The 72089-nt window shown below is 43.6% G+C and overlaps 1 protein-coding gene across 1 annotated transcript; it reads left to right on the top strand.

Annotated features, from left to right (window-relative positions):
• The first annotated feature begins 29904 nt into the window (after positions 1–29904).
• Positions 29905–36393, top strand: LOC137364942 (deleted in malignant brain tumors 1 protein-like). Its single transcript, XM_068027819.1, has 6 exons — positions 29905–29950; positions 34184–34498; positions 35631–35948; positions 36032–36112; positions 36201–36347; positions 36389–36393. The coding sequence occupies exons 1-6, from the start codon at positions 29947–29949 to the stop codon at positions 36391–36393; spliced, it is 870 nt and encodes a 289-aa protein (XP_067883920.1). The 5' UTR covers positions 29905–29946.
• Positions 36394–72089: the final 35696 nt, after the last annotated feature.

Raw genomic sequence — 72089 nt, 5'->3', positions numbered from 1 at the left:
GAATATTGAAATAGTTTATATCATTTGTGGAATTCGCATTGAATACGGATCTTGGGCTGTTGGCTTGATTTTACATTCTATCAATGTTAAATACAGAACAATTATCCATTCTTTCTCTATCAGAAATCATTGTTTTTATAATATATTACATCTGATTAACACGTCTTCTCAATTCCCTGGTGGGACATGTGCGAAACTTTCATTTAAATCCAAAATTGAAAACAAATAACGTGGCAATTTATTTTATGTGGTCCTCTGCGGCTCTTGTACCGACACGACTGACTGGAGTTGAACTTCTCAGCAGATTATATAAACACAGCAATCGAGCAGCAGAATGTGATCAGAGTGAGAATAGAAGGTCTCGGGGATTGGGGTCTGGGGTCCATGGTAACACAGAGATTATAGAACAGCAGTCAAAGCTAAATCTACTGCTGACTGAACCCACACGGGCATTTCTGTCCCAGGTATTTCACATTAGAAGTGCTGTCTGACACTATATGATACACTGAGTGGAACTGAAATAATTTAAATAAGTTTGTTCCACGTTATAGTGTTGTACATGATCTATAAATATTGTATAATATATTAACTAGAGACAGAACCAATATTACTTGAATTAGCATCAGTTATTACTGTAATTGTGAAGTGCCTGTCCAAAAGATAATGTTAGTGAATATTCCAAAATCTGCGGAAGATTTTCCATTTGTTATTGTTTACTTAATGATGACCTTGAAACTTTCGAACTTTGTATTATAAATTCTCAACTTATTTCACATATTCGTATGTACAGTGTCAAATAATGATTAGTGTGACAAAGTCTCCTTCCACATACTCCTTTTTTGTAAAGCATCGTGAAGTGTTTAATGAGATATCATGAATAGTCTCCTTCCACCTGCTCGATATTTTTGCAGAGTTTTTCGGTCGATGATTCCATTCAGTTTCTCACTGTTTCCAGAGCGGGTTTGGTTACATTTGTTAATGTCTATCGACAACAAATGCAGCTTCACGACAGGGAAACACTCCCTAAATGTTATTACATACTTCCGTGATGAATTTTCTTTTGGTTTTGTAAAAGGGATTGTGTTGTAAAATCCTGATCTTGAAAGTAATTTAAGAATATTTTCTGCAAGCCACAGAACAGGAAGAAAGTATGAAATGCAGCTGACTCCCTGAATTTTTGTTTTTAGCAATCGGCCCCAGATCAAAATCAATTTATCGGAAAGTGCATATTTATTTTAATTTGTCATTTATTGAGATCGTATAAAGTGAATATTGAAACGGTTTCCTTAATTAATAAATTTGTCATTAAATACATTTTGTCCTGTTTGATTTCAAATAGGGAAATGTTATCCATTTTTGTCGCTGACAGCAAAAAGGGATCGAATATTTGTCATCTGATTAACATTTAATTGCATTTCCAGAGGAGATTTGTGTGAAATTTTGTTTTAGTACCAAAATTGAATATAAACACCGTAAGAGTCGGTTTTATGTTGTTTCCCAAGACTCCTGTACAGACGCAGCAGACTGGAGTTAAAGTTCTAATCAGGCGTTTAAAACGGAGACTCCTGGAATTAAAAAGTAGTCAGTGTTACAATCGAGTTTATGGGAGTCAGAACTGCAGAATACCGGGATCTCCATCCAGTCGACTCATCCCACATTGAGATTTCTGTCCACGGAATTTCTCAGTGAAGTGCCGTGTCATACAGAGAATTAGATTAAATATTGTGTACAGCATTTGGAATATTCAGAAAGGACAATAAATATTGTATACTATGTTAACTGGAGGTGGAATCCAATATTGGGTCATTTGTAGTGATTATTAATAGAGTTATCAATTACACCCTCCAGAAATGATGCTACTGGTTTCAGGGGGATTCGGTGTGTGAACAGTTTTATTTGGTCACCGACAATCTTCAAAACTATCACTTTTTATAATAAATCATGCTTTCTGTTTCATACATTTATGTGCACGGTGTTGTGTAATAATTAGTATTTCGCAATCTATTTCTACATGATTCATACATTTGATGTAGTTTTCAACATCCAGACGTGTTTCGGCATCTCTTTCCACATGTCCCATACTTTTTGTATCGTGTGATGCGGTGTTTCATGAAAGATCTGGAGTTTTTTCCCAATCTCTGGGGAAAGGTGGGAAAGTGGAGATGGGGCAATAGATCAGCCATGATCTTATTGAACGGCGGAGTCGTCTGGGTAGGCAGTATGGCCTATCCCTACTCCTATTAAATTCTATAATGTCCTTCCACAAGTCCCATACTCTGGTCAACTTGTGGAACAAATCCTGAATTCTTTTCCATATTTAAAATTAACAGACAGTGCCCAGAACAATTTATCTCAGTTCTGTAAATGCTTGATGCGTGTTTGGTTATTTATAACAATGGTATCGTTTCTTCAGGCACTAGCTCATGTGTTATGGAGATAGATAGTTAAAAATTACTGATAATGCTATTGACGCACAGATTCCGGATTGTTTGATATGATTTCCTTCTGTCCGGTGCTTTGCTTGTGGTTGTAAGCTACAATAACTGTAATTCTATCAATTCATTTGCTTCTGAAATCTAAAAGAGCTCACTTAATTGCGAAAGTTGTTCGAGTTGGACCTAAAAAAGTTTGATATAATCATTTTGATTCTTGACCCACCGAGTAAACTGCCGTGAGAAATATGCACTTATAAACTCTCTGTATTGACTGTATTTTGTAACCCCTAAACCACCCCTATCCTTGGTTTTTTAACTCATTCAAGAGTTTAAATTCTGGGCTTTGAACATCCCACGTTTGTCCCGTTTCAGTTCAACTCCTTTGAATGTATTGTTATTTCTAATTAATATTTCTCTATTACTCTTTGTGGTAACATGGTGCAATAGCAAGTTAACATAAGTATAATATGTATAAATAACTTAACAGTTTTGCACCAAACACATTAATCTAAATATCAGGAAGTTAACCGTGCGACCACTGAAATTTGAGATGCTGGGAAGTGGGAGCCGCTGTCGGTCAGTAAGAGCAGGGGAAATGGGTGACCGGGAAAGTCCACACCAGGATAACAGCAGCAGCAGAGTTTCAGATCTGTTGAAGTTTACGTAGGGTAGGAGACCGACCAGAAGAGTGTGGGAATAGTGGGTATATTCTCTGTATATAGAGGTGATTTGGATAACGGTGCGCAATGAAATGCATTCAAACTTCTTCGAGTACAACAATGACAGCAGTTAGAAACTGTGAGGAAGGATATAAGAGCAAAATGGAGGAATCAGCAGATATGAGTAGTGTAGATAAATGGGAAAATAGTAATGAATGAGAAAGGGGTATGACTGAACATTTCTCTGAGACAGTAAGAGATAAACATGTCGAATAGGCAAGAATGGGAGTCCCGGTTGCAGGTTGTTTAGATTCATTTTCGGGATATGAGTTCGCTGGCCAGGCAGAATTTACTGAGCAACCCTTCTTTGCCGGAAGAGATGGCGGGGTGTTTCCTTGAAACGCTGTCGTCATGCTGGCGATATTGGTCTGCACCCATTTATTGTCCATCCCTTGTTTCCCTCAGAAGGTGTTCCTGGGCTTGCTCCTTGAACCACTGGTTTATCTGGAAAATAAATCTGGCGTGACATGGATGGTAACAGGCTGAAATGATAAATGCATGAAGAGTAGGAGAAATGAATGAGTGGATTGAAGAAGATTCACGGACTCTACAGAAACAATGAGGTTGGAATCGTTCTTCAGGAAATTCTGCAAGATTATTCGCCCTCGCCTCTCATTGGGTCACTGGAAAAGGGGAATTTGCGGGAACTGACTATTATCAGGTAAAGTTGGTAGGAATGCAAAGGCTCCACGACTGGGAGGATGTCACATACTATTTACATTTTAGAATTAGGAGTATAAAGAGACCAGTGAGATTATATTTGGGAAAATGTATCTCATGAAAGATACTCGGTAAGCAGAGCTGAGGACAGGAATCGTTGTCCCGTTGCCCAGATCACCAGGGTATACAAAGAGACAACAATACATGGGAGATATATTGTCAGCAGAGAGTTGGGGAGCACGTCAACACACCATCTATAGTGTATAATGTTGAGAACAGAAAAACACCTGGAGATCTGAGATCTGAGAGAGAGAGAGAACAGCGGGAGCAGAGCTTTGAAAAGCGCGCCAAGAAATCGGAAGCCACAGAGAGAGAGAGAGAGAACAGCGGGAGCAGAGCTTTGAAAAGCGCGCCAAGAAATCGAAGCCACAGAGAGAGAGACAGAGAACAGCGGGAGCAGAGCTTTGAAAAGCGCGCCAAGAAATCGGAAGCCACAGAGAGAGAGAGAGAACAGCGGGAGCAGAGCTTTGAAAAGCGCGCCAAGAAATCGAAGCCACAGAGAGAGAGACAGAGAACAGCGGGAGCAGAGCTTTGAAAAGCGCGCCAAGAAATCGGAAGCCACAGAGAGAGAGAGAGAACAGCGGGAGCAGAGCTTTGAAAAGCGCGCCAAGAAATCAGAAGCCACAGAGAGAGAGAGAGAGAACAGCAGGAGCAGAGCTTTGAAAAGCGCGTCAAGAAATCGGAAGCCACAGAGAGAGAGAGAGAGAACAGCGGGAGCAGAGCATTTCTCGTATATAGGCGGAGCGCACGCGGGACTGCTGGGTAAGTGAGGTTACATATTTGGATGAACTTCGGATCATTCGGGAGGTGGAGGGGGTTATTGAGAGGAGTTATAGGGAGGTAGTCACACCTCAGGTAAAAGAAGTAGGTAGATGGGTTACCGTCAGGGGAAGGAGAGGAAACCAGCAGGCAGTGCAGGGATCCCCTGTGACCGTTTCCCTCAACAACAGGGATACCGCTTTGGATACTGTTGGGGGGGGGACGACTTACCAGGGGTAAGAAATGGGGTACAGATCTCTGGCGCAGCGTCTGTTGCTGTTGCTCAGAAGGGAAGGGGGAAGAGGAGCAGAGCATTAGTCATTGGGGACTCCATAGTTAGGGGAACAGATAGGAGGTTCTGTGGGAACGAGAGAGACTCACGGTTGGTGTGTTGCCTCATAGGTGCCAGGGTTCGTGATGACTCGGATAGTGTTTTTCGGATCCTTAAGGGTGAGGGGGAGCAGCCCGAAGTCGTGGTCCACATAGGTACCAACGACATAGGTAGGAAGAGAGATGGAGATTTAAGGCAGAAATTCAGGGAGCTAGGGTGGAAGCTCAGAGCGAGAACAAACAGAGTTGTTATCTCTGGGTTGTTGCCCGTGCCACATGCTAGCGAAGCGAGGTATAGGGAGAGAGAGGAGTTGAACACGTGGCTGCAAGGATGGTGTTGGAGGGAGGGTTTTGGTTTCCTGGATAATTGGGGCTCTTTCTGGGGTAGGTGGGACCTCTACAAACAGGATGGTCTTCACCTGGACCAGAGGGGTACCAATGTCCTGGGGGAGAGATTTGCTAGTGCTCTTCGGGGGGTTTATACTAATTCAGCAGGGGGATGGGAACCTAAATTGTAGTTCCAGTGTACAGGATGTTCAGAGTAGTGAGGTCAGGGATAAGGTTACAAGGACGCAAGAGGGCACTGGCAAGCAAGACCTTGGTTTAAAGTGTGTCTACTTCAACGCCAGGAGCATCCGGAATAAGGTGGGTGAGATTGCAGCATGGGTTGGTACCTGGGATCTCGATGTTGTGGCCATTTCGGAGACATGATGTCGAGCAGGGACAGGAATGGATGTTGCAGGTTCCGGGATTTAGATGTTTCAGTAAGATCAGAGAAGATGGTAAAAGAGGGTGGGGGTGGCATTGTTAATCAAGGAGAGTATTACGTCGGCAGAAAGGACGTTTGAGGACTCGTCTACTGAGGTAGTATGGGCCGAGGTTAGAAACAGGAGAGGAGAGGTCACTCTGGTGGGAGTTTTCTATAGACCTCCGAATAGTTCCAGAGATGTAGAGGAAAGGCTAGCGAAGATGTTTCTCAACAGGAGCGAGAGTAACAGGGTAGTTGTTATGGGGGACTTTAACTTTCCAAATATTGACTGGAAATATCATAGTTCGAGTACTTTAGATGGGTCAGTTTTTGTCCAGTGTGTGCAGGAGGGTTTTCTGACACAGTATGTGGACAGGCCAACCAGGGGCGATGCCACATTGGACTTGGTACTGGGTAATGAAACCGGCCAGGTGTTAGATTTAGATGTAGGTGAGCACTTTGGTGATAGTGATCACAATTCGGTTAGGTGCACCTTATCGATGGGCAGGGACAGGTATATACCGCAGGGCAAGAATTATAGCTGGGGGAAAGGAATATATGACGTGATTAGGCAAGATTTAGGATGCGTACGTTGGGGAAGGAAACTGCAGGGGATGGGCACAATCGAAATGTGGAGATTATTCAAGGAGCAGCTACTGCGTGTCCTTGATAAGTATGTACCTGTCAGGCAGGGAGGAAGTTGTCTAGCGAGGGAGCCGTGGTTTACTAAAGAAGTTGAAGCGCTTGTCAAGAGGAAGAAGAAGGCTTATGTTCGGATGAGACGTGAAGGCTCAGTTAGGGCGCTTGAGAGTTACAAGCTAGCCAGGAAGGATCTAAAGGGAGAGCTAAGAAGAGCGAGGAGAGGGCACGAGATGTCATTGGCGGATAGGATCAAGGAAAACCCTCGGGCTTTCTATAGGGATATCAGGAATAAAAGAATGACTAGAGTTAGATTAGGGCCAATCAAGGATAGCAGTGGGAAGTTGTGTGTGGAATCAGAGGAGATAGGGGAAGCGTTAAATGAATATTTTAGTCAGTATTTACAGTAGAGAAAGAAAATGTTGTCGAGGAGAATACCGAGATACAGACTACTAGGCTAGATGGGATTGAGGTTCACAAGGAGGAGGTGTTAGCAATTTTGGAAAGTGTGAAAATAGATAAGTCCCCTGGGCCAGAAGAGATTTATCCCAGGATTCTCTAGGAAGCCAGGGAGGAGATTGCAGAGCCTTTGTCCTTGATCTTTTTGTCGTCATTGTCGATAGGAATAGTGCCGGAAGACTGGAGGATAGCAAATGTTGTCCCCTTGTTCAAGAAGGGGAGTAGGGACAGCCCTTGAAATTATAGACCTGTGAGCCTTACTTCGGTTGTGGGGGAAATGTTGGAAAAGGTTATAAGAGATAGGATTTGTAATCATCTTGAAAAGAATAAGTTCATTAGCGATAGTCAGCACGGTTTTGTGAAGGGTAGGTCGTGCCTCACAAACCTTATTGAGTTTTTTGAGAAGGTGACGAAGCAGGTGGATGAGGGTAAAGGCGTGGATGTGGTGTATGTGGATTTCAGTGAGGCGTTTGATAAGGTTCCCCACGGTAGGCTATTGTAGAAAATACGGAAGTATGGGATTGAAGGTGATTTAGTGCTTTGGATCAGAAATTGGCTTGCTGAAAGAAGACAGAGGGTGGTGTTGAAGGCAAATGTTCATCCTGGAGTTTAGTTACTAGTGGTGTACCGCAAGGATCTGTTTTGGGGCCATTGCTGTTTGTCATTTTTATAAATGACCTGGATAAGGGTGTAGAAGGGTGGGTTAGTAAATTTGCGGATGGCACGAAGGTCGGTGGAGTTGTGGATAGTGCCGAAGGATGCTGCAGGTGACAGAGGGACATAGATAGGATGCAGAGCTGGGCTGAGAGATGGCAAAGGTAGTTGAATGTGGAAAAGTGTGAGGTGATTCACTTTGGAAGGAGTAACAGGAATGCAGAGTACTGGGCTAATGGAAAGATGCTTGGTAGTGTGGATGAGCAGAGAGATCTTGGTATCCAGGTACATAAATCCCTGAAAGTTGCCACCCAGGTTAATAGGTCTGTTAAGAAGGCATATGGTGTGTTAGCTTTTATTAGCAGGGGGATCGAGTTTCGGAGCCACGAGGTCATGCTGCAGCTGTACAAAACTCTGGTGAGACCGCACCTGGAGTATTGCGTGCAGTTCTGGTCACCGCATTATAGGAAGGATGTGGAAGCTTTGGAAAGGGTGCAGAGGAGATTTACTAGGATGTTGCCTGGTATGGAGGGAAGGGCTTACGAGGAAAGGCTGAGGGACTTGAGGTTGATTTCGTTAGAGAGAAGGAGGAGGAGAGGTGACTTAATAGAGACATATAAGATAATCAGAGGGTTAGATATGGTGGATAGTGAGAGTCTTTTTCCTCAGATGGTGATGGCAAACACGAGGGGACACAGCTTTAAGTTGAGGGGTGATAGATATAGGACAGATGTCACAGGTAGTTTCTTCACTCAGAGAGTAGTAGGGGCATGGAACGCCCTGCCTGCAACAGTAGTAGACTCGCTAACTTTAAGGGCATTTAAATGGTCATTGGATAGACATATGGATGAAAATGGAATAGTTCAGGTCAGATGGTTTCACAGGTCGGCGCAACATCGAGGGCCGAAGGGCCTGTACTGCGCTGTAATGTTCTATGTTCTATGTTCTGTACATTGTGCTCAGGGAGATTGGGAGCAGATCAACACACTGTCTATAGTATGTAATGTAGAGAATAGAAAACCACCGGGAGATCTGTGAGACACATTGTGATCAGGGAGATTGGGTATAGGTCAACGCACCGTCTGCAGTATATAATGTTGTGAACAGTAAAAATACCTGGAGATCTGTGAGACATATTGTCATCAGGGAGATTGGATACAGGTCAACACACCGTCTATAGTATATAATGTTGTGCATAGTAAAAACACCTGGAGATCTGTGAGACACATTGTGATCAGGGGGATTGGGTACAGGTCAACACACCGTCTATATTATATAACGCTGTGAATAGTAAAAATACCTGGAGATCTGTGAGACAAATTGTGATCATGGGGATTGGGTACAGGTCAACACACCGTCTGCAGTATATAATGCTGTGAATAGTAAAAACACGTGGATATCTGTGAGACACATTGTGATCAGGGGGATTGGGTACAGCTCAACACACCGTCTATCGTATATAATGCTGTGAATAGTAAAAACACCTGGAGATCGGTGAGACACATTGTGATCATGGAGATTGGGTGCATGTCAACCGACTGACTGCATTTGTAAAAAGCAGGAACGTTTACCCAGTAAACGGGAGGACCATTGATCGAACATCATTAACGGGTAAAAGAATAAGGCACGTCGGCGAGGGCAGCTTACAAGAGAATCAGAGCAGCAGCAACTTAGTAAGAAACAGTCAGCACGGAGTTGGAGGCTGACAGACCCTTCATGTTGTTTTGTTTTTGTTGAGGGAGCTATATATTTTAGGGAAAAACAGAAAGGGCCAATTACATCTTTATAGAAACTTTGAAAGATACCAGTGGAAGATTATGCAGTAAATTAAAAGGCATTGAAATTCACCACAGGATCAGAACATCTTTAATTGAATTTAAATGTTCCCATTCCTTCTCGAACTTTGGATCGGAATGCTGAATTCACTGAGAGTGCCATCACCAGTGGGTTTAAAGGCGGTTACATCACCACCCTCTTCTCAGGGCACCTACACACGGGTCAGAGCACCATCAGCACAAATATACAGGTCGATGGGGAAAGGCAGTGGGACTAACTAGACAGCTCTTACAAAGAGACAGCATCGGCACCATGGGCCGAATGGCGTCCATCTGTGCTGTTTCATTGTAAGATTCTATAAGGGAGAGGACCATCAACACCGCCTTCTCAGAGCACCTTCACACTGGTAATACATGGAGCCCACCCACCGTCACCACAAGGGGACAGTGTATCCGGGTGTCAGTGTGTGTATATGTGAAAACATTTCTGGCTGCATTTTGGCCCATTACCAATATTAATTTGTTGCAGAAATTGTATTTTGTGTGTTAAGAAATGAAATCACAGATCCCGGTATAATTTCTTCTGCAAGGCGAAAGGAATCATGACCCTGCAGTTAGCTGTATTTGTGTCTTTTCTTTCTGACATTGTCATTCATTTCTTGTCCCACTGAACTCTAATTGTTAACTTCTCATTTCAGGCAGACCTGGGAACAGTCAGGCTGACCCGTCAGGTAATCGCCCATTATTTTCACACGACCTGCTATCTCTTTGCTCTAATCCAACCCATTAAATATTAAGCTTGGACGACAATCTCTGTAGTATTTTTGATCACGGAATCACCCGCTGCCCGGTTGCTAGCCAGAAAGGGAGTGTGTCCCTCATAATGTTAGCAAAGGTCTTTAATTCTAACTGAGAGATGACTGCTGCCTGCATGTGGAGGGACAATAACTGAGGGTCTCTGAAGAGCAGAGTGTGAAGGATCAGCTCCACTCACACTGTTACCCAGCTGAGAGATGACTGCTCTCTTCATGTCGAGGGGCAATAACTGAGGGTGTCTGAAGAGCAGAGTGTGAATTATCAGCTACACTGACACTGTTACCTAGCTGAGAGATGACTGCTCTCTTCATGTCGAGGGGCAATAACTGAGGGTGTCTGAAGAGCAGAGTGTGAATTATCAGCTACACTGACACTGTTGCCGGTCCAAAGGTCCACCTCACCAATCTGCGCTGATCTCCAGATCACATCACCATCCAGCCCTGTCTTTATTGGCTATGGTGGCTGAGGGTGCAATTTCCTCTGCTTTTTCCAGGTGCTGGGATCTCACTGTGGTCGTCCATTCAGTACTGAGCACGTAAACATGTGATCATACCAACCACGCCCATCTCCCCACTTCTGCAGGGTTCAGGGTGCAGACTAATGTTCCTATCAATTGATGCCTAGTGAATAGGGAGGGTCCGTTCACTGGGAACCTGTGGGTTTAACACACTATAACCTCTTGGTGATATTTCTGATATTATACAGAGATGGTGAAGCTGAGACTGGTGAATGGGGAGGGTCCGTGCGCTGGGAACCTGTGGGTTTAACACACTATAACCTCTTGGTGATATTTCTGATATTTTACAGAGACGGTGACGCTGAGACTGGTGAATGGGGAGGGTCCGTGCGCTGGGAACCTGTGGGTTTAACACACTATAACCTCTTGGTGATATTTCTGATATTTTACAGAGACGGTGAAGCTGAGACTGGTGAATGGGGGCAGTCGGTGTGCTGGGAGAGTGGAGATTCACTACAGGGGACAGTGGGGGACTGTGTTGGATTCTGACTGGGACCTGCCGGACGCCGCTGTTGTGTGCCGGGAGCTGGGCTGCGGGACCGCGGTCTCTGCACCGGGCTGGGCTCACTTTGGGGAAGGGACCGGACCCGTTGTGACGGCTGATGTAGAGTGCAGCGGAACCGAGGCCGCTCTGCGGGACTGCGAATCGTATCAATGGGATCAATATTCCTGGCCACACTCCGATGATGCCGGCGTCATCTGCTCAGGTAAAAATCTTTCTCAGTTTCTCATCTGCCGCCGCAGCTGATAGATTCTGTGAAGAAGCGAAAATAAAACAATCCCTGTCGGTCCGTACCTGGAAAATCAGATGATAATAATTCCAGTAATCTCTGGTTAAAATTATCATTAATATTAGGATCACTGTTTAAACTTATATCATTAGTAACATATTTCATAAACATTCTCCACCGGGAGCAGTAAATATCTTTTACGGAGCACATTTGCAATACAGACAGAGCACTTTCCATTGAGATTTTCCCTAAAGCTGCAGTGAATGAGCTGAACCGCAGGAAATTTCGCAATCTTAATCCAACTCTCCATTCATCAACCCAGCAGCCGCTACCGGGCATGTACTGTCAGCCCAGCTGTCCACCTGCAATGATCGCTTGGCCTCAGATCTGATATATTACACAGATTGTGAAGCTGAGACTGGGGAGCAGGGGAAGGAGGGAGGCAGGTTTCTCAGCCTTGGGGAGCCGAAGTAATGGGTCCACAGTTTTTGGGAGAATCACAAAGAGGAAACGGCTCTGTAAGATCCCACCGCTGCGTGCGCATTACCATTTACATTTTGACAAATATTAAGAAAGTGAAATGCACAGAATATTAAACAAAAGAGCTAAGATAGTTCAGGAAGCAGTTGCAACGATTAAACTCAGCACCGTTGAACTATTGGAAGAACAGCGCCGAGTTTTCCTGAAATCCTGACCAGTTACTATAAGGAGGATAGTGATAGACTTCAAGAGGACAAAGAGAGGCTGGTGAAATGGGCGGACAGGTGGCAGATGCAATTTCATGCAGAGAAGTGTGAACTGATACATTCTGGTTGGAACACGGAGGAGAGGCGATATCACAGAATCATTGAACTGCTAAAGAGCGGAAGGGGGTTATTCGGCCCATCATGTCTGTATGGGATCTTTGAAAGAGACATTCACTCAGTTCCATTCCCCTCTCTCCATAAGTCTGTACAATCTTCCTTTTCATAGAACTGTCTAATTCTCTTTTGAATGCTTCAACTGAACATGTCTCCGCCACATTCTCAGGTAAACATTCCAGATCTGAAACACTCGCTGCATGAAAAAGATTTTCCTCATGTCACTTTTACTTCTTTTACCAAATGCTTTGAATCGGTGCCCTCTCCTTCTCGATCCTTTCACCAGTGGAAACAGTTCCCACCCTGTAAGTGGGATCTTACAGGGTATTTTCCTCTTGTGATACCCACAATTACTGCGGACCCATTACTACGGCTCCACGAGGCTGATAAACCTCCCTCCCTCCCCTGCTCCCCAGTCTCACCTTCACAATCTGTGTACTATATCAGATTTGAGGCCAAGCGATCATTGCAGTTGAACAGCTGGGCTGACAGTACATGCCCGGTAGCGGCTGCTGGGTTGACGAATGGAGAGTTGGCTTGAGATTGTGACATTTCCATAGAGCAGATAGAGAACCCTCATGATTTGGAATACCTCGATCAAACCTTCTCTTCTCCAAGGTGAACAGACATAACTTCTCCAATCTATCTTCATAACTGAAATTCCTCAATCCCTGGAACCATCCTCATGAAACGTCTCCATACTCTCTCCAATGCCCTCACATCTTTCCTCAAGTGCGGCGCCCAGATCTGAACCCAATACTCCAGCTGAGGACGAACTAGTGTCTTATATAAGTTCAACATAACTTCCTTACTCTTGTACTCCATGCACCTATTAATAAAGCCCAGGACACTGAACGCCTTATTAAACGCTCGCTCTACCTAGCCTGCCACCGTCAATGACTTATGCACTATTCAACCAAGGCCCCTCTACTCCTGCAACCCCTTTAGAATTGAGCCCTTCATTTTATAATTTATCTCCATGTTCTTCCTACCAAAATGAATCACTTCATATTTCTCTGCATTGAACTTCATCCGCCACCTGCCTGCCCATTCCACTAACTTGGCAATGTCCTTTTGAAGATCCGCACTATCCTCCTCACAGTTCACAATGCTTCCAAAATTTGTGTCATCTGCAAACTTTGAAATTGTGTCCTGTACACTATATAGATTGGGACCCGAATATTGAAGGATACATGGCATTTAGGAAGGACAGGAAGCTAGGAATAGGTAGAGGGGTCGCTCTGTTAAATAATGATGGTATTAGCGCAATAGTGAGGGATGACCTAAGTTCAGCAGACCAGGATGTGGAAACCGTTTAGGTAGAGATGAAAATTCATAAAGGCAAGAAGTCACTTGTCAGAAGTGGTGTACAGACCACCTAACCTTAACCACACTGTGGGACGGAGTATAAAGGAATAAAAAAACGGAAGCTTGTCCGAAAGGTACACCGATAATTATGGGGGGATTTTCACCTACATATAGCTCGAAAAAGCAGATGGCCGAAGTCGCCGAGATAAGGCGTACATGGAGTATTTTCGGGATAATTTCTTGGAATAATACGCTGCGGTGCCAACCAGAGAGCAGGCTATACTGGACCTGGTATTGTGCCACGAGATACCAATAATTAATGACCTCATAGTTAAGGCGCCCCTAGGATGCAGCGATCATGATATGATTGAATTTTACATTCAGTTTGAGGGAGAGAAGAGTGGGTCCATGACTAGTACTTTAAATAAGGGCAATTATGCGGGCATGAACGCAGAGCTAGCTAAAGTGAACTGGCAAATCAGGTTAAGGGATAATAGAGATGCAGTGGGAGATATTTAGGGGAATATTTCAGAATATACAGAGTAGATACAATTCAATGAGAAAGAAACATTCCAAGAGTGGGACCGCAATCTTTGGTTAAGTAAAACAGTTGAAGGTCGTATCAAACTTAAAGAAAAAGCCTATAATTGCACAAAAATGGGAGGCAGGTCAGATGATTGGACAGGATATATACAAAAAAGCAAATAACGACTATAAGATTGATAAGGAAGGTAACATTAGAGTACGAGAGAAAGCTAGATAGAAATATAATGACAGATAGTAAGGGTTTATATAGATATTGTTCAAAAAAGAAAAGAGTTAACCAAGTGAGCGTTGATCCTGTAAAAAATAAGTCTGGGGAATTAATTATGGGTAATAAGGAGATGGCAGGTGAATTGGACAGATATTTTGCATCGGTCTTCAATATTGAGGGTAAAGGTAACATCCCAGTATTAGCTGTAAGTCAGGAAATGGAAGGGAGGAAAGAACTCAAAAAAGTTACAATCACCAGGGAAATGGTACTGAGCAAATTGTTGGAACTGCGAGCTGACAGGTCCCCGGGTCCTGATGGACTTCATCCTAAGGTGTTAAAAGAAGTAGCTCGGAGATAGTTGATGCGTTAATTTTAATTTTCCAACATTCCCTGGATTCGGGGTAGGTTCTTTTAGTTTGGAAAATAGCAAATGCAAAGCCTTTATTCAGAAAGGAAGGGATATATAAAGCAGGAAACTACAGGCCAATTACTTTAACATTTGTCTTGGGAAAATGTTACAAACTATTATTAAAGATGTTATAGCAGGGCATTTAGATGAATTCAAGGTCATCAGGCAGAGTCAACATATTTTTGTGAAAGGGAAATCACGTTTAAGCAAGTGATTGGAGTTCTTTGAGGGAGTTGCAAGTGCTGTGGATAAAGGGAAAAAGCTCAATATATTGTACTTAGATTTCCAGAAGGCATTGATAAGGTGCCATATCAAAGGTTATTGCAGAAAATAAAATCTCATGGTGTAGGGGGTGACATATTGGCATGGATAGAAGATTGTGTAGTTAACAGGAAGCAGAGAGTAGGCATAAATAGCTCATTGTCTGGTTGGCAAGATGTAACGAGTGGTGTGCCACAGGGATCTGTGCTGGGACATCACATTTTCACAATTTATATCAATGACTTGGAGGAAGGGACCGAAGGTACGGTTGCTTAATTTGCTAATGACACAAAGATAGGTAAGAATGTAACTTGTGAAGAGGACATAAGGAGTCTGAAAACGGATATAGATAGGTTATGTGAATGGGCAAAGACCTGTCAAATGGAGTTTCATGTGGGAAAGTCTGAAATTGGCGATAGTGGCAGCAAGAATAGAAGAGAAGCATATTATATAAATGGTGAGAGATTGCAGAGCTCTGAGATGCAGAGGGATCTGCGTGTCCCAGTGTGTGAATCTCAAAACATTAGTATGCAGGTACAGCACGTAATTAAGAAAGCTAGTAGAATGTTATCATTTATCGCGAGTGGAATTGAATACAAAAGTAGGGAGGCTATGCTTCAGCTATACAGGTTATTGCTGAGACCACATCTGGAGTATTGTGTGCAGTACTGGTCTCCTTATTTAAGGAATGATGTAAATGCCTTGGAGGCAGTACAGTGAAGGTTTACTAGACTAATATCTGGAATGGGTGACCTGTTGTACGAGGAAAGATTTGACAGACTAGGCTGTTATCCGCTGGAATTTAGAAGAGTAAGAGGCGACTTGATTGAAACATATAAAATCCTGAGGGGTCTTGACAGGGTGGATGTGGAAAAGATGTTTCCCCTGGTGGCAGAATCTCGAACTAGGGGTCACAGTTGAAAAATAAGTGGTTGCCGATTTAAGATAGCGATGAGGAGAATTTCTATCTCTCAGAGAGTCGTGAGTCTTTGTAATTCTCTTCTTCAAAAGGCGGTGGAAGCAGAGTCTTTGAATTTTTTAAAAACAGAGGTAGATAGATTCTTGATAACCAAGGGGGTGGAAGGTTATCGTGGGTAGGTGGAAATGTGGAGTAATCAGTACAGCCGTGAACTTATTGAATGGTGGAGCAGGCTCGAGGGGTCGAGTGGCCTACTCCTGGTTCTAACTCGTATGTTCATCCGTATGTTCGTATATAACAGGGTAGATCTAAAACATCCTCTTTATTAATGTTAAACCCCTCAAGTATGTGAATTACCTGCTCTTTTACCATTGCCTGAGGTGTATCTTCGTCCTTGGTAAAGAAAGATGCAAAGAGTTCAGTTAATAGCTCAGCTATGCCTGCTACCTCCATATTAAATCCCCTTTCTGGTCCCTGATCGGCCCCACTCCTCCTTTTACCAACCTTTTGCTAGTTATCTGTCTATAAAAAATATTGGAACTTCTTTTATTGCTAGTTGCCAGTCTCTTTTAAAGGGTACAGTTCTAAAGTGACTGCAGGAAAAGAGTGATCTGGGAGTATTTGTGATCAAATAGTTGAATGCAGCAGGGCAGGTTGAGAAAGTGGTTAATAGGGATGTTGGTCTTTTTAAATAGAGGCATGGAGTACAAAAGTAAGGAAGTTATTATGAAACTTTGTGAAACACTGGCTTCACCTCAACTGGTCGATTGTGTACAATTCTGAATATGGCACTTTAGTAGAATGTGAATGCTTAAGAGTGTGTGCAGAAAGGATTTACAAGGAATGTTCAAGGGATGAAAGACTTCAGTTATAATGATAGATTGGAGAAGCTGTGGTTGCTCTCCTTAGAACAGAGAAGGCTGCGAGGAAATTTGATTGAGGTTATTCAAAATCACGAGTGGTCCAGACAGTAGATAGAGAGGAACTTTTCCTCTTGACAGAAAGGTCAATAACCTGAGGACACTGTGATAAGGTGGATGGGAAAAGAACCAACCGTGACATGAGGAAAAACTTATTAACATAGTGAGTGGTTAGGATCTGGAATGTTCTGCGTGCGAGTCTGATGGAGACAGATTCAATTGTGGCTTTCAATATGGAATTGGACAAGCACCTGAAGAGAACATCTTTGCATGTCTATGTAGAAAGGGCAGAAGCATAGGACTAGTGAGGTGCTCTTACAGATAACCAGCATGGACACAACGGGCTGAATGGCCTCCTTCTGTGATGTAAACATTCTATGATTATATGCTGACTGCTGCAGCTTGCTGGTCACAAACTGTCTGTCCAGTTTTTAAACTTAAAACTGTGAATGTGGTTTCAGGGTAATTAATTGCATACGAAGGGCTTGGAAGGGTGATCATGACAGACTGCTGCAAACTGGCTACAAAACAGTCAACAAAGTGTGGGTTAAAGGTAGTTATTCACACTGACAAAAGTTGAGAAGTATTGTGTGACAATTCATGTCAATGGGTTAGCGCTGTGCAAATGCGTTCTATTGTTTGGTCCATTCCGAAGATTACTGCACACAACATTAAGAAGCGGCTGAGCACGCAGCACAAAGCAAAAGTTAAAGGCCTGATAACACTCCAGCTGTAGTGCTGAAGATCAGTGCTCGAAAACTAGCGACAACTCTAGCCAAGCTGATCCAGTACAGTTACAGCAGTTACAGCACTAGGATGCAACTGATATGGTGTAAAGTTGCTCAGTTGCACACTGCCTAGAAAAGTAGGGAAACACTGACTAGTTAGCACCCAATCAACCTACTCCCAATCAACACCAAATCTTTCCTTGTGCTGGGTGTGACTCCCCTTTCAACGTATCTCTCTTTAATAAAACACAATTGTTTTGTAAATTCTAGAGCTTTGTTAACCTGTATTGCTATTTTATTGATTTTTATATCTGTACCCCTGAGTCCCATTGCTCCTCGACACAATTTAGATTATCATTGTCCAAGGAGTCTGGGTTCTCAGTCTTCCTACCCAAATGTGTAAGTGTACATTTATCTGCATTAAAATTCATTTGCAATTTCGTTAACATAAAGTATTTTTCTCACAATCTGCCTTTGTATTAACTATTGCTCCAAGTAGATGTCATTAGTGAATATTACAATTGTATGTCCCTTTTCTGACTCGAAATCATTTATGTTAAATATGAACACAGTACTCCAAGCACCAGTTCTTGTCACACAATACTTCTTGCCCAGTTCTAACTGCTGATACAGTGCATGTTTCTCAGTTACAGTGACGGCGACTGGGGAAGTTATAAATAAATAAAGGAACATTTTAAACATGATAGTTCTGTCACATTATAAGCAGTAGTGATACAGGAAATCCAGCATAATCAGTTTTGAACAGAATCTGAGAACGAATGTTGCCAGATTTGTGATTAATCAGATGCGAATTGAAATGTAAATATTTGTATTATTGTGATTATTAACGTATTATGCTAATTATGATATAATATGCTTATTCAGATCACAGATCTCCTAGACTAACATCCGGAGACTCCCCATGCTCAGGCAGACTGGAGATCCAGTACGGTGAAACCTGGGGAACAGTGTGTGACCTTGACTGGGATTTGAAAGACGCCAATGTGGTCTGTAGTCAGCTTCAGTGTGGAGTCGCCGTGTCTGTGCCAAGATATGCTCATTTTGGAGAGGGCACTGGGCTCGTATGGACTGATATCTTTGAATGCACTGGAAACGAGTCCAGTTTATTGGACTGCCGTCTTTTTCAAAGAACCCAGGAGTGCAGCCACAGGAACGATGCCAGTGTGATCTGTTCCGGTGAGTACAGACTTACTGAAAAGCAGGCAACTTCCTGCTTAATATTTGGAAAACAAAGGAAGGTGGCATTCCCATGTTTCTTTCTGTAAGGTTCATATCTAAACTAGTCATTATAGTTTACTATCACTGCTATAGGTTTGGTGTAACGTCGTAAAACTACCTGCAATTACTGGTAAACAAGATGGTTCGAAATCTTAACATTGATTCTGCAAGAAGCAGAATTTTCGCAAGTTTGTTTACCACTGCACCGAATGTAGATTTAGAATTGAATATTAGCTGCAACAGTTGGGAGTTGACTAAATGAATATGCACTGGCCTATTTCGATACTTTAATTTGAACACCACGAATGATCCGACATTACAATAGCCTTCTGACCCTCCCTGCCCACGTTATTATTCTTGTCCTACAGCACTGAAACAGGTCCTTCGGCCCACCGAGTCTCTGCCGACCAACAACCACCCATTTATACTAATCCTACATTACCTACCATTCTCCTAGCACCTACCGACAGTAGGGGTAATTTACAATGGTCAACTTAATTTCGACCTGCAAGTCTTTCGCTGTGGGATGAAACCAGAGCACGAGGCAGAATCCCACGCATTCACAGGGAGAACGTGCAAACTCTGCACAGACTGCACCCAGAACTGAACCCAGGACACTGGAGCTGTGATGCTAACCACTGTTCCACTGTACCCACGTTAACACTTACTGAACGGCAGGGTATAAAAGAACGGCTGTAGTCTAGCACTGCTCAGTGCAATCAGGCCAGAAGTGAAATATTACAAAGTTATTTAATATAATGTGTGCATTTTACCCGCTAAATATGACAGGATCGGACACATATCCACATTATCAGTACAGAGCTTTCAGTTGCACCAGCCTGTTCCATCATTCAGTTATATCATACCTGATATGTTCTTCAAAGTCTCTTTACCTGGCTTTGAACCAGATTCCTTGATACACCGAGCTAACAAAAATCTAACAATATTAGTCTGAAAATTTAGATTAGATGTAACATCCACAACTCTTTATTTTGGAAGTTGTTAGGGAATGTTCCAGATGTACACTGTTTTTACAGAAAAATGTGTTTCCTAATTGTTCTCTGAGGCCCAACTATCTTCTGGTGCTTGGTCAGTTACCTTCCCACCATCAAAATGTCAGAAGTTGGGCTTTTTGCTGATGATTGCATGGTCTTTACTTCCATTCACAATTCCTCGGATTAAGGAACAGTTCATGCCCACTCACATCAAGATTAGAACATTATTTAGACTTGGGCTGAAAGGTAGAGAGTAACACACTCACCACCTCCGTGTCAGGTAATGACTATTTCCAACAAGAGAGACAATAACATCTCCCCTAGCTATTATAATCAGTGAATTCACTACCACCATCAAGTTCTACTGGGTGTTGTCATTGCCAAGAAACAGAACTAGACCATTCACAATAATGTTGTGGCGACGGGAGCAGGTCAGATGATCGGCATTCTGTGGCTAGTAGCTCACCTGCAGAATTCCCAAAGACTTTCCAGCAGCTGGAAGAGATAGGCTGGGAATGTGAAAAGACAAGTCTCTTCCAAATTTCAGGGAACCCAGCCACAGTTTGTGTAATCCTTCTTCATAATGAGGTGAGGCAGTGACGTGGTGTTAATGTCACTGGACTAGCAATCCAGAGCCACAGGCTAATTCTGGGGACGCTGGTTCAATTCCCACCATCGCAGCTAGTGGAATTTAAATTCAGTTAATAAATCTGGAATTGAAAACTAGTCTCAGTAATGGTGACCATGAAACCATTGTCCATTGTCATTAAAAAAAAATCTTGTTTAGTCATATCCTTAGGGGATGAAATCTGCCATTGTTACCTAGCCTGTCCTACATGTGACTAGAGACCCACAGCAATGTTGTTGACTCTTAACTGTCCTCTTACATAGCCTAACAAGTCACCCAGTTGTGAAAGGTAACGAGGCATGAACAACGAATGCTGGCCTTGCCTGTGACGCCTACATCTGTTGAATGAATAAAAAATAGAAACATTTGAAGCCAAGGAATCATTCTAGCATCTCTTATGCTGCACAGTTTCCCTGGTCAACATATCCTTCCCAACGCATATTGCCCATAGCTGAACATTACACCAGATGGGGCCTGACCAGTTTTTTTTTTTTAGCTGTAGAATCATTTCTAGCCCCTTGTATTCCATGTTTCTAGATATAAAGCCCAGCATTCCATTGGCTGTTTTGATTTTCGTTCCTGTACTTGCCAATGACCCTGAAGTCTCTTTTCCCTGTGCTGCGTCCGGCGATTTAAAAAGTACTGTAATCTTTTTAAGTCCAAATTGGACACCTCACACTCACCAATATTGAAATAGTTTTACACAGTCACTGAATCTTTTTTTTGTAAAGTTATGCTTAAAATATACATGTTTACAATATGGCAGATGGTTTCTTTCAATGGCAATATTGAGTATGTCAATTATATGTGGCTTTCTATCCAGTCATCTAAATCATTAATAAATATGCTGAATAGTTGAGGTTCCTGCGGGACGGCACCATCACATCCTGCCAGTTAGATGATCTGCCCATTATCCCTGCTGTCTGTCTCCTGCCACTTAGCTAACGTCCTAAGTAGGTCAATAATTTTCCCAAAATTCTATGAGCTTCAACTTTAGCCAACAATCAGTTACGAGGGATTTTGTTGTGTGCTTTCCGGAAGTTCATTTGAATAACATCCATTGAGGTGTCCCTGACCTCTACTTTAGTTACCTCCACAAAATATTTGATCAGGTTCATCAAGCATGATCTACCTTTTACAAATCCATGCTGGCTCTCTCTGATTGGCTGTAACTTTTCAAGGTGATCAGACACTCCTTCTTTAAATGTACTCTCTGGTAATTTCCTGACAACTGCTGTTAGGCTAACCAATCTATAATTCTTCGGTTCACTCGACAACCTTTCTTTAAATAGCAGTGTGACAATTGCAATTTTCTAATTACTGTCCCAGCAGTTTGCTCTCAATCATTAACAAAGTGATGGAAGGTTTTGTTTACAGCGCTATCAAGCAGTACTTACCAATAAACTACTCACTGATGCTCAGTTTGTGTTTGTTCGGACCACTCAGTTTCAGACCTCATCACACCCGTTGCACAAACATGGCTGATATAGCTGTATTCCAGATGAGAGTGACTGCCCTCAATGTCAGAGCAGCATTTGGCCTACTGTGGCAACAGCAAACCTTAATAAAAGTTGTGTCCATGTAGATACTGATGCAAAGTAATTATGTATAATTCCTGCCATTTCCTTATTTTAATTTATAATATCACAACTGTTATTGTCATGAGACCACATTGCTTTTAATGACAATATGTTTCTGAATTTATTGTAAAAGATTTGTAGCTCTTGCGATCTGTTTTGTCATCCTTTGCTATTCTTTGTATCTCTGCCATTCACGAAGATCTGTGCATTTTTTTTTCCATTTTTGCATGTTTTTGGTCACTTTTATACTTATAATGTTACTGTGTCTTGCACGCCAGTCCCTAATAGATGAGGTTGAGTTTGGAGTTGGACCATTCAATGCGGTGGGCATTGAGTTGAGCTTCTTTGATGGCAGGCTTGTGCCGTTCACTGCATCAGGGAAGCTATGGAGATCGATAAACACAAGACCGTCCCCCTAACAGTGGCCTGTTCCTCAGTGAATATCTGGCTTTCCCTACTCGAGAAACGCACAAGCACCTGCTGTGCTGCCAACATACCATGACCAGAACAGTAGTATGGATTGACTTGCCACGATGCACAATAACAGACGAATTAGCAGCAAGTATAATGGCATATACTGACCAATCATGGAATATAATTAACTGACCAATAACAGCCAGAACAAGAACATGTAATAACCTAACAGTGGTAAGATCCAGCCCACATTCCCATTCTGCACTACATATAAACGGACAGCTTCCACCAATTACAATTATTTCTCCAGACAATGGACAGAGTACACGGCCCAAAACGTTGCGGTCTGTCAGTATTTCTAACAACTGCTTTTTCAAGAAAGCAACTGCTGTTTTCAGCGCAAAGGCACGTGATGTAAAACCGTAAAATGGTCTGACTCAAATGTTGCATATTTTAGTTATCTATTTCCCTGTAGCACCTAGATATGCTACATTTACAACTGTGGTCTACCCCCTCCCCCGCCCCCACCAGCCTCCCCTCACCCATTTACTAGTTTAAGGTTCCTGTAACAACCCTATTTATCCTTTATTCTGGGACCCTGATCCCAACCCGTTTCAGGTGCTGCACATTCCAACAGAATAGTTCTTTAATATCCCAGTACAGGTGTCAGGGTCCCATGAAAGGTAAAACCTCTTTCCAACATCATAACCTTCAACCACATGTTCATCTCCCTAATCGTTTATTTTTCTGATGCCAATGTGCAAGCAGCTTGTATAAAAATCCAGAGATTATAATCCTTGATATCTTCTTTTATATTTCAGCTCCTGGTACTCTCCGAAAAGAACCTCTTGCCTACTCTTCGCTATGTTGTTTATCCCTACATGGGCCACAACGACTGGATATTTCCCCTCCATTCTTGCAATCTGATTTGAGATAACCCTCACTTCGCACAAGTTGGGAAATTACTGTGTGGAACTCTTAATTCCCTCATTATTGAATCACTTAAAAGTATGACATTATGATCCACTCCTCCTCCTTTTGAACAGCTTCCTATTCCAAGGTATCACGGTCAACATTCTGGCTGTCCTTCTGACCGTCTTCATCCTTATCCTCACAAATAGCCAGGACTTTGTTCCTTTTCACGTCTGTATATCCTCGTTCTCCATTCCATCTGGATTTCCATTACTGAGCACTATAAGCTGCAACAACCTCATTCTGATCCTGCAGCTCTCTACAAGGTGTGACTGAAATCTGCAGCAAACTGTCAAATACTCTTCTTGTTGCCATATGTGTTGGCGTTTCTCCAATTCCCACAACAGCTCTATGATCCTGAGCCAGAGAGTTTCCAGGTTGAGATATCTACTACAGACAAGTTCCCTCGCGGCAGTTCCATTATCTACAAATTCCAATATCCAGAAAAAAAACTGCTCTGCCAGAACTTAGTCTGTCTTTATTTTTGAGGTAAAATTATTTTTAGATGCATTTTAGCTTTAACGCTATTTCACTGGTCAGCTAACGCCGAAACACTAAGCACTCATCAATTAACTTAATACTTATTTACAACTTACCTACGCACTCTCACACCCTGACCTGACAATTGCTTCACTGAGTGAGTTTTTCCCTCTATTTGCCTGGTGTCTGTCCCTCAGCCCCTTCCAATAGGCTCTGCTGCTGCAGGCTGTGACGCTCCTTTAAACCCATGGCTCTCGTCACTGACTCCAGTTTAACAGACAAAACAGAACACCTCCATCCGAACGCTCACCTTCTACTTCCTAGAAGGACCAGGACAGCAGATGCATGGGAAGACCATCTGCATGTTCTCCTCCGAAGCACACACCATCCTGATTTGGAACGAAATAACTGGTCCTTCACTGTCGCTGTGTCAAATCCTGGAACTCCCTTCCTCACAGCAATGTGAGTGCACTGAAAGCGCATGCACTGCAGTGGTACAAGAAGGCGGCTCACCACCATCTTTGCAAGGGCAGTTCGGGATTGGTAATAAATGCTGTCCTAGCCCGAAATAAAAGAATAAAAAATACCTCCTTTTCCCCCTCTGCACCGAATCCTTCCTCTTAGCAAACTCTAACTTCCCACTATGTTGATAATGTATTCAGTTAACATTGCAATCTGTGGTTACACTCTGCCTTACTAGAAGTCTAAAAATAGAATCATAAAAAATAGGAGTAGGCGTAGGCCAGACAGCCCTTTCCAGCCTGCTCCGCCATTCAAAAAAAGTAATGGCCGATCATCTAATTCAGTACTCTGTTCCCGTTTTTCCCCATATCGCTTGATTCCTTTGGCTATAAGAAAGATATCTATCTCCTTCTTGAATATATTTAGAGATCTGGCCTCCACTGCCTTCTGTGGTAGAGTATTCTGCAGGTTCACCACCTTCTGAGTGAAGACATTTCTCCTCATCTCGGTTCTAAATAGCATACTCCATATCCGGAGACTGTGACCAGTGGTTTTGGACTCTCCAGCCATCGGGAACGTCCTCCCTCCATCTAGCCTGTCTAGTACTGTTCGAGTTTTTTAGGTTTCTCTGAGATCCTCTCTCATTCTTCTAAACTCTGGTGAATATAGTCCGAGTCGATCCGATCTCTCTTCATACGTGAATCCTGCCATCCCAGGAATTAGCCTTGTAAATCAACTTTGCACACTCTTCATGGCAAGGGCATCCTTCCTCAGATAAGGAGACCAAAACTGCACACAATACTCCAGGTGTGGTCTCACCAAAGCCCTCTATAGGTGCAGTAACATCTTGCTCCTTTACTCAAATCATCTTGCAATGACGTCCAATATTATATGCTTTTTGAGGCACATTCGAGATGCAACAGTTTAGACAGTTTCCAGCTAACAGTAATTACCCGTGTTCACACAATCACAGCTGATTGACAGCTTACTGCTAACCTGACTTGCCCTGTTAACTGCGAACAATGAACTGCCTTGCAGTTTGGTTTTTAATTCCAAGCCAATTGCTAAATGTTAAGGCTAGATTTCAGTCTTAGCCACTAATTACCAAATTCCAAACGTTCCACTCTGCTTACAACACATGCAGTTAAAGGTACACTCTATGCTTGCACACTTTGCCTGAACTCTACCTTACTGCATTGCAGAAGAACATTCCCCATGCAGGCAATTGCAGTTCAAGAGGACGGTCCTGACACCGGTTTCAAGGGCAAGTAGAGTTGAGCAATAACTGCCACCTCTGCCAGAGATGTCCACATCCGCATAAAGAAAAGCAGCTCCTAAATGGGCTTGTTTTGTATTTGTTCTCCAGATCTTCTATAGCTCATCTATCAAACCCCTTAACCATTTTAAACACATCAACTAGATAAGCTGGAATCCTTCTAAACCAAATCTACTACAAACAAAGTTTATGCAACTTGTCTTCATAATGTAACTCTTTAAGCATTGTTGCCATTCTGGTGACACTGTCCTGAACAACCTCCAAAGCCAATGGTTTTGTGAAGTGCCGTGCCCAAACGTGACAACAGATACAACAGAAACATCACATCCTTCATCGTTTACATTCCAAAATCCAAGAGATAAAGACCAACAATCGATTAGCGTTTGCAAGAAGAGCTGTTAATTTTTGACTGTTCAGCCAACTTCTTAAATAGGTCCTGTAGTAATTATTGTGATGAAAGTACACAGACCTGAAACATAACTCTCTTGCTCTCTCCACAGATGCTGCTAGCCCTGCTCAGTATTTCCAACATTTTCTGTTTTATTTCAGATTTCCAACATCTGCAGTATTTTGCTTTTGTGTTGCTGTGGTAATTCCAATTGTTTTTTGATGGATAATTTGTATAAAGTATGGATAGATAATCGTGTACATAAGATTCAACTTTTATACCCATTTTCTATTTTGCTGTTTCTATGCAGAGGATGATTTATAAATTATTTGGATTTGGATTGGTTTCCAATACAGGGAAACATGGACCTCGATTGCTTGATGGGACGAACAGATGCTCTGGCCGGGTGGAGGTGCTGCACGGAGACCAGTGGGGGACGCTGTGTGACATGTACTTTGATCTGGAAGACGCCAACGTGGTCTGCGAGCACTTGCAGTGTGGGACAGTAACCTCAATCCCGGGAGGAGCTCACTTTGGGAAGGGAGCCGGTCCAGTGTGGAAGGAAAGTTGCAGGTGTCGGCGGAATGAGACGCGATTGTGGGATTGTCCTGTTTCATCCTGGGAACAGTTTAGCTGCTCCCATGAAAATGATGCCAGTGTCATCTGTACGGGTGAGTCATCTCAGTCAATTGAACTGAAATACACCAACTGTTCTGCTGTCAAGCATCATTAACTATTTCCACAGGTCGCTGATTCACTAGTTTTGCTGATCCCATGCTTCCTTCGACACTAAGATTCTGAGATGTGTTTGTCGGTTTATTGGTCTGAATTAAATTACAAATGAATCAAAGAGCTTCACTCCAGTAAACATTGAATACATACAATGTCTAGTGATTAGTACTTATCGCTCATATAATATCTGTTTTGTGGTAAATCTAGGGCACTATTCAAGGGGCATATAATCAGCAATTTGCTCCCAGGACCACTGCCATTGCATAGAAATGTTGCTCGAGCATTGAAACTGTGATCAATGTTGGTCGTTCAAATATGAATTATCATGGAATTCTCTGCAATGATCAGTTGTATAATAGAAAACACCGTGAACCTGTTTCCAGCCAAATAGCGTGAGATAAATTTACATTTCCATTACATCAAGGGCAATAAAATAATAGCGACTGAAGTAACTCGTTATTTCACCAATATGCCATGTCTTTGATTCTTTCACAAACTTGATGTAAATTACAATTCTCCCAGTTATCCCTCAGCCAGTGCCCTCTTACAACAGATTATCTGCTCAGTTAACTGATCGCTGTACATGGGACATTAATCAACGCAAATTGCTCCCACGTTTCACAATTTAACATATCGGTAATAAAAACAGTAAGTGCTGAAAATACTCAGAAGTTCTGGCAGCATCTACGGTGAAAAAAACAGAATCAACCTTACAGTTTGCTGATCTTTCATCAGATCTTAGAGATTTAACAGTTTTTAAAGAAAGGGGAAAGCAAGGAAAGAACGAAAGGAACAATCTGTGATATGGTGGAAGGCAGGAAAAATTAAATGGTAAATGGGACAATGCAAGGCAGAAAGAGATAGGAATGGGCCAAGTGAAAAACACATTTCGACAGGAGCTGCAAATTGGAAGGCAAGACATCGTCCAAAAAAGGGGAGGGAATCTTTCCTGAAATTGCTGAATTCAGTGTTCATTCCAAAAGCCTGTAAAGAGTCGAGTGGAAAGAGGAAGTGCTGTTTCTCAAACTTATGTTAATCTTCATTGGAACTGTGTCGGAGAAAGAGGAGAGAGATGTCAGAGTGGGAGCGGAATAAATAATGAAAAGGACAGGCAACTGGAAGCTAAAGGTAAAGCTTGCAGACTGAACAAAGGTGTTGTGCAAAGTAAGCACTCAATTATGTTTGGTGTCCTAATGTAAAGGAGACGGTATCATGATCAGTCAATACAGTGAATACAGTATACTAAAGAGAAAGCAGTACGAGAAAATCGCTGTTTTACTTGGAAGCAGTATTTGGCGGCTTGGATGGTGAGAAAGGTGGAGGTAACAGGGCATTGGTTGCACCTCCTGCGCATTCATGGGTAGGTCCTGGGGGAAGGGGTGCTGAGAATGATTGAAGAGTGAATCAGGGTGCCACAGAGTGAAAGGTCCCTTCAGAATGTTAAAAGTGGAGGGAAGGGGAAGATGTGCTTTGTAGTGGCACCACATTAAAGGTGGTGGAAATGGTGGAAGATGATCTGTTGAATATGGAAGCTGATGGAGTGGAAGATGAGGAGAATCAGAATCCTATCATTGTTCCGGGAAGGGGAAAGGGTGAAAGCAGACGTATGGGGAATGGAATGGACGTGCTTGAGGGCCCTGTCAAACATGGTGGGTGGATGAGGAGGTGAGGAGAGTCCTCGGTTGAGGAAAAAGGAATACATATCTGGAACCACTGATATAGAAGGTTGTATCACCAGACATTGCAGATGGAGCAAGTGAAAAAATGTGATAGAGTCATTCGAAGAATTGGGGTGTGAGGAAGCATCGACAAGGTAACTGTGAGAGTCACTGGGTTTACTCTTTATATTAGTTAATAACCTATGCCCAGAATCAGAGACAGAGATGTTGAGGAAGAGAACGGAAGAGTTGAAGATGGACCATGTGAATATAAGGAGGATAAATTGGAAGAAAAGTTGATAATTTTTAAGTACAGGGCGAGAGCTGGAATATCAGTGCATGTGGACAGGAGGACGACCTTCAGTCCCTCGGCTATCACCTGCAGTTCATTTTACCCTCTGTCCCCAGTTCAGCAACCGTAAGCTACTCGGTCCGTCTCTAAAATGTATTTACAGAGAAAAGGTAATGGTGAAAATGACCTTTCAACAAGCCTTCTGAACAATGATGACAGGAATAGTAACCATTAATATTAATGACTTTTCGGGTGGCAGTAAATTCTGAGATATTTTGCTTCAGTTTCACCATTCTCAATGTGTTTCATATTGTAGATGAAAATTGGTCGCTAAGACTGACTAACGGGGGAAGGTGGTGTGATGGGCGAGTGGAGATTTACTACAATGGCAGCTGGGGGAGATTGCAGGATAGACACTGGACCCTGAATGATGCCAACGTAGTCTGTACACAGCTGGGTTGTGGTGAAGCGACAGCCGCTTACAACTATTCAAAGGACGGAGAGAGTGAAGGACCCATCTGGGTGAATGATGTCCAGTGTGAAGGAAGCGAATTGCAGCTCCAGAACTGCATCTTATTCACATTGAATTCGTCTCTCACTGACAGTATGGATGTAGGGGTCCTGTGTTGAGGTAAGCAAATTCTTCACTGCTTTTACAAAAACATAAAAGTGAAATGTCTAATCTGCTGAGAAAAGTGATAATATCGGTTACTTGTTCCTGGGTTTCTCAAACCAGTAATTTCACTCGAGGAGAGTGGGAGAGGATGGTGGGCGGTCGGGGAGCTGGGGTGGTGTACAGAGAGAGAGGACACGGACACAATTAAAAAGCAAGAACGTTTGTATTACAGAAATTTCAATTAACACATACATCCCAAGAGGTTTAACAGGAATGTAAACGGAGAGAAAACTGACACAGAGCCAAACAAAAAGATGTTAGAGTGGGTGACGAAATTCTTAGTCAGATGGTTGGATTTGAAGAGCCGGAGCCACGGAAATATTTCTGGTGGAAATTCAGATCTGGGGGTTAGATGGTTAAAGGCAAAACTGAAAGTTGTGGGCAATTGAAGTGGGTGAAGTACAAGAAGCTGTGTTCAGAGAAAAGCAGAGTTCCTGAAATGATTCAGGCTGGAGACGGTTATACTGATGCAGGGGGAGAGCATGAAGGTGTCTGAACAGGAAGATCATATTTGGAAACTCTAGGTATTGATCGCAGGGAAACCAATAGATCGTCGAGTGCCATGGCGTTCCTGAGAGGGGCTTCATGTCGGGCAGGCAACAAAACTTTGGATGAGCTGATGTTTCTGGAGGATGCAAGATGGGTGATCGCCCAGGAGAACATTGAAATATTCGATTCTGCAGGCAACAAAGCATGGGTGAGCATTTCGGCAGCAGATGGGCTGAGGCAGGAAGGGAGGTGAATGATGATAGAGGTGAAAGATAACGGCCTTCTGATAAAGAGAATACGGAATTGGATTCTCAGCTGTGGTATCAAATCCGGCGCCAAGCTTGCAATCAGTTCTACTGTATAGTATATAAGTGGAGGTAACTGTGTGGGAGTTGGTCTGGTGCAAGTTTCATTAGGTTGTGTATAAAAGTAGACAGATGTTTTGGACTAGACACTTTAAAGTTTCATTGTGTAGCATGTTAATGCAGGCATGTGTTCTGGGGATGTTGCATTATGCAGAGTGTAGTTTAGTTTTGTTTAGTTTAGAGATACAACACTGAAACAGGCCCTTCGGCCCACCGAGTCTGTGCCGACCATCAACCACCCATTTATACTAATCGTGCACTAATCCCATATACCTACCACATCCCCATCTGTCCCTATATTTCCCTACCACCGCTCGGGGCAATTTATAATGGCCAATTTACCTAACATCCTGCAAGTCTTTTGGCTTGAGTGTGGGCAGATGTTTTCGGGTTGTTCCAATGAACATTTATTTGCATACGACATGTGGAACTTACAACATATGAGATCGTTAATGATTCAGATTTGATACCGATTGGTTACAGTAAGCATTTTCTTCGGACACTGCGGAAATCAATACATTCCAGCGTTTCACGTCAGAAGTTTACAGTGCTGAATGGTTATTACACACTCAGTCACTGGACAGAGTAGAGTATGTCATCTTGTTCTTCAGTTAGGTAAATGTTAAGCTCCACACAACATTTATGCCCACCGACAGAAGCCATGTGTCTTCTCCTTGTCTTCTACTTCTGTATCTGATGGGTCACATTGCTGCTGTTTATTCTCCAAGGTGCCTGACGCAATTAGTCCAATCATTTTTGTCCAGTCCAGATTAAATACTGGTTTCTGTTCAGCCAGGAGGCCTACACATCTGGCGTTCAATTGCCCATAGGCGCTTCCTGATCCTGTCCAAAATTTTGCAGAGAGATCCTGTTTTCTGTCCTCTTTGGTCCGGTCCAACAGTCATATATTAATAGAATTAGTCGTTTAGTTCATTGATTTTGTACAGACAATAGCAATTGCTAATGTGCCTCACATGTTTCGTTTGCTCATTTAACATAATTGCAGCAGTCTGTCTGGACAGACAGGTCTGCATACTCTCTGTTCAGACATGCGGTTTATGTATCTAAAATTACTCAAATATATTCCTTGTCAAAGACAGAGTCCCATCCTTACAAAGGTAAGTGATTCTCTTATGCAATTAATATTAAATTGATTTATGATAATGTTAATAATGTTATAATCAACACAACCCGAGAACGTAGTTCTACACGAAGATACTGCATATTGTAAGGCTGATGTTTAAGGGTAGTACTTGTGGACCTTACATTCTCCAATATGAAGTGGAGTAATAAAGTAATAATGAAGTTATAAATAGCGTGGATTAAACTGCTGGTCTTGCCAGTGACACCAACATCCCCTGAAATAATTTAAAAAACAGAAAGGCACGGTGACATGTGGGGAACTATCTGGTAATATAATCCTGAATGGATCAATCACATAAAGCATCATTGGGTCCTCTTCATCTTCACTAAAACCTCCCGTTTGACAAAGATTATCCAGGAAGGCAAAGAAAACGCACAGCAAATAATCTCCATCATAAATCTTCCTCCTGAACCACTCCCCTGCCTCGTCCACCCTGGACTCCAAAAATAAGTGAGAGGAGCTCATCGACTTTTTGTCACAAAGTTCAAAAACATCCGTTCAGTCACCTCCACTACTTCCCTTTCTTCCACAACCCATCAGGCCTAACTTCCTATCAGTTCCCACCCCCATCCCATACGATCACCCTGAATTCACATTTCTTGTTTCTCTCCTAGAATCCTTCACTCTCTCTCTGAACCTGTGCTGTTTATGGTATCCACATTTTGCTGTCTCCACCTTATTTCTATTAAACAACTGAACACAAACATTCCCTTCCTGGGTTCCATGTTAGCTGGCAATATTAACAATTCTCTCTCTCTCTCTCTCTCTCTCTACATGTTCAGGCTCCTCTCCTTCAAATCAGCAGTCATCACACCTCTCCTCAGAAAGGAACCATTGACCACCTGTCCATGCAGGTTACGGCCCCAGCTCCAACTGTTCGTACCTCGCCAAAGTCCTTGAATGTGTTGTCGCCTCCCAAATCCATGCTCATCTTATATGAAGCTGCATGTTTCAATTCCGCAAATCAATTTTCTATCCACACCACAGGACGAAAACAAACGACATCCGAAGTGATTGTGGCAAACATAAACGATTCCACCTCCTCTTTCTTGACTTGTCTCAAATTTTTATATGATTGATCATGAAATACTTTTCCAATTCCTCCCCATTAACACCCGGCTGGGTGGGACTGCACTCAGCTGGTTCTAGTATTATCTATGCAGTCATGGTCAGAAAGTGGCCTGCAATGGCTTCATTCCTGCTCCTGCAAAGTCACCAAAAGATCGATCCTTTGACACTTCATTACTCATTTACATGCTGCCTTTCAGCGATATCCGCAAACACAGCCTCAGCTTCCACATGTATCTCACTGTATCCAACTCTCCTCACATTCAACACTCTTGAGCCCTCCAATGCCTGTACACTTTCAGAATTCCAGGCTGACATTCAGTACTGCATCAGCAGAAAATTCCTCCAACTCAGTATTGAAAAGATAGAAACCATCAGTCCTCATCGCATGTTTCCTTGCCGCCAACGCCATTTCTCGCCATGCCAACTGTCTGTCACTCAGCCAGACAGCTTGTAATCTTGGTGTTATATTTGACCCCAGAGTGATCCTCCTATCAAATCTCTATATCCTCATTAACACTGTCTATTTTCACCTCCATGACATCACCCGCATTTGCCCTTATCTCGTCTTGTCGATAGCGTTGTTCCCTCCAGACTCCATGATGCTAATGCAATCCTGGCTGGCTTCACTCGTTACAACCTCTGCAAGCTCCGCTGTCTCGACCATTTGCCACTCAGGCATCTGCCCTCTGCTCACTGACCTACTTTGCCCAGCAATGAGCGGTTTTAAAATTCTCATCCTTGTTTTCAAATCCCTTCCTGGCCTCACAGCTCCTGTCTTTGCAATCGGCTCCAGATTGACAGCTCCCAGTTCTGGCTTCTTGAGCTTTCCTGGTTTTAATTGTGCACCATTGGCGGCCGTGCCTTTATTTGCAAAGGTCACATGCTCTAGAATTACTTCCTTAAATCTCTCTGCCTGTCAACCAGTCTTTCCTGCTTTAAGACGTTCCATAAAAACTAACTCTTTGACTTAGCTTTTGGTCATCAGACCGAATATATTTTTCGGTGCTCTGTGTTAAAATTTCTTTGGTATCACTCCTGTATCGCCCCTTGGGATGTTTCATTACGTTAATGGCGCTAGATAAATGCAAGGCACTTGTAATTGAAGATGAGGGAAATAGGAGATGGCAGTAAATGTCTGACCAAGATAACAAATCAGGATTGGGCGGCACAGTGGCGCAGTGGTTAGCACTACAGCCTCACAGCTCCAGGGACCCGGGTTAGATTCTGGGTACTGCCTGTGTGGAGTTTGCAAGTTCTCCCTGTGTCTGTGTGGGTTTTCTCCGGGTGCTCCGGTTTCCTCCCAAAAGCCAAAAGACTTGCAGGTTGGTAGGTAAATTGGCCATTATAAATTGTCACTGGTGTAGGTAGGTGGTAGGGAAATATAGGGACAGGTGGGGATGTTTGGTAGGAATATGGGATTAGTGTAGGATTAGTATAAATCGGTGGCTGATGGTCGGCACAGACTCGGTGGGCCGAAGGGCCTGTTTCACTGCTGTATCTCTAATCTCATAACATACATGGACAAGGAACATATACAGTTATATAACATGAGTATAAATTAACTGTTAATCGTGTGAGTGATTACCTGTTTGACACCGTCCCCAGCGTTCAAAACATAAAAGGGGAACTGGAGATCAGAACTTGTCAAAGCCAGATGTAATGGCATATCTGAAACATTGCCGTTCTTTACATTCTATGTAAGAAGTAAGTGCAAACAGATATTCTGTTGTATAGTTTTATTTACCTGTCACAGGTGCATTTAACGTTCTTTTTTTGAGCTGGTGATGGTAAAATCAGTTGTATTGAGTGATGATGTGAATGTCTATTGAAAGTATAATCCTCATGTACTGTTATCCAACAGACCACGTGCAGTTAAGGCTGTCTGACGGTGGAAGCCCATGGACTGGCCGAGTGGAGATTTATTACAATGGGACTTGGGGCTCAGTTTGTGATGATTCCTGGGATCTGGCGGACGCTGACGTGGTTTGCAAACAGCTGGGATGTGGAAAGGCATTGGACCTGGCGCTTCCTGCATCTTGTGGACCAGGCTCAGGGCCAGTTTGGTTGGATGAACTGAAGTGTTCCCGTAATGAATCATTTCTCTGGGAATGTCCCTCAGCATCGTGGGGCAACCACGACTGTTCTCATAAAGAAGATGTGAGGATCATGTGTTCAGGTAACGGTGCTTCCATGTGCCCATTTTCCGTAGTGTTGTGCACGTGGTTTCACAGGGAAGATATGACTTCGAATTACATACAATGGACAGCACGGAATCTGGCCATTCGGACTAACTGGTCAATGTGGTGTTTACGTTGCCCACGAGTATCACCCCACATTACTGCATCTAACCCACTTTGCATATCCTCTAGCTTCTTTCTGCCTCATGTACCTGTATAGCTTTACCTTAAAGGGATCAGTGCAAATCACCTCAGCAATTGCATGTGTTCGGAATTCAAAATTCAAACCACTCCCTAGGTACAAAGAAAACCAAATTCTCCTGAATTTCTTATTAGATTTATTCGTGATTATCCTATATTTATGATCACTGGCTTCGGTCCCTGTCACTTCAGAAGTGATTAGTGCCTCTGTATCCCGAGGTCTCTTTGCTGATCTATATCATTTTCACTCTTATTTTACAAGAAGTACGTGGCCTCTTTATTCTTCCTGTCAACACTGAGCACATTAGACTTATCTCTATTCAACTTATTTGGCAATTGCATGCCCATTCGTCCAGTTTATTAACGTCTTCCCGTATTTTGTCTCTGTCTTTCTTAGTGTTAACTATATCCCCAAATTGCTGTCATCTTAAATGTTGAAATTAATCTCCCTTGTCTAAATCCAAACCGTTCATGTAAATGTTGTGCAGCAGTGACCCCAGCTCTGTGGAACACCACTTCCCAACTTCCACCATTCTGGGTTACCACATTGTACCCGGACGGTATGCTTTGTAGCTGGTTTCCTATCATTCTTCCACTGATCTCTTGACTTCACAGGCTCTGACCCCAGTCATGATCCTTGTCAGACGCCTTCTGAAAAAAAAACATGCATATTACATCGACTGCATTATCCCTGTTATCTTTCTGTAACTTCTTCAAATAATTCAATAACGTTGTTTGTCTTTCTATTGTGAAATCCGTGTTGATTATTCTTTATTACTTTATGTGCTGTCGGTGTTTTTCTATCGCTTTTCTGAAATAATTTCTGGAAATCAGTGAACACAACCGGAACAGCATGTGTTGAGCTGTGCAGTATGAACATACAACGAGTTATCAATCTAACTATCCGGATATTTCTTGTGTCATTGACAGAGCACAAAGAGCTGCGGCTGGTGAATGGGAAGCATCGCTGTGAGGGGAGAGTGGAAGTGTTCGACAATGGCACCTGGGGAACAGTATGCTCGGATACACTTGATGGACCTGATGCAGAACTGATCTGCAAACAGTTAGAGTGCGGTCCCCTCAGTTCTATCGATTATTATGCTCAGTCATTTGGAGAAGGATCCGGACCCATTTGGCTTGATGGGATGGAATGTATTTCACACGAATCGTTCCTTTGGCAATGTCAAAAAGAACCGTGGGGTAAACACAACTGTGAACACAGGGAGGATGCTGGTGATGTTTGTTCAGGTAACACAACAAACCTCTAAATGTGCGAGTGTCATTTCAAACATTGGTGTCTGATACAGTCAACATGTTTCTCTTCTAAACAGAAGCAAAAGTAACTAAGGAGCAGCACCACAGATCAAAGGACTGCATTCGAGAATATGATTGTAAACGTGGGCTTTCACCAGGTGCTACTTCCTCTTTATTATACCAACTATCTGACATGTACTCCTTTCTTATACTACATCAATAATAACCATTGATTCTCTTTGCCAGATTCTGGACATTTGTTGCGCCTGTTTGGAGGTAACACCAACTGCTCCGGGAGAGTTGAGATATTGTGCAATAACAGCTGGGGCACGGTGTGTGATGACTCCTGGGATATGGCCGATGCCAATGTTGTCTGCAGACAGCTGGATTGTGGTCACGCTCTTTTGGCCCCAGGAGGAGCTACTTTTTCCCAGGGTGACGGTGTTAAATGGCTTGATGAGGTGAAATGCACTGGAAGCGAATCTTCTCTGGCCAACTGTCCTTCTTCATCGCCGGCTCAGTCTGACTGTGATCACAAGGAAGATGCCAGTGTGATTTGTTCCGGTGAGGGTGACAGGGTATGGAGAGTGGGGTTAGGGTTCATTGTTTTGTTAAATTGACTCACTAGTTCGGGAAATTAAGAGCAGTATTTATCGTTTAAATGGAAAGTGCTGAAATTTCATCCTCCTGAACTTTTTGTACAATATGCTCCACAGGGCTCGATGTGCCTCCAATTGCTGTCCCGTCCACATCTGCAGGTACTTACCATTATTAGTATCCTCGCCAGCGTTAGGGTTTGAATTAGTTGAATTGGTATTGTAGTCATTTTCTCAAGATGCTATGAGCACTTTCCCACTGACTGGAATATCTTTTCCTCACCGCATATTTCAAATGGTCTGTTTGAAATTTAGCTAATTCCAGATTCTGGCTGTACCTGAACTGTCGTGTTCTCATCAGAAACATGGGGGCACTGTCTCTGTAATTTAGACTGGCTCACACTTCCCTCTGGTGCAATGTGCACCACACATATTGCGGAATGTTCAGCCTGACTCATTGCCCAGAAGCAGTGGATATAATTATTAACTCCCTTTTGTAAATATGTTATCGTGCAAGACGGACTATGTATGTGTTAAACCTTTCTGTATTGTTGTCATTAAGAACAGGGATATAAAAGTACTTCCATCCGAGTTGCAATCTGCTTCGGAGTCCTGCTATTCTGTGTGTTGATCTCACTGATGGTGATTATACAGAAAAAGTCAATCAGAAGAGGTGAGGTTCATATCTTACCGCGGATCCAACGAAAGATCCCAGATATTGTGTCATATGCATGCAAAACTCTCGTTCCTTGCAGATTTCTATGGACGTTCACGTGGCCTTGTTAGAAGCACATTTTTTTTTTTTGCTGATTTTCTCCATTCAATGTGCTCTGGATTTAGTAAAATGTGACATTTAAAATGGAGAGTGATTTGAAGTGTCCACATTCACTGTGAGAGTTCAGCACATCATACATGAAACTCTGGAAAAATTTACTTATTGTAACAAAGGATCCGGAAGTTTAATTCAACTTTTTAAGCTGTGCATTCAACTAATTATTTGTCTGTTAATCTTCCTTCATCCATTGGTTATCAGTTCCAGCCTTTCAAATTCCGGCTCTGGGCATCCAATATCGAGCTGTCTAACCGTGTCTGACTGTTATTTTGACAGGTGATACTTGTATAGGACCTTCTGTATTCACCAGCGGTGATTCAACATTCCAAAACGACGCTTCCACTCATATTTCACCCATCCAAATCACTCCTGATTTATTATAAGAAATGGGAGGCTTAATAAATGACACTTTTCATAATAATATAAAGTTCCTATAGAAATAGACCTCTCTCTCTCTTAAGAAAGATTCTATAGCTGGGACAGCATAGGCGCCTAGCACTGCCAAGGATCCGACCAGAACAGGCTCTGTAACAAGACAGTCCTAAAGCTGATAAGATCGAGCCTTGCAACCTCACTGGGCAAGCAGTCGTTTACAAACGATCACAAGCAGGAGATCAGGTCATAGAGTCATAGATTAATAGAGTTATTCAGCACTGAAACAGTCCCTTCGGCTCAGCGTATCTCTGCCGGCCATCAGGCACCTATCTACTCTAATCCCATTTTCCAGCACTTGGCCCATGGTGTTGTATACGATGGCATTTCAATTGTTCATCTAAATACTTCTGAAATGTTGTGAGGGTTCCTGCCTCTACCACCTCTTCAGGCAATGTGTTCTAGAATCCAACCATCCTCTGGGTGATACTTTTCCCCTCAAATCACCTCGATATATCCTTCCCCTTACATTAAAACGATGCCCCCTGGTTGCCGACCCCTGCACTAAGAGAAAAGTTTTCTTCCTATCTCTCCATCAATACCCTTCATAATTTTGTATACCTCAATCATATTCCCTCCTCAGCCTTCTCTGTTCTAAAGAAAGCAACCCCAGGCTTTCCAGTCTCGCTTCATAACTGAAATGCTCCTACCCAGGCAACATCCTGGTGAATCTCCTCTGCACCCTCTCCAGTGCAATCACATCCTTCCTACAGTGCAGTTCCCAGAACTGTGCACAGTACTCCAGCTGTGGCCTAACTAGCGTTTTATGCTGCTCCATCATAACCTTTCTGCTCTTATATTATGTGCCTTGGCTAATAAAAGCAAGAATCCCATATTCTTTCCGAACCACCTTATCTTTCTATGCTGCTGCCTTCAGTGATCTTTGGACAAGGACACCAAGGTCCCTGTGACTCTCTGTACTTCCTATGGTACTACCATCCATTGTATATTCCCTTGCCTTGTTACTCCACCTAAAATGCATCACCTCACCCTTCACAGGATTAAATTCAATGTGCTGCTCCCTTGCCCATCTTAACAGCCCATCTATATCGTCCTGTAATTTAAGGCTTTCTTCCCAACTATTTACGACACCACAAGTTTTTGCATCATCTGCAAACTTACTCCTCATACCTCCTATATTCAGGTTTAGATGATTAATGTTCACTACAAACAGCAAGGGTCCCAGCACCGATCCCCGTGGTACATCACTGGTCACAGGCTTGCATTCAATAAAACAACCCTCGACCATTACTCTTTGCTTCCTACCACTCAGCCAATTTTGGATCCAATTTGTCAAATTGCCCTGGATCCCATTGGCTCTTACCTTCAAAAGGGAAATATTGAGAGTTCAGGGCTAACATGTTCCCATAGAGTTGAAGGTTTGGACGAACATTTCCAGGGATATTGTGGGTGTCAAGGGATATGGAGGATTGGATAAGGAGCAAAAAGGAGGCTATTGGCAGTTTCAGAGCGCTGAAAAACAGCGGACTCCCGAGAGGAGTACAGAAAGTATAGGGGGTACTTAAAAATTGAATTCGGAGAGCGAAGAGGGGGCATGCAATAACACTGGTGAGGAAGATCAAGGGAACGCCCAATGCATTTTTTAAAAGTATATCAAGGGCAAGAGGATAACCAGGAAAAGAATGGGACTGATTAGGGATCAAAATGACCGTCTGCAATGTGCAGGCAGAGGACGTAAATTCGGCTTTAATGGATTACTTTTCATCTGTGTTCACCATGGAGACGGACGATGGCGGTGTCGAGATCAGGGAGCGGGTTTGTGAAGTACTTAAACAAATTGGCATTGAAAGGCAGCAAGTGTTTGTTGTTTTAGCGGGCTTAAAATAGAAAAATCCCCAGGCCCAGATGAGATGTGACCTCGGCTGTTAAGTGAGGTAAGGGAAGATCCAGCAGGGGCTTTGACATACATTTTCAAATCCTCGCTGGCCACAGGAAATGGACCAGAGGATTTAAGGACAGTGAATGTCGTACCATTATTCAAGAAGGGTAGCAGGGTTAAACCAGGTAATTACAGGCAGGTGAATCTAACGTCAGTGGAAGGGAAAATATTGAAACAATTTTGAGGAACCCGATTAATCTCCAATTGGAGAGGCAGGCATTAATCAGGGACAGTCAGCATGGCTTTGTTAGGGAGAGATCGCTTCTAACAAACTTGATTGAAATTTTTTACTCAGTCAACACATTTGTCCTCAGTCTGCTGCAGGTGAACATAGGGATATGCAGTAAAATTGACACATAGACATGCATGAAAATACGCACAACAAAACTACTCTGCATTCACTGTACCCGACTTTGTCCCTTTACTTTCTCCGTCTCTGTGATTTGGATGTGTTCGCAGATAATTTACTGTTCAACGCTCGTGGGTTGCAACTAAACTTTCATCTTCCCACCCTCCATCTGACAGGTTCTGTCACTAGTGGCAAGGGTTCACCGGCTGGTTTATACCAAGCAATTTATGAAGAGATTGGGAATATTCCACCTGGCAAGGATTCCTATCAGATCCGGCGTTCAGGTCTGTGTTTTATATTTCATGCCGAATGTTCACAAGACAAATGTCACTTCCACTTAACTACCCCATGTTAATGGTCAGTTTACTGACTGAACACTGTCAGAAATCCGCTCGCTATCCCCAGGTGAAGGAGTCATATCACAGTGCGAGTGTGTCTATATCTGTGCGTATTGCAAGATTAGCAATGGGGTTGGGAAGATTTCCACCCATTGCTACTGCTTAAAGAACGTGATTTCTGTTTGTTTGTAACTATCATATCATTTTACTCCATTTAAGCAAGACCACAAATAGACACTGCTCTCAGGAGGAGACAGTCACATTGACACACAGTTTATTTCTCTAAGTGACTGGATTTCTGGATCAGAAACACGTCTCCATCAGGAACTCCTTAACTGAAGTCGGTGGTTTCTCCAAAAAACATATCCTAACACTTTGTATTCTGAAGTTTAACATTAATCTACAAATTCTGTTTCACAATACTGGGGCAACAACACTAGCAAATCGATAAAAGTTTTGTCTTGCGATATATTTAGAGGGCAATTTAACCATTGAGATTAATTTCTCAGGTTGCAAAAAAAAACAGTAAAGAACAAATCCGTTATTCGTCTCCTTGCACTCTTTACACTTTTCTGCCCCATTATCCGGGGTGGGGTTCGGGTTTAAAGCCACCACCATCCATTTGAGACTCTGAAATTGAAAGAAACGCGGACAGTTTGGAGGGATTCTGGATTATGAAACTGTGCGAACTGATTATGTTTTACACTATTGTCTCTGCTCTGATGTCTGAAATCTGAACCACCAGCTGTACTGCGTATTGTTTTAACTGCTCGCTGGATGAGCCAACATATTTGGTCCATCCCGAGTTGCTCTTGAACTACTGCAGTCCCTGTGATAAATGTTTCACAATCGTGTCAGATACAAAGTCCCAGGACATTGTCACCAGATGATGACGGCATTATGTTATTTGCTGGAACGTCCCAATCGATCTCTCCAATAACCATCCATGTTTGTGTTTAACAGTTGCTGATTCCATTGAGTCCCTAAATCGGATTGAATATTACACCAGTCACAGTTTGGGTGATACGGATCCTGGATCAGAAAATCCTGAAGGAAACTCCTCCAGTATTCAGGGTGGGTACATTTTTATTTGTTACCATCACGTTTTTTTAATCCATCACGCAGTCTGTTATCTAAAATCAACAACTAAATATATCAGAACTTAATCGCTGTAAAATGATGCTGCTGAATGCATGGGGATTTGCTGAGGGATTTTAGTTTTTAAGAAAGGAGAAATAATTTGGATGTCTGCAGAATAATACCGATTGCAACCAATACTTTAATGGAATGAAACATTCAATTATTGTGATTTCTGACACTGTTGTGTGGGCGGTGAAATGTGACATTTGTTTGTATGTTGAATGGGTGATTCAATGGGACAGATGTGACTTTAAAACGGAGGGCAGAATTTTGTCACACAGTGGCGACAGACTGGGAGGGAAATTGCCGCTGGATAGCAGTGCAAAGGAAGCCCGACGTATTTACTCTGTTAAGTGATATTCCTGGCAGCGGCCGAGCTGGTGGGTGGAGGCTGCACTTTAAGGCACTGGGCAGGCAATTGAGTCAATAAACAGGAAATTCATGGCAATTTTCCAAACCATTCACAATTTAATGAAAGGCGACAACAGTTTTCAGAGACTCGCCATCTATAAGGAGGGGGAAGGTCAGAGGAAGGTCAGTTTTGGCTGTGAAAAGCATTGTGGCACTGGAGGGAGGGGGAGAGATACTGTATCGCGGTATTGGCAATCTGGAGGCTGACCTATCTTGGCGATCATAACAGAGGTATTTAGGATGAGCATCCTCTCCGACTTGAAACTTACCTACACCAAGTAAAAAGAATGGAGACCTTGAGAAGTGAGTGCAGCAATTTACAATAGGTCTACGCCACGCCGGTTTTGAGGCCTCCCATTGTGGAGGAGAATGAGAGATGGAAGCAGCTGCAGTTCCCAGGAGTTGGGCAGCAGCACCCAGACAGGGACAATAATCATGAGGCTGGAAAAGAGTGTGGATGAGCAGGGCACACAGCCGCACGCAACCAGCTTCTTGAGTGCAGAAGATGCTACCCACCAGAGAGGGCTTACCATCAGAGGCTCTGCTTCCTGCAAATATCGGAACAGCAGTGTCACTGAAGATTGTGCTTCTCCAAGAAGGTGGGCACTGAGCTGTGCTCCATGGTGTAGGAACATCTGAACAAATGAGTGAGGCACCCCTTCTCCAATTTAATTTTTATCATTTGTGACATTTAAGGCTGTCAAATTAATGTTAGGCACTGCAATCACCTTGTCATACTATATCAGGGCATTGATCCCGTTCCTGCACTGAAACCTCTTACATGGGACTACCTCACGGCTGCTCACTCCCTGCTCAATGTCCTGCCATGCCCTCCCCACCTGCCTCACTGGCCTCCTCCTCCGGTCCCGATGGAAAAGCGCTTCCCTCCTTGCCCTTGCTGCCTGGAGGAGCACTTCCATGGAGGCATGCGAAAACCTGGGCGCCAACCTTGCTCTGGCTGCTGCCATCTGCCAAACATACAGGTTGTCAGTCTCCCAACCAATATCCTACACTGCCCCTTCCTTTCAATCGATTACAGGCTGCATTTTAAACATCGCATGAGCTATGACTCGCCTATCGTGACACGACACGGTCCCATCATTCGCCAGCCTCTAATCTCACTACGGCTGAAGATTACAGTTTACCCTGGCTGGCCCGTGTCGACTGATGTCTAATAATATAATTCTAAGTATTCAGTATTACCATTTAATTTCAGTGAAAATCATTATTTCCTCCCAGGTCTGGTTCCGGGTGATTATGATGATGTTGAGACTGGAGCCATTGACACTCAGGATGGTCACTTGTTGCTGGACAGTAGTCCTGATGATCTCTTCACAAGTGCCGGCGGTGATCTCTCCACTCTCGGTGAGTTAAACTCCCACAGTCACCAGCTCTCTGTCACTACTTTGAATTTCGTTCCACTCGGCGATGTCACAGACTGCTGGTTGATTTAAATACATGTTGTGATTAAAGGAAATTAGACAAAACAATGCTTGAAATATTTTAGAAAAGACACCCTTATGTTATTCGCTGTGTGATATCTCTCTTGCTAACACTTTGACTGGAAATCTTCCAGGTGCTCAATCTGAACTGCCTGATTCAGTCTTCGCTGATCCATTTCATCTGCTATCACCCAGCGGTAAAAAAAAACAACACAGTGAATGGAGATGGAAAACATTCCGAGGCCAACAAATTCCAGTCCCCTTTACGTTATACGTATATAGATGACCCGCATTGGACCAGCTTTCAGTCAATCATTAATCCATAATCTTTCTCTCCACAGTATACAGTTCTCAGACCCGCACTGATCCCGCTTTCAGACCAATCATTAATGCATAATCTTTCTCTCCACAGTATACAGCTCTCAGACCCGCACTGAACCCGCATTCAGTCCAATCATTAATCCATAATCTTTCTCTCCACAGTATACAGCTCTCAGACACGCACTGAACCCACTTTCAGTCCAATCATTAATCCATAATCTTTCTCTCCACAGTATACAGCTCTCAGACCCGCACTGAACCCGCATTCAGTCCAATCATTAATCCATAATCTTTCTCTCCACAGTATACAGCTCTCAGACACGCACTGAACCCACTTTCAGTCCAATCATTAATGCATAATCTTTCTCTCCACAGTATGCAGCTCACAGACCCGCACTGAACCCACTTTCAGTCCAATCATTAATCCATAATCTTTCTCTCCACAGTATACAGCTCTCAGACCAGCACTGATCCCGCATTCAGTCCAATCATTAATCCATAATCTTTCTCTCCACAGTATACAGCTCACAGACCCGCACTGAACCCGCATTCAGTCCAATCATTAATCCATAATCTTTCTCTCCACAGTATACAGCTCTCAGACCAGCACTGATCCCGCTTTCAGTCCAATCATTAATCCATGATCTTTCCCTCCGCAGTACACAGCTCTCAGACCCGCACTGATCCCGCTTTGATGCCTCCCTCCATTCCTGAAAACAATGAGGATGTTCACTATGACACGTTCACAATAGCAGACATTACACCAAAGATGGGCACTGACTGTGTGGTTCAGCATCTTACATCTCCATCAGTCTGGTAAGACCAATGTTTTATAATTTGTTCCGTGTATTGTGCTGACAGTGTGCAGTCCCAGCTGTTTCCGATATTAAGAATATCGATATTGATCCCAAAGTATCAGAAAGATGATGGGCGGCACAGTGGTTAGCACCGCAGCCTCTCAGCTCCAGCGATCCGGGTTCAATTCTGGGTACTGCCTGTGTTGAGTTTGCAAGTTCTCCCTGTGTCTGGGTTTTCGCTGGGTTTCCTCCCACCAACAAAAGATTTGCAGTTGATTGGTAAATTGGTCATTATAAATTGCCCCTAGTAGACGTTGGTGGCAGGGAAATGTCGGAACAGGTGGGGATCTTGTACGAATATGGGATTAGTGTAGGACTAGTAAAAATGGGTGGTTGATGGTCGGCAGAGACTCGGTGGGCCGAAGGGCCTGTTTCAGTGCTGTATCTCTAAAAAAAAGAGAACATTTTCTGTACTTACAAAAGAAATAGGAGGCTTATTGAAGCAGAAATATTCTGGGGTGATCATATACTGTATTTGATGTATTTGCTTGGTGGTTAACATTGCTGTAAACCTCTCAAGTCGTTTTTGTTGTCCTTTCAGGTAAAAGTCAGCGTCAAATCCAGTGTATGATGTCTGGAGGTGGATCACAGACTGATGTGTTATTCTGTGTTAAATCTGAAGGAACGGCATGAACTTTCCCAACAGTGTGAACATGATAATTGTGCTTTGTTTTACGATATAAACATCACTTTATTTTTTATCAACCATCATTTTACATTGTGTTGAAATAACTAGATTTGGCTTTTCTCTATATTTTGTCTGAAGGTGCGTGTTTTCTGTTTAATTAAAATACCAAACAGAATTGATTTCGGATCATTTCTCTGTCTGTGCAAGTACTGAGATATATTACTCCGCATGTAATTACCAACACTGTTACAGAGATTAAAACCGGTGCTTATTAATGAAGAGTTTATGCAAACTTCGTTTTGTAACCGATTCACTTTTCCATATCCTGTTAAAAAAGGTTTAGAACACGTCAGGTGACAAATAAATGGTCTGTCTCTTTAATCTGCATTTATTGTAACTTATTCCTCCACCACCACATACTCGATATGGACAAATTACTGCAGTTTCTAATGTAAGTGTTGATGCACAATGGGAATAACCTTCAAATATAATTAAAGTGATTTATTCAATGTTGCAGTTGGAATTTGTGCCTTTGTCAATATTAACGACTGTATTGTGGTTCAAGGACTAAATATACACCAATTTCGAGATACAATATAATGTTTTCCTGCGCTACTCTATCCCGGAGTATTTTGGGAGAGCAGGAGAAACTGGTCAGAAATTCATGCGTTTTTGCCGTCAATTTTAAACATTTCAGTTAGTCATCAGCAGAGCGCAATTGTTACTCTGTCGGGAGAGCAGCTACACCATGCATTACTCTCCAGAAAATTGTGATTTTTGTGATTCGTCGGCTTACTGAAATACCCGTATCCACCAGCAGACGGCGAACATCATTTGAATTGAAAACGAATCATGCTGGAAACACTTAACAGCTGAGATATCATCTGTGGCGAGAGACACAGGACTAGCTTTGAACGTAATTGCTATTTCTTCAGAAATATATATTAGTCGAGATTAATTACTTTTAGCAAATACAGAACCACGGAAAAAGGGGGACTGAAGAGAGTAAAAGAGTGAAGGTTTGTGTTAAGATGGAGGCAAGTTTTATGAAATGAATTCCGCCCCCTTTACTCTCTCTTATCTATCTCCCTGTGATGTGCAGCACTTTATTCTCTCAACCCTGACATTGTCATTAAACCTGCTGACAATGGAATCGCTGTTGTTGTTTGTTGTAAAGACCTCTACCTTGGGGAGCCTAAACACGAACTCTCTGACATATCGTTCCACTTCCCCCAAACCATGAGTCCACCACTGAACATCATGTCATCCTTTCCCATACTATCTTTGAACTCATTTCCTCTTGAGATCTTCACCCCGTGCCTGTGACCGCGCACAGCCCCTTCTAAATCCTCCAAACATCCACAAACAAGGCTACATCGTTAGACTCAACATTTCAATCTGTTCCTTTCCGATGGATCCTAACTCTTTATATTGCACTTTGTCCCCTTGTCTTCTTCTGCAGCCATCCACGATTTTAGCTGCTCTGGTTTTCTGTCCAGAAATTTTTCCTTTTCACCATGGACATCCAGTCCAACACTGTAAACAGGACATGTAGACTCCCTCAACTTCATCTCTCCCCAGGCCGTCCAACCACTCTACATTTACATCTCTCACCAAGATGTTCATTCCCTTTAAACTTCTCTTTCTCTCTCTAGAGCATGTAATTCTCTTAAAACTCTATCTCTCACTAGGACGATCAATCTTATTAAAACTCAATCCATTCAGGAAATTTGGATCCCTACAAGTCCATCCCTCATCAGGACGGCCATACCCTCAATATGTCCATCTCTTACCAGGATGTTCAAACCATCTGCAACTTAGCCCATTCAAAATATTCAGGTCTGTACTTTTCCATCCCACACCGGGATGTCCAGTCGCTTTGCAGTCCATCTTTCACCAGGATGTATCTTCCACCTACACCTGTATCTCTGAATAGGACGTGCAGCCTCTCTGCATCGCTATCCCTCGCCTCGCCATCCAGTTGTTTGACACCTTTACGTCCCACCAGCACACGACATCTTGTTTGGTAACATTGATGACTATTTCATTGTAGTTTCCTGACCTCATTCTCAGCTGAAAGGAATTAACTTTGCTTCTCGCTGCCAGCCCTACTTTACCTTTACACGACCCATCCCCAATTCGATTCCTCGAAATCTTATTTCTAAAACTGAGGATCGGCAGGTAGCTCACAATGTCTGTCTGTAGCCACCAACCCAGAGACCTAGCTCGATTATGCACCCCACCTCCCCCATCCTGCTTCGTGTCAGGTCTCTATTGCCTTCTCCAGGTATCTACATCTCTGTTACAGCAGTTCCAATGATGCCACCTTCCACATCATCATTTCCGAATTGGCTTCTGCCTTTGATCGGCTGAAGAGTTCCCTTCTTCAGGCACGTAACCTGCAATTCCGCCCTCATCCCTTCTCGTCACCACCAGAGCCATGATCCAGTTAGCCTTGCCACAGCAACACCTACATATTCAACAGTTTTCTGCAATTTCATCCGCCAGCGCCATGTGACGAATAAAGGCATCATTCCCTCCCTTCCCCATTCAACAATCCAAAGGCACTATTCCCTCTGTCAAGCTCTTGGTTAGTCCTCTGTCAATCCCAGAATCACTCCTCTCGCAACAAAAAACATCTCATGCAATGGTTGAATGATGCAACACCTGTTCTTTCCCCTCTTCCCTTTTCACAGAGAGCGTCCCAAACATTCTTTCTGGATGAAGCAAGCATCTAATTGTACCTACTTCGAACTGAATACATGGTATTTGTTACTCACAATGTAGTCTATTCTGTTGAGAACAAACGGCGATTCGATGAGGCTTCAATGAACACGTCAACTTTATATTAGCACTTTTCAGCCCTAAAATTGCTCCTGTATTTTTGAATAGCGGGTATTTGTAATGGACGAGCAAGTTGAATTGGAGGAAGTATGGGTTCGTGCTCGGTGTCCGGATCCCCTATTGACTCACGACAGTAGCAGTTACCCTGGACTCAACCTTCCTCTTTCCTATCATATTGGCAGATATGTGGTCCTCTTTGACAATTATTTCATATTTCCCTCCCACTGCCATGTATCAGCAGCCAGACCTGGAGCCCACACTGAGAGATGGTTCTGTCGTGCCAGTCACTGCACTGTCATTGTGCAGCAGAATTGGAGACCACATCGAAAGCTGACCACGTGGTGCCTGGCATTGCACGGTGAAGCAGCGAGTAACATGTGAAGTCTGAGAACAAGTGATTAAATATTGGTTGCATTGAAATGCTACTCAAACCCCTTCCTCCCATCCCTGCACCAAGTGACCCACGGAGATGATTCTTCCCCTACATTTAGGTCAAATCTCCACTGCACCTGGACAGAGAAAATCCCTGCATGAGGCATTCCCACGCCCACACACTGTGAGGGTCCTAAGTTATTACTAAAACATTTTGCACAAATTGACATGGATAAATGTTTGACTAATATTACGTTAATAAATTGCACTCAAATTAATATTCATTCATGTGCCACCTAATAGTGTTCCCTTGAAGGCTGGTATTTTCTAATTATAGAGCTGCCCCTTTTAATTCAGCGTGGTGGACGCTTGCAGCTGTCGTTAAAATGTTACTGCAGATATTTACAACCAGCATTTTCGGCGGTGCGACCGAGAATGGGACTGGCTTCTGGTTGGTGCATCTGGACTACATTGCTGGTGCGTGCATGGGCATGGGACGAGGGTCTGTCAAGGGCACAGATGTACTTCCCTCTTGAAAGAGGACACTACCTGCAGCTGCTGTCGCGCCAGTCTGATCCCATGGGGCTGTGCATTATCTCTCACTGATCTGCATGAGAGAAAACTAAAGGACACCACTGATCCGACCAAAGCTCCTCTCCATTTGAACCAGTAAATCTGTCAACGCTGCTTCACTACTTTTCGAGGCTGGACGTCACTGTAGAAACCAAAGCCCCAATAGCAGCAGGTTGGGTTTCAATCAAAGCTGGCCTTGGTGATTACCAGGGCTCTTGCATAGTAAGCTTCCGTGGAGGACAACACATTCTTCATCAGAGAACACAGGCAACTCGTTCCATGAACAGGAACGTCCGGGTGCCATTCATAGACTGTTGGCTCCTCCATAGTCTCATCCATGATGTTGAAAGTCTTTGACAGGTTACCCACGCAACCGTTCTCTGCTGGTACTATTCCAATTTCCTTTGCGTGAACAGCCAGGCATTGAATTCCCCACACTCTTCAGCAAACTTTGGGTCAGGGCGCACTCGCCTGCCTCCTCTGTCCTCTACTGTGCCTTTCACCACTACCCGTGCTAATCACTTGCAATGTGAACTTCACCCTGCACAGACTGTGCTATCGCACCATCATTCCCATGCATTGTGCTAAATGCTGAACTGGTGTGTGTTGAAGTCAGAGGGGTGACTGTTCAGATTGGTATTGATGGCTTGGTTCTCCTGCTTCTGAAGGGCATAGTCGTGCAGAAGAATCTGTCAGCAGAGACAGTAAAAGCTAAATATGAGTACTGGGCAGGCTAAGCAACCTCATATCTGTGAGAGTGGAGAGGCACCTACAATTTGCCGCAGCTCCCTTAAAGAGATGCACATCTAGGACAAGAAGAAAAGAAGAGAACATTTCGCAAAACAAATCAATGTCGATGGTTATGTATTTTGCTGCGATGTGTCCGTTTTAGAGACCTGTTAAGTTAGTGAGTCACGCAGCATTTTCTGAATAGTTTAGATGTGTGGTCGGGGTCAGTTTATTTGACCTTGTTCAGTTTTTCCGTAGGAGGTCAGTTTATGAAACAACTGTCCGTTTATGGTTAGTGGCCAGTTGATGTGCAATGTGTCATTCTATAGATGCCGTGCACATTTATTTTCTTGACCATGAAACAGTTATGAAATACTGGATAAACACATATTGCATCAGTTGGAGCCATTGGTGCAGTTTATGGAAGTGGATCTACCAGTGGTGGTAAGCATTATGATATTAAACATAATGTCAAGAAAACCTGCTATAAAAAGGGGATTTTTTTAAATTCATGGATTGGCAACCTACTTTAAACGTTTAATTATTAAGTATAATAAACTCACCTCTTCCTTGTTTAAACTCAAGAAAACTTGTCCAATTGTTTCTTTTACGATCACAACAAAGGACAAAGGTAAAACACTCACTCGAGTGATAAGTACATCCAGTGTTTAGAAAGGAATAACCCCTGCTGCGGTCAAATGAGAAGAAGGACAATTGGGGTGTAGTGTGACCCCTCGTCACCTGATCGTAACAATAAGCAAAGCACTATTCTGTATTCCAAAGAGACGAGGATATCACTGTGAAAATGTAGCCAGTGCACTCTTTAGTCTACCCCACCAGAGGTGTAAGCTGGTATTCACCAAATGAGGTAGACTTTATTATATAATTTTAGTCTTTGCACTCATCATTACTATATAAATATAATACTGCACTGTCATACCGACAAAAGAATGGAGGTATTGCTGTATCAATGCAACAATTGTACTGTGCAGTATTCACCAGCAGAGGGAGGCAGTACTGTTTAAATGCAAGCATGACACCGTTCAGAATCCACAGGCAGATATGGACAGTGTTATACCAATGTAACTATTGCGCTGTGCAGTTTTCACCAGTGGAACAGTCAATCAAATTATATTCTGGGCTTTGGGAAGTTTCAATTCATGTCTGCGCAATATCTGGGCAAGTACACGGTTTGACATATAACGTGTTCAGAAGAAAGCATGTTGCTGACCTTGTTTGTTTAGTGACTGTGATTCATGGCACTTTCCAAGGGACCTATTTGTGCCACTGCAAGGTTTCTCTTTGATGTCAATAAGATTCTCCTTGCAGTGTTACTCTACTATTGCGTCAATGACTGGCAGGCACCTGTAGCTTTACAAAGAGGGAGAGAATGGATCAACAACTGAAAACAATAGCCTGGAAGCGTATGATCTGGGAGTTTCAATGTGTATATTCAAATTGCCATATAGTATATATAGAAATTATGATACATATGGCGGTTCAGAGTGTCCACAGGTTGTGCTATCTCTGCTCGTTCGTTCCTGGTGAGCCTCCATCTCCAACTATTAATTCAGTAAACTACTGTCTTTTTGTTTCATTAACCACCTCATTACTGCTGCCTGTTCCTTGTAACGATCAACGACTCTGATGGTCTCTGGACTGGCCTGTGGTTTAGCAGAGTTTAATAAGACATATGAGGAAAAGACTGAGGACCGAGTCAGCAAACTCTTGAACACAATGGAGTCTTCTTTACTCTGTTTTCTTTCACTTTCTCTTTCAGTGCCATCTGCTGGCTCGTGTGTGCATGGTAGCCTCAAATGAACAATATGGACAATACAATTGTCAAAACACTACAATATCCAGTTAGTAACTGTCTGAAGCATGCTTTACTGTATTTGTTTTATCATTTAACAACGTATATTCGCGGCTCTTGGCGGTAATTGCATCTCGCCATTTGAACAATTACATGACATCCCTGGATTGCGAGTTGTGTGTACAGGGGATCCCTCGGGTGCGAGAATTTATTTGCAAGAGAATACTGGGAGTGAGACTATGTACTAGTTTTCACAGAATCGTTGGGCATTCTCAGCATTTACAAATAGACCTCTGGATTTATGTTAACGACAGACAGTTCGGGGATTGCTTATCAATGAATACAATTTGTCCATTGAAGTGACAGCATTTGAAAAGAATTTCTGGGAGTCTTGTAATATCTTCTGTGTCCATCAGATTTTCGTTACAGGAGACCATGCAACTGTCAGTATTTATTGTGTCCCGTTAATGTTATCTATTGACAGAGATACTCGGAAATTACCGTGTTGACAAGGAGATCCTCGAATTTCAACGTTTATATAGGATCCTGCATGTGTGGCATAAGTTACATCCGAATATCAGTGCTTACTGGATGTTCCTTCGTTACTTGCACCATTTTCAGAATGTTAATGGCTAATCAGGGCGGCACAGTGGTGCAGTGGTTTGCACCGCAGCCTCACAGCTCCAGTGACCCGGGTTTAGGTCTGGGTACTGCCTGTGTGGAGTTCGTAATTTCTCCCTGTGACCGTGTGGGATTCTGCCGGATGTTCCGGTTTCCTCTCACAGCAAAAGACCTGCAGGTTGTTCGGTAAATTGACCATTATAAATTGCCCCGAGTTTAGCTAGGGAATGTGGGATTAATTTAGGATTAGCCTAAATGGGTGGTTGTTGATCGGCACAGAGTGGGTTTCCGAAGGGCCTGTTTCAGTGCTGTATCTCTCAATGAATATGTAACAGTATTTATGATTTACAGGATTGGCCGGCTTCTCACAGATACAAGAGACCCATACCAAACATCTTAAACCTCCATCATTATGTACGAGTAATTCAAGTTGCTGTGGCAACCAGTTGCTGTCAACACACATATCTCATACTTACTGTATTGTCAGTCTGTTTGATACCTGCAAAACATAACTCCGGGGGACAAACCTATCAGATTATGACAGGACCCGATATCCCTGCAGAAACCAGTGAGTGGATGGCAAAGTTATCAGAGTTATTAGCCTGGTTCCAATATAGTTTGTGAATTCTTTGGTTAAATGTCCATTTCAGGAGAGTTGCTGTTGCACATCCGGGGAATGAATTCATTTCAAGGTTTTCTACTTGTGGTAACTTTATAGTGAAACCTCAGCTGTGCTAATTCATTGATCAGCATTCGATCTTCAGGCTATTTTCATTCTCCAGGTCTAAATTTACTCCCGGATATATCAGGCTGACATTCATTTTTATTTATTGAGTTGCAGTGGTCAGTTTATTGAAACAACCATCTATCTTCAGCTCTCATCTTTGCATTGAATCATAGTGAGTTAACAAATGACATTATTAGAGGCTACATTCCTGGTGATTGGATCACAAGGAGTTAACCGTTTACAGTAACACAGCCTCACTCGCCTGACTAGATTATTAACAGTATTGCTGTTTCATTAACCTATATATGCAGGTAGAGAAAACAGCCTGAACATTTCAGGAGTTCATCTATTTTACTTTGAAACCACAGGGAGAATTGATGCTCCTGCTTTACCTAACTTTGCTGATTGATTTGAACTTAGTCATTTATCGTGACCTGTTGATTTTGGGTTTTACATTTTGGAAAGTGTTCACCGATTACCGTATCTTTGTACTGTGAGTCAGTCTTTGTAATAAGAGATCAGTTTATTTGCAGTCACTAAGCTGTCACATTCTTCCCCCGATACTATGTCCTTATGGATTTTATGTAGCTAAGTTCAAAGTCCGAGGTGAAATGTCCCACAGCAGTATGTTGATGTCACAGAAATCATCACATTGTCAGGCGCTTCCACTCAGTTGAACAGAACAGCAAAACACACAGTGACTGTTCTGAGGTCCTGCAGACTGTGAGCTGCTTTTCATATATTTCGGTAATGGAAATTCTTTGTTGATTCCAAGTGATCACCTTTTATAAAACACATTCTGTAATGCTTACAAGAAACACATCACATCCCTCCCTGCACAGTTCAACGATGGTGAATGTTTGGAACTTCTGATTACCAGTCAGTGTGTCTTTGTGTTCTGATTCTCCAGACAGTCTCACTGAGTGATTACGTTTCCTCAATGATTCGGCAAGTTACCCTCGAAAGCTACACAGGCCTTATATGGAGTATAATTGTGCGGCATTTCTGAGAGGTACGATTCAGAAACACAATGCCGCTCGACAGTGGGCTGATACAGCACAATTGGGCAAGTAAAACAGTGATGTGGTAATGGTAATCGAGGTGGCTGCCCTCGACAGCAAGGCAGCAAGTTACAAAATGTATTTCTAATGAGATCACTTTCCTCATCCCCTCATCGCACCTTTTTGCCAGCCCCTCCAAAGTCATGTTTCTATTGCATGTATTTCTTTCTCTTTACATTCAATTGCAACCTCACTTCTTCTGTAACATTCTATGACATTTCCTTCTGTAAAAAGGCAAAATCCTGCGGAAGCGGGGAAGCTGAGAAATTAACATCAAGTGCTGAAACTGCCTTGTAGGCAAGGTAGCATTTTTAGAAAGAGGAACAGAGTTAAAATTCCCGGCTGGAGAATTTTCGCCAGAACGATAAAGTGTCCTGTTGCAGCAGTATATAAGTAAGAACAGAGGGTGGGAAAAGGGGAACAGAGGAAAGGAACAAAATAACTGAAGAGAATAACTGTGATAGGGTGGAAGGCATGAATGATTGAATGGAGAGCGGAATCATTCCCAACCCCCGCTGTCAAAAACAAATGGAGGAGTCGTTATCACGTGCGCTTTTGAAGTTGCTGCTGATTCCGGAAGATTGAAACCGTGGAGCAGGCCCTGGACAGAGAGGTCAGCATGGGAATTGGGCAGGGAATTATAATGACAAGTGACTGGAAGCTAAGCATCACGTTTGCAGTCTTATTGGAAGTGCTCAGCAAAACTGAACATGTGTTTGGTTTCCTCAGTGTAAAGGACAATGATCGTGAATACAACATTTTTTTATTTAAAGATACAGCACTGAAAAAAGCCCTCCGGCCCACCGAGTCTGTGCCAACCAACAACCACCCATTTATACTAATCCGAAATTAACCCCACATTCCCGACCATTCTCCTACCACCTACCGACACTGGGAGCAATTTACAATGGCCTATTTACCTATCAACCTGCAAGTCCTTGACTGTGGGAGGAAACCAGAGAACCTGGCGGAACCCCACGCAGTCACACTGAGAACTTGCAAACTCCACAAAGGCAGTAGCCAGAACTAAACCCGGGTCGCGGGAGCTGTGAGGCTGCGGTGCCAACCAGTGCACCACTGTGCAAGTACAAGTAAATCACTGTTTCACCTGGAAAGAGTGCTTGCAGCCCTGACGATTGAAAGAGAGGACGTGAAAGGGCAGGTGATGCATCTCCAGTATTTGCATGGGAAGGTGCCATTAGAAGGGGAGTGGGTGTTTTTACTGATGGAAGAGTGAGTCAAGATGTGCATTCAGAATGCTGAAAATTCCGCCCAGCAAATTATTCCCCCGTCACAATTTTCCCCCTGCAAATTTATCCCCCGCCCCCCCGGTAAATTTCTTCCCTCCCCCGCAAATTATTTCTACCCCCCGCATATGTCCTCCTCTCCCAACTCAATGTTTAAAAAAGGCAACATTTCGCCCCCTGGTAAATTCCTGCACTGCGAATCCCCCCACCCCTTGAAGAGACGCCCCCATCTAATTACCCCTCGTCTACACCCCTATCTGATATCTCTCCTGTGAACAGACTCCCATCTAAATACCCCTAGGAACAGACTCACATCTAAATACCCGTCCTGTGAACAGATCATCCGTCTAAATATACTCAGGAACAGACGTCTATCTAAATACGCCCAGGAAAAGACTCACATCTAAATACCCTTCCTGTGAACAGTTCCCCCATCTAATTACCCCCTGAACAGACTCCAACCTAAGTACCCCCAGGAACAGACTCCCATCTAAGTACCCCTCCTGTGAACAGACTCCCATCTAAATACCCCTCCTGTGAACAGACTCCGATCTAGGCACTCCCAGGAACAGGCTCCCATCTAAATACCCCGAGGAACAAACTCCCATCAAAAACTCCCTGTGAACAGACTCCCAAAAATGCTCCACCTGTGAACCGGCCCCCCATGTAATTAATCCCTACCCTCCCCGTCAAAATTCCCACATTTAAACACCCCATGAACAGACTGGAGAATATGCACTCCCCCTCCCATTTTAAACCTGGAGTATCCTCCCCCTCCAGTTTTAAACCTGGAGAATCCTTCCCCTTGCATTTTAGCATAACTAATTCCCTGTGTAAATATTGTCCTCTATTTCTTCCCACTGTGCCCACTGTAAATGCCCCCCTTTCTAAATACCCTCCCTGTCCTCTAAAAGCCCCACTCTACTAATTCCCATCCTGTACCATCTCCCCCGTGAGCATCCCCACCCCTCGCCCCCCATGTAACTTCCATCCCAGTCAACAGTCCGCCCCCATTCCCCCCTCCCCCAACCCCATCCCGTGAAATTCCAACCTCCATCACTTTCCTGGGTGTGGCTCCGTCTCCCGACAATTGATAAGTCTCTTTAATTGCTGGTCTGGGTAAGCCACTGGAATTCCATCAACTGGCTCCCAGACCCCCGGCAACTTTAACTCATGTACGGCCAACGGCAGGGCCGGGCATAGAGCAATGACGAACACCCAGAGGCTAACGGCATCCCAGCCCAGACACATCCCCGTCTGCAAAAAGGCGTTTCACCTGTTCTCCCGTCAGCTTCAGGGAATGAAGCAGAGGAGGACAGACAAAGACGCACACATTGACTGACACAAGGACGGGAAGAGGCCATTGAGCCCTTTGAGCCGGTTCCACCCATGTTAGATCATGGCTGATCAGTCCCTTCCCTCCTTGAGCCACAGGAAGGCAGGTAGAGACAGTCCCGGAGCAGGTACAGAGAGAGACAAAGAAACTCTGGGCTGGACTCGGACTTGGTGCCAATGGTGCAAACCAGGATGGAGGGGAGGAGGGTTGTTGTGAATCGGCTGTCCGTTCAGCATCTCTCCCCTGTTTTTACCTCAATGGGAGCTAAACTGATGGAAAGCAGGATCCCTGTTCACAATCACCCTGTACAACACTAGGTCAGCAAGTTCAAATCCACCACCGAGAAAAATAAATGGAAAAGGAGATGGAGAATGAGAAGCAGGTAGTCAGAAACCAGTGAGAGAGAAACTGAGAACAGAGGTAACAGAGTTACATTGACAGCTGGAGGTGCAGAGAGTGAACACAGCAACGATATAGATATTGAGAGACGCAGAGATGGAAAGAAGTGGAGGGGCAGAGATACAATGTAAGATGTGTTAACATAATAACGAGTGGAGCCCCGGGACATGGGGGGGTGGGGGAAGCAGGGATAATCTTTCAGGAAAGGAGGAGCAAAGATGGAAAGAGTCAGGTATTTGGAAGTGTCAGAGTGAAGAAATGGACTGAGAGAGAGACAGATAAAGATGCAGAGAGTGGCAGAAAGAGAATGAAAATGAAAACTTGTGAGACTCTAGAGAGGGCCAGAGATAGAAACGATGTGGAGAGATACAGAGATAGGGATTTAAAGATGTGAAGAAACAGAGCACGGAACATGGAGGTAGGTGCAGGGAACAGGTTGCAGCAAGAGATGTTGAGAGGGAAATCTACGGGATTACATTGACTGTTCTGGAGCAGCACTTCCCAAACTATTTACTTCAGAGCTCCCTCCAGCCCCTCCCTTGTGGTAAAAAAAAATCGCAGACCCCCGAAAGCACAAAACCAAAATACTGCGGATGCTGGAATTCTGAAAAAAAAACCGTGCTGGAAATACTGAGCATTTGCAGCACTTGATTTTTTTTTCTATCAGCCCCGCAAACACACAGTCTTCTTTTCTGTATCTAGAAATGAATTTGACAATGAAACATATATCTTTATTATTACTTACCTCAAAGGTTAAAGTTCTTGTCTGACGACTCCACGTGGCCAGAAGATTCTCCCTCTGCATCATCAAAACTGCAGCTTCTAAAAAGATTCTTCTTGGATATAAGGGAAATAAAATTGATTCAAAGAAAGCAAAGCATTTTTGAACAGAAAAAAACACAGCAAGAGCCCAGGACTCTTTCCCTCACTCACAAACACAAAACAATCTCTCAGTGACTCCCCATCTTACAAACACATCCCCCGACACAGAGCTGAAGAAGGGGAAGTGTGGATGTGTTTACCCTGTCATTTCCTGTTGTGTCACTCCGTCTCTCTCTCTCACTCTCCCTCTATTACACTGTGTGGCTCTGTCCATCTGTTTCTGCCTCTCCTCTACACCTGCTCTCCCCCTCTGATTCTCTCCATGCTTCCCTCACTCCCCTGCGTCTCTCTCCCTCTTGTTACTCTCATTCAGAAAGACAGATGGAGAGACAGGGAAAGAGACACGGAAATCAACTCTCAGAACCTCACTCTCAATTCAAATGACTGCTGCACATTTCATTTAACACTCAAATTCATGGCACTGCCCAAAACACCAGCATTATTCGGGAATTATACCGGCTTCACGCTCAGGACTTTACTCCCAAGCCTTCTGGAGAGCTTTACACACAATGAATTCACTTCTAAAATTCAGTCACTGTTAAAAGGCAGGGAATTCTGCAGGCAAGCTGTGCACACTAATATCCCAGCAATGGTGACGCAGCAGTATTGAGTTTAGCAAGGTTTTGATTGTGGATTCCTTTATCTCTCTCTCTCTCTCTTCCTCTATCTTTCTCTGTCTTCCCTCCCTCACCCACACCCCAGCTGCCTCTCTCTCCCTGTCTCTCTCCATCTTTCTCTGCCTTCCCTTCCACTCCCACACTTCGCCTGTCTCTCTGCGTTTAAACTGCCACTTTCATCTTAGATTAGATTAGAGATACTGCACTGAAACAGGCCCTTCGGCCCACCGAGTCTGTGCCGAACATCAACCACCCATTTATACTAATCCTACACTAATCCCATATTCCTATCACATCCCCACCTGTCCCTATATATTTCCCTACCACCTACCTATACCAGGGGCAATCTATAATGGCCAATTAACCTATCAACCTGCAAGTCTTTTGGCTTGTGGGAGGAAACCGGAGCACCCGGAGAAAACCCACGCAGACACAGGGAGAACTTGCAAACTCCACACAGGCAGTACCCGGAATCGAACCCGGGTCCCTGGAGCTGTGGGGCTGCAGTGCTAAACACTGCGCCACTGTGCCGCCCCCTGTTTCTCACTCTCCCTCTTTTTCTCTCCATCTGTTGTAATGTAGGAATTGATGACGGGAATGTATGCACAGCAGGATCCCACAATGTGATTATAGCCAGATATCCCATCACAGTTCTCAGAAAATGCTGAACTCCATCTTTAAACTTCGAACAAGTCTTTATGCAGCTTCACGTTCAGCTCTTGTAATTATTGGCCCTCAGGAGCAGTTGACACTCAATGAATTATTTCTTTAAAGTAGCCATCACTGCTGCAATGTCGGAAACCTGCAGGCAATCTTTGCACAGAAAGATCCCACATCCAGCAATATGATCAGATGCAGATAATCTGTTTTTCGTGATGTACGTTTAGAGATCCCAGAGGGAGAAACATTCCTGCAGTTTTAAAATCACAAACACCCTTCTCCCTGTCTTTTTTCCTGCTCCGCCATCGCCCCACCGCCCCTCAGCACCCCCGCACTCCATCCACATCTGTTTCTTCTTCTCTCGATCTGGGATTTAATCTGGATTGAACTGTCCTGTGAAGTAACTCTATCGCCGTTTAAAATAACCACACCTCACATTGTGGCACCTATTGATTCATGGTTAAAATAGAGAAAGTGCAGGGGAGAGAAAAGCAGAGGAAGATGGAGAGAAAACGCAGAGAAATCCACACTCAGACCCTCAGGAACTGAATTTTAAAGAGTCCTCATTGCTGTCATGTATGTAATGCTGCAGTGCACCGGAAGCACAGCAAGATCCCACAAGCAGCAATGTGATAATAGCCAGATTTCAGTCCCCAGAAAGGGTGAAACTCCCTCTTTAAACGGGAACAAGCTGTTGATTCTGTCTCACCATTTCAAATAACGACATTGCTGTGTGTGTTTTTTTATTAATTTATTAAAGGTTTAAGTGGAGAAGGGGAGTGTGAAACCGAGACAGAGAAGAGAAAGCATGGGCAAGATAGAGACAAAAGAAAAGAATGCGGAGATGGAGGGAATGCGAACCTCAGAACTACTGTAAAATGAATTAAATGGGGCACCAACAAACCTCACAGACAGCGCTGGAAGGAGCAAGTGGCAAATGGGACTCCCTCCTGGGGCTGCTCCTTCAACCCCAGTCTTTCAACCGATCTAAAACTCCAAGGCCCCAATTCAGCAGGAGCTAGTTAACACAGGGCCCCAGAGAGGAAATTAAACCTCGGGCTAATAAACAGAGACAACTCACTTGGTCCCTTTGAGTGCAGCCTGTGGACAAGGCCTCAGTCCGTCCCCTCTGGAGGAAGCTCCTGTCCAAGGATTTCTCATCCCAAACTTACCCTATCTTCACGATGCAGTTTTCAGAATGAAAATTCCTTAAAGCAAGAGGGACAGAGAGCAAATTGATTAAAAGGCATTGTAAAACAACATAGCACAGCAAGAGCCCATGAATTACCCTCGGTGACACAGAGACTATCTCAGCAACACCCCAAACACTGAAAAGCGGGATTAGACTGGATAGATCCAGCACAAGGATGATGAGTCGAATGGCCTCCTTCTATTCTGTAAATATTTTCTCTTTTCTTTGTTTCTAAAACATTTTCTTGAAGACGGATATTACCCCGTGAAAATTGCGGAGAGAAGACAGTTGTCTAAACCACGGGAATGAGTGGGAGTTTATGTTGGCCAGCGTGAGCAGCAATCGAGCAAGCTCTGCGTTCATTTTATTCTCTGATTGTTCCCCTATGCAATACAATACCATGTGATAAATTCTTTCATTTGGCTGGACATGAAAGGTATTAATACAACAGAAAACACGAGGACGCCTACTGTGATGAACATATTCAGGCTGTTCACCAGTACTGTGGACAGGAACGTTTTCTAACGTACAATGTAATATTCAAGCTGTCCCTAATTCTAACTCGCACCAAGTCCTGTTCACCTGTCACTTCTTGTGCTTGATGATTTACATTAGCCGCTGGTCCAGCAACTCTGGCATTAAAAAGATCCTCTTTCTTCAAGTCCCTCCCTGGCCCTCACTCCTTTCCCTATCTCTGTGACCTGCTTCAGCACCTACGACCCTCACTAATTCTGTTACAGTCTCCAGTCCCACACTGCTCACTATCTCTGTAACCTTCTGCAGAATATACAGCCCTCCTTATCTCTGTAACCTCACCTAGTACTACAAGCATCCCTATCGCTGAAACCTCGGCCAGAAGTAAACTCACCCTATCTCTGCAATCGAATGCAGCCCTGTCTCTGTAGACTTTCCTGCAGCCCTACAATTCCTTCAAGATCTCTGTGACCATCCAGTTCTGACGATTTTCGTCCCTGATTTACGTCGCTCCACAATTGGCAGACGTGTCTTCAGTTGCTTACGCCCTGAGCTCTGGAATTCCTTTCTTAAGCTTCCCCGCCAACATACCCTGTAATACTTTTCAAATGTCTGCATCGTGTATTTTTTTCTTTATTTTGCCCTGATGCGGCCTAAAACGGTTGACTCCTTTTGAAGGCTGGAGGATACTAGAGAGATAGGGAAGTTTTTTGTGGTTGGACAGGTTACAGAGACAGGGAGGGTTTAGTGACTGTAGGAGGTTACAGAGATAGGGAGGTTTTCAGGGGCTGGAGGATTTTGCAGAGCTGGGAAGGCATTGGAAGAGGTTACAGAGATTCAGAGAGCTGCAGGGTCTGGTGGAAGATATAGAGTTATGATGGTGATAGGGCTTGGAGTAGGTAGGGATTCATGAGGGTATAGGGGCTGGTGGAGCCCACAGAGATAGGGAGGTTTGCAGGGGCTGGAGGAGTTTTCAGAAGTAGTGAGGGTTGTCGGGGCTACTGGAGATTACAGGGATAGTAAGGTTTGTGGAAACGTGAGGAGGTTACAGAGACGGGGAAGCCTTGTAGGGATTAAAGGATGTTCCAGCAATAGGGAGGGTTGTATTATCTAGAGGATGTTACCAAGATCGGGATCAGCTGTGGGGACTGGAGGAGGTCAGACTCATAGGCAGGGTTAACGGTTTCAGATGTTATTGAAGCGATACGGAGGTTTGTAGAGGCTGGTTCATCTGACAGAGGTAGTATTATTTTTTCAGGGCTGATGAGATTACAGAAATCGAGATGGATGTAGTGTCTGAAGGAGGCTACAGAGATAGGGAGGGCTTTAGGGGGCTGGAGGATCTTACAGACATTAGTAGGATTGTAGGGGCTTCAGGAAGTTGCAGAGATATGGAGAGTATAGGGGCTGGAGGAGTTTTCAGAGATATGGAGAGTTGTAGGACTTGGAGGGAATTCCAGAGCTCATGGCCTCAGCAACTTACAGAGATAGGGAGCGTTTCAGGGTTGGAGGAGATTACAGACATAGGGAGCGCTGTGGAAGTGGAAGAAATTACTGAGATAGGGAGGGTTATAGTAGTGGAGGAGATGACAGAGATAGGAAGCGCTGCAGTGTAGGTTTTGATTAAAGATTTTTCAGATATGAAAGGAATTAATAAGAATTGTGTGGACATTAGCCTTTTCCTGCTGGTGTTAGATTCGAGGGCAGACCTTTAAAGTCCAAGGCAGGCCATTGATGATGGAAGATAGGAAACAGTGCATCGCATTGGCAATATTGCTTGTGTGGAACTCTCACCCATGAAAAAAAATCAGGAAATGCTGGAGCCTTATGAATAATTTTAAACCTGCGGTAGATAGATTTTTTTTCTCGCCAAGTGTATTGAGGAATATGAACTCTGAGGCGGTTTTTAGCCTTCAGATTCAGATCTGCTATGATGTCACTGAATGGCAGTTCAAACTTGAGGGCTGAATGGCCTCCAGCTAATTATACGTATACCAGTCATAAGAAAACTAAACTGAGCAGATTAGATCCCGTTATTATGTGCAAGAAATGATGAACAATCATTTTTTTTGAAGTACTAGCAGCCTCACAGGATATTTTTCTGATACCGACGATTATCACATTAACGCCAACATCCTCTCCTCCTCATTTCCCCTCATTCTCTTCTCAGCAACATTTTTTCCACGAGAAGTCAGTTCCTACTGTTGCAAGACTCACACTGGATTGTGTGTGTGAGTGTGGGGGGGGAGGGGTGTGCGTGCATGTGTATTTGTGTGTGTGCGTGTGTGTGAATGTGAGTGTGCTTTGATTTTATTGTTTAATGGGTTGTGGACGTGGCTAGCTAGGCCAGCATTTATTGCCCGTGTCTAATTGCTCGTGAGAATGACATGGTGAGTTTTAATTAGTATCAGTGTGTGTGTCTTTGAGATGGTGTTTATTAATGTGACTGCACATTTGTACTTGTGTGTATGTCACATTGAGCGGAGTTTGGGTTAAATGTGTTAACCCATGTGGCTCCTAAAAATATCTTTAGTTTAAACATTTTCAGTTTTCTTTCATTCATTTGGAATGATCTGTATTTTAATCTGGCCCTTTTGAAGTTCATTTGTTATTTTTTTTTGGTCTTTGTCTCTCACAAAAATGGCGGCCGCTGACGGACAACAAGAGAGGCCAAGGCCGTTATTGTTGGCAAAGCGAATCCGGGAAGAGACAGGAATGAGCCAAAATTATTCGTCTTCTCCAACAGCACCAGGAGGAATTTGTGGCTTTCCAGCTGCAGCAAGCAGATTGTTTTATATGTTTAAAATAGTTATGAAAGAAAATACGTTACATTTCTTTCTGGCAATTCCTCAGACTCCCTCATCCAACTGGCCCAGTTTCCACCTGAGAAAAAAAAGACAGAATTTGTTGGCAGGCTATTCTACCATGGAGGGCTGTAGAACTGAGCCATATCCTGGAACTCCCTCAATAGTAGCATCTGAGGGAGCTCCATTGCCGGGGGAAGAGCAGCTAGTTGAAGCCAGAAGGCTGGGAATTATCTTCTCAAGGGGCAATTAAGGATCGGCAATTAATGCCATAGTTGCAAATGGGAAGCACATGCTGTGAACCAATCTACACAGAAAATATTTTGAAAACAGCTTTAAACTTTCATGGAGTGGCGAATGACACTGCAGTATGTACTTATGATCTGAGAGTAAGTAAGTGTGGTTTATGAATGGGTTAATGTGCGATCTCAATCTAACAGTGCCACTGAATGTGAGCGGGAGGGTGAATAATGTCCATATTCTCCATTGTCTCAGCTCATCTACAGTGGAAACCATCAGACATGACTTTGTTATCTAAAACTTGATAAATCAAATACTCTCCTTACTGGCCTCCCTATTTTCACTCTCCATAAAGTTCAGTATATCCAACTCCCTGCTGTCCCATCTCTTAACGAGGATTATGTCCCGTTCACCCACATCCCTCGTGTTTGCTGACCGACATTCGACCCTGGTACAACAACATGATTTTAAAAAAAAGAAATATTCATCCTTGTGTTCAGATCCTTCCATGACCTCATCCCCATCTCTGTAACCTCGTCAGGCTCTTCACCCCTCCCTATTTCTGTATCCTACACATGCCCCAGCAATACTCCCCAACTGCAGCACCTCCTGCAACCCCTATTACAGTCGCTATTGCTGAAACTGCGTCCAGCCCTGCAACCCGCCATATCCCTTTATCCTGCTCCAGCTCTGCAACTCCCCCTATCTTCGCAACCACCTCAAGCCAATACAGCCCCCCCACCCCCTTACCTCGGTAAAATCCTCCAACCCTCCAGCCCACCCAATCTCTCTAACGTCCTCAAGCCCCTACAACCCTCCCTATCCCTTTAAAATGTACAAACCCTACAACCATCCCTATCTCTGTTTCCTACTCGAGACCTTCATCCTGTCTATCTATGGAATCTCTTCCAGCCACTACCAATCTCCGAGATTCTGTACTCCGATAAGAGAGAGAGAGAGAGAGAGAGAGAGAGAGAGAGAGAGAGAGAGAGAGAGAGAGAGAGAGAGAGAGAGAGAGAGAGAGAGAGAGAGAGAGAGAGAGAGAGAGAGAGCAGTGACCAGGTTGGGGGAAATGTAAGGGAGTCGGAATCAATAAAGTGTCTACAAAATAAGAACGAATAATATTAATAATAATGACTGACACAAAAAGCTTCCCACCATCAGCAGCATTTTGCTGGTCTCCGACCAAGTTTTGTTTTCTGAGCAGCACTGATGAACTGTGAGTGGAACTAGTGGCAGTTAAGGGGAGACTGTGATTTCTATTTTCTCTTCATATTCTACAGAGGGAATTCTGACTCTCTATCTTCCTCCTTTTCTGTCCAGTGCTCCGAAGGTGAATTCTTGCCCGCCAGCATATTGTTATTTGTCATGTGCAACCATCCACCTTGCCAAACCCAGTCAGTGTATTTCCAGTATCCAAATGTTCACTTCTGGCACAGTGCCCAGCTGCCCTTTGGTGTGTGTGACAACCCCAACACCAGTGGTTTTTCAGTCATTGAGCTGTCTGTCATCTCTTCTCTGCTGCTGCACTGCTCTTTGGCGTGTGTCTCTTCATGACCCCAACCCACCAATGTATTGTGGGTCAACCCGCTGTCAGTCACATCTTTCCCATTGTGGATAAATATTACATTCATGTACTGGAAATACTTGGACCCGCCTTGGACTGCTCTCAGTTGCATTGTTTATTCATTAGTTGAATAATTGATGTAACTGGATATTTCACCGCGCTCTTGAACTGCTCTCTGAACTTGGACTGAGTCACCACATAAATAAATGTATTTGTGCAGCAACTTAAAATCCGCAACATCCATCCGACTTGTCAAAATATAGATTCAGAACTGTTGTAATCCCTGGGATCAGATACTGTGATGTTATAATATAAGAAATGTATAACATGCACCAACAAAAGAAGTATGAAGCTGCCTGATATGGAGAAGAGTAAAATCACAGACTTCCTTCTGTTCTCCATCTCTGGGTCACTGCGATTCACTCTCTTGTTTTGACCCCTCAGTCCGTTACGGACTCGACTGGCCACTAAAATGTGTCTGACTGTCAGAGCGTTGAGCAACAGAATTGAAGCGAATGGGAGCAATGGGGTTAAAATCTTATTAAACCAGTCAAATCCCACCCATCCATTATCAGTATAATAGCTTGCTTTTATAACACAAAACCACGGTACGTTGTCCATTATCCATATAGTTCGAAGCATAAAGTAGTAGGGGATGTTTTGTGAACAGAGCAGAATGCAGGTTGTTGCTAGAACCACAGCCGCAGTTTTCTCAGTGCAATATTTTGTTTTCAGCTTCTGGCAACAAATAGCCACGAATCGATCAAAGGTGAAAGTGACAGTGAACCAGACAGAACAGTCTGCGGCTGCACAAACCAGGACAATGTTAACACTGCACACAGGGGTGATTTTCAGGAAGGAACCTGGGAAATACGATGTATTGATCCTTAACAGTATGACCTCAGTGATAATGACCAGTAGATCTGCCGTTGCCATAGCCACCAGGTAACGAGTTGTGCAGCTGGAGAGGCCGCATCTTCCCTGAGCCAGGATAACAATCGCGAGTAAATTAACTGGAAGAGAGAAAAGGGAATAATGACTGGAAATTAAGGATCAACATTTTACCGACAGTAAGGGCAGGTTTTTATCACTTCAAATAGGTGAGTTGCTGACGCGTCAGAGGTTAAAATTTTAAAAATCTCACAACCCACCTCTGACCCGTCCATTTCTGGTTTTAATGAAGCTGTGACAGGGGATGGGCAGACCCACGTTCCAAGGAGGCAGGTTAGCAACTGGAATACTTTACTGATGCTGGAAATTGCTGATTTTATGTGTTTGACAGGTTTAACTCTGGCCGGCCCGCTTTCCCTGTTGTCATAGGGAACATTTGCATGTCATGTAAAAATAAAGCCAGGTTTGGCCATTCTAACCATCCCCCACCATAACTGGACCCCGAACGTCGAGATTAAACCGCACTCCCGGAATTAGACCCGCACTTGCGGCATCAGAACTCCCTCCAGGATTGGACCCCTCTCCCTTGATCAGACCAGTCGTCGTCTCTTGGATAACATCCTCTCCAGGACCCATCCTGCCCTGGCCTGAGATCACACTTCAGGATACGAGTCCCATCCCCTGCTTTCAGGATTGGGAACCCATTGATCGGAAATTTCAAGACACTCTCTCGCTCTAGTGTTACCCTTTGGAGACCCCAATGTCAGGCAGCTCTTCCCATACCCCGGGGTCAGTATTTGGACAGCACTGATCCTAAGATCTGGTCGACACTTCTTCCTACCTAATTGGAAGCTAAGCCTGTTAGTGTGACATCAGGCGGGGTACCTGTCAAGGATTAAAAAGTTAGTGCGTGCAGTTAAAACTCAGGAACGCCTATCCCCACGTATGTCATTCATTCTTTAATATCTATACCAAAGTAAAAACAAAATATTGACACTGCTGTAAATCTGATTGAAAATAGGACAATGTTGAAGAGGAATAGTTCCAGAGATGTAGAGGAAAGGATAGCGAAGATGATTCTCGACAGGGGTGAGAGTAACAGGGTAGTTGTTATGGGGGACTTTAACTTTCCAAATATCGACTGGAAATACTATAGTTCGAGTACTTTAGATGGGTCAGTTTTTGTCCAGTGTGTGCAGGAGGGTTTTCTGACACAGTATGTAGACAGGCCAACCAGGGGCGATGCCACATTGGATTTGGTACTGGGAAATGAACCCGGCCAGGTGTTAGATTTAGATGTAGGTGAGCACTTTGGTGATAGTGATCACAATTCGGTTAGGTTTACCTTAGCGATGGGCAGGGACAGGTATATACCGCAGGGCAAGAATTATAACTGGGGGAAAGGAAATTATGATGCGATTAGGCAAGATTTAGGATGCGTAGGATGGGGAAGGAAACTGCAGGGGATGGGAACAATCGAAATGTGGAGCTTATTCAAGGAGCAGCTACTGCGTGTCCTTGATAAGTATGTACCTGTGAGGCAGGGAGGAAGTTGTCGTGCGAGGGAGCCGTGGTTTACTAAAGAAGTTGAACCGCTTGTCAAGAGGAAGAAGAAGGCTTATGTTAGGATGAGACGTGAAGGCTCAGTTAGGGCGCTTGAGAGCTACAAGCTAGCCAGGAAGGATCTAAAGGGAGAGCTAAGAAGAGCAAGGAGAGGACACGAGAAGTCATTGGTGGATCGGATCAGGGAAAACCCTAAGGCTTTCTATAGGTATATCAGGAATAAAAGAATGACTAGAGTTAGATTAGGGCCAATCAAGGATAGTAGTGGGAAGTTGTGTGTGGAATCAGAGGAGATAGGGGAAGTGTTAAATGAATATTTTGCGTCAGTATTTACAGTAGAGAAAGAAAATGTTGTTGAGAATACTGAGATTCAGGCTACGAGGCTAGATGGGATTGAGGTTCACAAGGAGGAGGTGTTAGAAATTTTGGAAAGTGTGAAAATAGATAAGTCCCCTGGGCCAGATGGGATTTATCCTAGGATTCTCTGGGAAGCTAGGGAGGAGATTGCAGAGCCTTTGTCCTTGATCTTTATGTCGTCATTGTCGACAGGAATAGTGCCGGAAGACTGGAGGATTGCAAATGTTGTCCCCTTAGTTTAGTTTAGTTTAGTTTAGAGATACAGCACTGAAACAGGCCCTTCGGCCAACCGAGTCTGTGCCGACCATCAACCACCCATTTATACTAATCCTACACTAATCCCATATTCCTACCACATCCCCACCTGTCCCTATATATTCCCCTACCACCTACCTATACTAGGGGCAATTTATAATGGCCAATTAACCTATCAACCTGCAAGTCTTTTGGCATGTGGGAGGAAACCGGAGCACCCGGAGGAAACCCACGCAGACACAGGGAGAACTTGCAAACTCCACACAGGCAGTACCCAGAATTGAACCCGGGTCGCTGGAGCTGTGAGGCTGCAGTGCTAACCACTGCGCCACTGTGCCGCCCCAAGAAGGGGAGTAGAGACAGCCCTGGTAATTATAGACCTGTGAGCCTCACTTCGGTTGTGGGTAAAATGTTGGAAAAGGTTATAAGAGACAGGATTTATAATCATCTTGAAAAGAATAAGTACATTAGAGATAGTCAGCACGGTTTTGTGACGGGTAGGTCGTGCCTCACAAACCTTATTGAGTTTTTCGAGAAGGTGACCAAACAGGTGGATGAGGGTAAAGCAGTGGATGTGGTGTATATGGATTTCAGTAAGGCGTTTGATAAGGTTCCCCACGGTAGGCTATTGCAGAAAATACGGAAGTATGGGGTTGAAGGTGATTTAGAGCTTTGGATCAGAAATTGGCTAGCTGAAAGAAGACAGAGGGTGGTGGTTGATGGCAAATGTTCATCCTGGAGTTTAGTTACTAGTGGTGTACCGCAAGGATCTGTTTTGGGGCCATTGCTGTTTGTCATTTTTATAAATGACCTGGAAGAGGGTGTAGAAGGGTGGGTTAGTAAATTTGCAGATGACACGAAGGTCGGTGAAGTTGTGGATAGTGCCGAAGGATGTTGCAGGGTGCAGAGAGACATAGATAGGCTGCAGAGCTGGGCTGAGAGATGGCAAATGGAGTTTAATGCGGAAAAGTGTGAGGTGATTCACTTTGGAAGGAGTAACAGGAATGCAGTGTACTGGCCTAATGGGAAGATTCTTGTTAGTGTAGATGAGCAGAGAGATCTTGGTGTCCAGGTGCATAAATCCCTGAAGGTTGCTAACCAGGGTAATAGGGCTGTCAAGAAGGCATATGGTGTGTTAGCTTTTATTAGTAGGGGGGTCGAGTTTCGGAGCCACGAGGTCATGCTGCAGCTGTACAAGACTTTGGTGAGACCGCACCTGGAGTATTGCGTGCAGTTCTGGTCACCGCATTATAGGAAGGATGTGGAAGCTATGGAAAGGGTGCAGAGGAGATTTACTAGGATGTTGCCTGGTATGGAGGGAAGGTCTTCCGAGGAAAGGCTGAGGGACTTGAGGTTGTTTTCGTTGGAGAGAAGGAGGAGGAGAGGTGACTTAATAGAGACATATAAGATAATCAGAGGGTTAGATAGGGTGGATAGTGAGCGTCTTTTTCCTCGGATGGTGATGGCAAACACGAGGGGACATAGCTTCAATTTGAGGGGTGATAGATATAGGACAGATGTGAGAGGTATTTTCTTTACTCAGAGAGTAGTCAGGGCGTGGAATGCCCTGCCTGCAGCAGTAGTAGATTCGCCAACTTTAAGGGCATTTAAGTGGACATTGGATAGACACATGGATGAAAATGGAATAGTGTAGGTCAGATGGTTTCACAGCTCGGCGCAACATCGAGGGCCGAAGGGCCTGTACTGCGCTGTAATATTCTAATTCTAATTCTAATTCTAAGCTAGTAATCAAGAGGACCGAGCTAATGCCCCGGTGTCACGGATTCAAATCCCACCTTGGCAGTTGGTGGAATTTAGATTCAATATAATTAATAAAGTCAGCAAGTCAACAAAAGGCAGGAATTGAAAGTTAGTCTCAGTAATGGTGGTACTCGCATTTATATTGTCAAAACTTATCTGCTTCACTAATGTCCTGTAGGGAAGGAAATCTGATATCCTTACTAGGCCTGGACTACCTTTAACTCCAGTCCAAGCACAATGGGGTTGACTCTTAGCTGCCCTCTGAACTGGTCTGGCAAATAACTCAGTTGTCGAGGGAAATAAGGGATGGCCTTACCAGCAGCACACACATCCTGTGGCAGAATTAAAGAAAACACTCAGCAGGGCAGACAACATCTGTGGATACAGCAAGGGTGTTAACGATTCAATCTGATAGGTTTTCTCCAGTCCTGGGCGATATTAAAGATTAACAGTTTTAAAGCAATGATAGAGTCTGTGAAAAGTCTGGTATGGGGGGAACTAGCAATGGGGAAGATCTGTGATCAGTTGCAGGGCAGGAATGATACAAAGACAAAAAAATATGGCGAATGGGACAAAGAAATAGGAGAGGATTAAAAAGTGGGTTGTTTAAATGGCTACAGCAGATTACAGAAGGAGGGTGGAACCTGGAAAATCTGGCAAAGACGAGCCTGGAAAAGTGACTCAGAATGGTGAGTAAACCCACCAGCTGTGTATGAATTGGGAAACCCTGCACCACATCCACTCTGACTGACTCTGGTGTAACCATCCCCCAGTAACAGCACAGGCTGTCCGAGAAAGTGGAAGCAATGTTTATTATCTGAATATTTTAATCTAAGTGTTGAACCCGAGATGCAATAAAACACCTATTCGAAATTGAGCTGCAATGAAAGAGGATAGGGTGTCAGCGGTAGAGAGGTCAGAGTGGAGTAGGATAAGTGACTGGAAGCTCAGGGTTACATTTTGCAGACTGAATGGACGAGTCATGCAATGCAATCACCCAATCTGCATTTGCTCCTGTCCCAATGTCCAGCAGATTTCACCATGCGTACTGAATACTATTACTAAATGGAAAATAGTACAGCAACTTGTTTCTCTGGGAAGGATTGTTTGGGGCCCTGGATACCTCTCCTGCCCTTGCATGGAAATGTGACAGGGAAAATTACCTGACATTGTGGGTAATAGAGGAGTGGACCAGGGTGCAGGGAACAGGGTGGCAGAAAAGGAGCCAAATATATTTTTAGTGCTGGACTTAACCGGATATGGTGGAAATGTTGGAGGATGGTGTGTTCATTGTGGAGGCGAGTGGGGTGGAAAGTGTGGACAGGGGGAACATTATGATGGTTTTTGCTGGGAGGGGAATGGGTGAAGGCAGTAACACGGAAAATACGATAGACATGATGAAAGGTCTTGTTAACCACAGTGGCGTAATCTTTGGATGGCGGATAATCACGACATTTCTGAAGCACTGGTGTGAAGGGGCGCATCATCGGAACAGATGGAATAGAGATGGAGAAACTGGGAGAATGGCACAGAATCTTTCTGGGAAGTGGGGTGGATGAAAGATAATCAAGATAGTTGTGGGAGTTGGCGGGATTAAAGTAGATAATCGTGTATAGCCAACCCATGAAATAGAGGCAGTATGGTCAAAGAAGGCAAGGGAAGTGTCAGAGATGGCCATGAGAAGCCCAAGGACGGATTATATTGAGAGAAAAAGTTGATGAAATTATCCAGTTCAAGGCAAAATAAGTAAAAAGCAGCAGCACAGTCAGCAAACTATCGGGAAAAAATGTGAAGGAAGGGAACAAAGAATGGTCCCCGTATTCTAAGCAAATGAAGCACTGCTTATCCCATACAGTCTTCCAGAGATATTGTTTGAGTGTGTAATATCCCATTGTTTACACCCG

Source organism: Heterodontus francisci, unplaced genomic scaffold (assembly GCF_036365525.1).
Source record: "Heterodontus francisci isolate sHetFra1 unplaced genomic scaffold, sHetFra1.hap1 HAP1_SCAFFOLD_53, whole genome shotgun sequence".
Taxonomy (NCBI): domain Eukaryota; kingdom Metazoa; phylum Chordata; class Chondrichthyes; order Heterodontiformes; family Heterodontidae; genus Heterodontus; species Heterodontus francisci.
Note: the sequence above shows the minus strand (reverse complement) of the source record. Positions and strands in the feature narration are given on the sequence as shown.

What these genes read in the sequence shown, in the direction of transcription:
- LOC137364942 (XM_068027819.1), top strand. An exon ending in TGTGAGGATCATGTGTTCAG is followed by an intron (nt 34,499 to 35,630) that starts GTAACGGTGCTT and finishes TGTCATTGACAG; the next exon opens with AGCACAAAGAGCTGCGGCTG. An exon ending in TGCTGGTGATGTTTGTTCAG is followed by an intron (nt 35,949 to 36,031) that starts GTAACACAACAA and finishes TCTTCTAAACAG; the next exon opens with AAGCAAAAGTAACTAAGGAG.